Below are 72,089 nucleotides of genomic sequence, written 5' to 3'. Positions count from 1 at the left end.
AGGTCAACATTATTGAAACTTTCTCTTAGGTTAATTGTTTTATATTTCCTTGGGCAGGCTATTTGTTTGATATATAGTCAAATATGCTTCTTTGATTGTATAATTATGCTGTGTTGTATGAATTAGCATTCAGAAGCTGAGGATATTCATGCATACATATAAATTGATTTTACATATGTACTTTAGTCAGGAATATGTTTATCCATTTCCTATTCATTTAACTTGAACATAATTTTATGCCTTTTTGACTATTCTAGCCATAATTTACAGATTTTGAGTCTTGAAATTATAAAGGACATTATCTGTAGTTTTATTTTCTTTAGAAAGTTTGAGCTAAATCTCAATGTATTCTAGCATGGTAAACATGTTATAATTAGGTGATTAAAATAGAAATTTATCCACAAAACTAAAAGAGACATGGAAGAGAAAATTAAGATTACTGATTATCCATTGAGTACCAGACAAAGCGCCTGAAGAAATATGGACAGAGGTTCATGACATTGTACCGGAGGCAGTGATTAAGACTATTGCCAAGGAAAGGTTGTCTGAGGAGGCCTTACAAATAGCTGAGGAAAGAAGAGAAACTAAAGGCAAAGGAGAAAAGGAAAGATATACCCATCTTAATGCAGAGTTCCAAGAATAGCAAGGAGAGGTAAGAAAGCCTTCCTTAGTGATCAATGCAATGAAATAGAGGAAAACAATAGAATGGGAAACAGTAGAGATCTCTTCAAGAAGATTAGAGATATGAGGGGAACATTTCATGCGAAGATAGGCACAATAAAGGACAGAAATGGTATGTACCTAACGGAAGCAGAAAGTATGAAGAAAAGGTAGAAAGAATACGCAAAAGAACTATACAATAAAGATCTTCATGAACCAGAAAACCATGATGGTATGATCACTCACCTAGAACCAGACATCCTGAAGTCCGAAGTCAAGTGGGTCTTAGGCAGCATCACTATGAACAAAGCTAGTGGAGGTGATGGAATTCCAGCTGAGCTATTTCAAGTCCAGAAAGATGATGTTGTGGAAGTGCTACACTCAATATGCCAGCAAATGTGGAAAGCTCATCAGTGGCCACAGGACTTGAAAATATCAGTTTTCATTCCAATCCCAAAGAAAGGCAACGCCAAAGAATGCTCAAACTACTGCACAATTGCACTTATCTCACATGCTAGTAAAATAATGCTCAAAATTCTCCAAGCCAGGTTTCAACAGTATCTGAATTGAAAAGTTCCAGATGTTCAAGCTGGATTTAGAAAAGAGAGAGGAATCAGAGATCAAATTGTCAACATCCACTGGATCATTGAAAAATCAAGAGAGTTCCAGAAAAACATCTCAATTCAGTTCATTCGGTCCAGTTCAGTTCAGTTCAGTCACTCAGTCATGTCTGACTCATTGTGACCCCATGAATTACAGCACACTAGGCCTCCCTGTCCATCACAAACTCCAAGAGTTCACTCAAACTCACATCCACTGAGTTGGTGTTTCCATCCAGCCATCTCCTCTTCTGTCATCCCCTTCTCCTCCTGCCCCCAATCCCTCCCAGCATCAGAGTCTTTTCCAATGAGTCAACTCTTTGCATAAGGTGGCCAAAGTATTGGAGTTTCAGCTTTAGCATCAGTCCTTCCAATGAACACCCAGGAATGATTTCCTTTAGAATGGACTGGTTGGATCTCCTTGCAGTCCAAGGGACTCTCAAGAGTCTTCTCCAGCACCAGAGTTCAAAAGCATCAATTCTTCAGCGCTCAGCTTTCTTCACAGTCCAACTCTTACATCCATACATGACCACTGGAAAAACCATTGTTTCCAACTCTGCAACCCTATGAAATGCAGCACTCCAAGCTTCCTTGCCCATCACCAACTCCCAGAGTTTGCTCAAACTCATGTGCATCAAGTTGGTGATGCCATCCAATCATCTCATCCTCTGTCATCCCCTTCTCCTCCTGCCTTCAGTCTTTCTCAGCATCAGGGTCTTTTCCAAATAGTCAGTTCTTCACATCAGGTGGCCAAAATATGGGAGCTTCAGCTTTAGCATCAGTCCTTCCAATGAATATTCAGGACTGATTTCCTTTATGATTCATTGGTTTGACCTCTGTGTAGTCCAAGGGACTTTCAAGGGTCTTTTTTGACACCATAGTTCAACAACTACTGCTTTATTGAATACACCAAAGCCTTTGACTAAACCATGAACAATTCTTAAAGATATGAGAATACGAGACTAACTTGCCTGCCTCCTGAGAAATCTGTATGCAGCTCAAGAAGCAACAGTTAGAATTTAACATGGAGCAATGGACTAGATCCAAATTGGGAATGGATTATGTCAAGGCTGTATATTATCACCTTGCTTATTTAACATATATACAGAGTACATCATGAGAAATGCCGGGCTGGATGAAGCACAAGCTGGAAGCAAGATTGACAGGAGAAATATGAATAACCTCAGATATGCAGTTGACACCACGAGTATGGCAAAAAATGAAGAGGAACTAAAGAGCCTCTTGATGAGAGTGAAAGAGGAGAGTGAAAAAGCTGGCTTAAAGCTCAATATTCAAAAAACTAAGATCATGGCATCTGGTCCCATCACTTCAAGACAGATAGGGAAACGATGGACACAGTGACAAACTTTCTTTTCTTGGACTCCAAAATCACTGCAGATGGTGACTGCAGCCATGAAATTAAAAGACAGTTGCTCCTTGTAAGAAAAGCTATAACCAACTTATACAGCATATTAAAAAGATGAGACATTACTATGCCAACAATGGTCCATGTAGTCAAAGCTACAGTTTTTCCAGTAGTCATGCATGGATGTGAGAGTTGGACGATAAAGAAAGCTGAGTGCTGAAAAATTGATGCTTTTGAACTGTGGTGTTGAAGAAGACTCTTGAGAGTCTTGGACTGCAAGGAGATCCAACCAGTCCATCCTAAAGGAAATCGGTCCTGAATATTCATTGGAAGGACTGATGCTGAAGCTGAAGCTCCAATCCTTTGGCCACCTGATGAGAAGAACTGACTCGTTGGAAAAGACCCTGATGCTGGGGAAGATTGAAGTAGAGGGAGAAGGAAATGGCACAGGACATTATGATTGGATGGCATCACTGACTTGATGAATATGAGTTCGAGCAAGCTCTGGGAGTTGGTGATGGACAGGGCAGCCTGTTATGTTGCAGTCCATGGCGTTACAGAGTCGTACACGAATAAGTGACTGAACTACTAAGTAATTGAATTGAACTGAACTGAAGTGATACAGACAAAATAATCCTCACAGAATTCTGAGTTAGGCTTTGGTCAGTCTGTTTTCCTAGTATGGAAACAAAAATCTGACACATTTTCCAAAAGAAACTTCAAGCTGTATAGTCCCTAAAGATTGTGTTGCCCTGGTTAGGGGAAATTTGAAAAATAAATAAATAAATAAATAAATAAACAAACAAACTGAGAATTTTAATAGATTACAGTAAAGGAATTGGACATATGGCTACCCCTACCATGTATTTTACTTTCAATCTTGTGTTTCACAATGAACCCTTTATATCCTGAAGGATTTTATTTCTAGGTTAACATTAAACCCTTGATTCTTAATTTTTCTTTCTTTCTGCATATCTATATATATCAATCATAATTTTACATATTTTATTTTTATTTTAGTTAGAGGATAATTAGTTTACAATATTGTTATAGTTTTTTGTCATATATGAACGTGAATCAGCATTAGGTATACATGTATCCCTTCCCTCTTGAACACCCCTTTACACACTCCTTCCCTTCCCACCCCTCTAGGCTATAACAGGGCATTGGCTTTGGGTTCCCTGAATCATGTGTTGAACTCCCACTGGCTATCTGTTTTCCACATGGTAATGCCTATGATTTAATGCTAGTCTCTTATATCATCCCACCATCTCCTGTCCACACCATGCCCAAAATATCTGTGTCTCCTTTTCTGCCCTGCAAGTAGGAGTGTTGATACTGTCTTTCTAGATTCTGTGTATTTGTGTTAATATATGATATTTGTTTTTATCTTTTTGATGTACTTCACTCTGTATAATAATTTCTAGGTTCATCCACTTTATTAGAACTGACTCAAATATGTTCTTTTTTATAGGTGACTAATATTCCATTGTGTATATGTACCAGAGCTTCCTTATCCATTCATCTCTCTATGAACATTAAGTTGTTTCCATGTCTTAGCTATTGTAAATGGTGTTGCAATGAATACTGTGGTACAGAAGTGTTTTTCAATTCAAGCTTCCTCAGTGTATATGCCCAGTAGTGGGATTGATGGTTATAATAGCTTTATTCCTAGTTTTTTAAAAGAATCTCCATACTGTTCTCCATAGTGACTGTATCAATTTGCCTTCCCAGTAACACTGTAAGAGGCATCCTTTTCTCCACAACCTCTCCAGCATTTATTGTTTCTAGACTTTTTGATGATGGCAATTTTGACTGGTGTAAAATTATACCATATTGTAGTTTTGATTTTCATTTCTCTAATAATGAGTGATATTGAGCATCTTTTAATGTGTTGATTAACAATCTGTATGTCTTCTTGAAGAAATATCTGTTTAAGATTCCTGTCCATATTTTAATTTATTTATTTATTTTTTATTGAACTGAACAAGCTGCTTATATATTTTGGAGATTAATTATTTATCAGTTGTTTCATTTGTTATTAATTTATCCTATTCTGAGGTTAGTCTCTTCACCTTGCTTATAGTTTCCTTCATTGTACAAAGGCTTTTACATTTAATTAGGTCCTATTTGTTTATTTCTTTTTATATTCATTATTCTAGGAGGTGGGTTGTAGAGGATGTTGCTGTGGTTTATGTCACAGAGTGTTCTGCCTATGCTTTCTTCTAAGAGTTTTATAGTTTCTGGTCTTACATTTACATCTTTAATCCATTTTGAATTTATTTTTGTGTAGGTGTTAGGAAGTGTTCTAACGTCATTTCTTTACACATAGTTGAACTGTTTTCTCAGCATTACTTGTTGAAGATAATCTTTTCTCCATTGTATATTGTTTCCTCCTTTGTCAAAGATTAGGTACCCATAGGTGTGAGGATTTATTCCTGGGCTTTCTATCTTTTTCCACTGGTCTATATTTCTGTTTTTTGTGAAAGAACCATACTGTCTTGATGACTGTAGTTTCGTAGTATAGTTTGAAGTCAGGAATGTTGATTAGTTTTGATCAATCCTTCTATTTAAATACCCTTTAAACAGTCACTTAGGGCATCCCTCGTGGCTGGCAGTAAAGAATCTACCTGCAGTGCAGGATATGCATGCAGGAAGAGCAGGTTTGATTCCCTGGGATAGGGAAGATCCTCTGGAGAAGGAAATGACAACCCACACCACTATTCTAGCTTGGGAAACCTCATGGACAGAGGAACCTGGTGGGCTACAGTCCATGGGGTTACAGAGTTAGACGTGACTTAGTGACTGAAAAACAACTACAAAGCTTTCACTTTGCTCTGAATGCCAACTCACTTTAGCATTTTTTTTTTCCTTTTCAGTTGTGAATCTTCGTAGACCTTAAATATACTCCTGCCCATGAAAATCAAAGACACTGGACACTGTTATATTTCTCTGCTTTGCAATCCTGGGTCCCAGGAAATCCTCTTTCTGTCTGGAATGGAGGAGAGTAGGGAAGTATTACAGACACCAGAAAAACAATATGGCTAACAATTTGTTCTTTCTGGGTTATTCTACAGTTATGTCTTCTCATATTTGGAAACATATCTAGTACTTAGATTTCAGGTTGGAAATAGAAAACAAGAAGTTTACATGTAGAAAAAATAAATATAAGAAACCTAAAAATGCAGAAATCAGCTCCAAGACCTCAGCCTTATTGCCAGGGTTAATTCAATTCTATTTAATTCTCACTTTATCCCTGTTACTCTCTAATACAGTTTTTGTAACAATGAATAAAATTTCCTTATTTTATCTCATAAAGATAGAACATATTTACATTGACCTGCTGCTGATGAAAGCAGTTCATTTTCCTGAAAGCAATTGATAAATAAACTTCTGAGCACTGAATATGTGCCAAATCTTGTGTTAGGGCATTAGAAATAAAATACTAAACATTGCTAACATTTCAATGCCAGGATTAGTGTTGGATAATTGTCTTTAACTTTTCAAATCTATATTATTCTTTCTCTTTCTCTTTGAATTTCACCCTAAGTGCTCAAGTTATTTCCTTCTATTTCTTATCTTTTGTGGCATCTAATCATGAAAATATACTATAAGATGACATTAACTTTGCATGTTCTGAAAATACTTAGCACTTTTACAGTACTTTAGTAATATCTGTATACTCTTTTACGATATCACTGTTGATTGCACCTTCTTTGCTGATCCCATGAGCTAAGTTAGTCAGATTATGCTATTCCCATTTTATTATAAGGAAAATATCTTACTATGATTAAATGGCTTTCTAGTGCAGTAGATAATTTGAACAAAATAATCTTTATGTACTATTTGTTCTGACAAAACATTCCATGCCTTATTTTAGTGTTTTGTGTATTTCCTTTTGCAAGTTGAAATTCTAAAAAGGCCACCTAACTGAACTGCTTGTGCTGTGTTTAGTTGCTCAGTCAAGTCTTACTCTTTGCAACTCAATGGACTGTAGCCCACCAGGCTTCTCTGTTCATGGGGATTCTCCAGGTAAGAATACAGGAGTGGATTGTCATAACTTCCTCAACTAAACTACCTACATTTCTATAAACATATAGAATTTTAGTATATCTAATATGGTGCTATGATTGGGAAATAAACCAAACGATAAAGGAAGAGACAGCAAAATAATCTAAATGTGACTCCAGATAGAAGAACACACATATACATATGCATACATTTATAGTTACATAATAGGAATCAACATGTGAATGTTATAGTGAATAAGCCTATCCTGATAAATATGGAAGCTTAGAGAAAACTAATATATCCTTAAAAATAAACATAATGTAAAGACTGACTCAAGAAGAAATAGAGTACCTGAATGGTCTCAATATCACAGATGAAATCTAAATAGAAATTTAAAAAAGCTCTACACAAGTGATATGGTATAGAATGCATCATAGGAATATTCTACTATATATTAAATAACCAGAGTTCTAATAGTATAGAAATGATCTCAGTTAACAGAAAAACTGGATATTCATCTCATTTTATAAAGCATTCAGTTCAGTTCAGTTCAGTTCAGTCACTCAGTCATGTTTAACTCTTTGCGACCCAATGAATCGCAGCATGCCAGGCCTCCCTGTCCATCACCAACTCCCGAAGTTCATTCAAACTCTTGTCCATCTAGTCGGTGATGCCATCCAGCCATCTCATCCTGTAGTCCCCTTCTCAAACTTAATATTAAGCAATTTAAATAGATTGAAAAAATACACATTATTTTAGCAGTCATATCATGTTAATAACTGAACAATACATAAATATACTATTAATAATACATTATAAAAAGGCTTCATTTATCCCTTGAGTAAACTAAATGTCTAGCATTAGCAAAATGAACATGGAATTCTCACCTTGATGTATTAAAATTATTTCAATAAATCGAGAAAATATGTACATTTCAAAATTATTTTAATGCTTAAAACACCCTTCAAATTAAATGGTGGAGACATTTTTAATCTTAGTCAGTCAGTTAATCAGTTCAGTCACTCAGTCATGTCCAACTCTTTGCGACCCCATGAACCTCAGGATGCCAGGCCTCCCTGTCCATCACCAACTCCCAGAGTTCACCCAAACCGATGTCTATCGAGTTGGTGATGCCATCCAACCATCTCATCCTCTGTCGACCCTTTCTCCTCCTGCCCTCAATCTTTCCCAGCATCAGGGTCTTTTCAAATGAGTCAGCTCTTTGCATCAGGTGGCCAAAGTATTGGAGTTTCAGCTTCAACATCAGTCCTTCCAATGAACACCCAGGACTGATCTCCTTTAGGATGGACTGGCTAGATATCCTTACAGTTCAAGAGACTCTCAAGAGTCTTCTCCAACATCACAGTTCAAAAGCATCAATTCTTTGGTGCTCAGCTTTCTTTATAGTCCAACTCTCACATCCATACATGACTATTGGAAAGATCATAGCCTTGACCAAATGGACTTTTGTTGACAAAGTAATATCTCTGTTTTTTAATATGCAGATAAATTATTAGAATTTATAAAGTCATGTATAATGATTGATGTTTAAAAGTAAGTATAAACTTCAAGTGCATCCTCAAAAATTAATGTAGCTAATGTAATTTAGATGAATAACTTTTAGATTTTTTTTTAATATAATAGGCCATAGGAAGGATCTGATAAAAACTGTTTGGATAGTACTGATGAATAGTTAATGAAATGTTGAACACCAGTCTTAACATTTTAAGATCTAGAGTTATGTGCCTAAGGACCTTGACACTAGCTTAAAGATAGAAATATTTATCATCAAGGGTGAAAATATCTCCAAATTTTTTAGTAGCATTTTAAATAAAATTTCCAACTTGGTTATATCACCTGGCACACTGATTATAATATTCATTTAGAGCAGGGGGTCTCAACTTTGGTACTATTGACATTTGAAGCCAGTTTAGCCTTTATTGTGGGATGCCATTCTGTGCATTGTTAGATATTTAGCAGCATGTCTGGTATGCATCCTCAAGTTATCTTTCATGTCAATCAAAAATGTCTGGAGGCAACAACAAACATACCACTGTAAGCAAAATCACATTGACCTAGGGGGATGGAAATAGCCAAAATTGTTTTGGAAAAAAAAAAATAGAAAGCTTTCTTTACCAGATTTCAGATTATAATGTTAAACTTTAGAGGTTAATAATGTGTATTATATATCTGTGAGTCTATTTCTGTTCTGTTTATAAGTTCATTTGTATCATGCTTTTTATATGTACATATAAGTGATATCATATGATGCTTCCTTTCTCTGGCTTACTTCACTTCATATGATAATCTTTAGGTTGTTACCAAGGGGCAAAGGAGGAGGGAGGCATAAATTAGAAGTTTGAGTTTACTATATGTACATTACTATATGCAAAATAGACAACCAATAAGGACCTACTGTATAGCACAAGGAATTATACTCAGTATTTTGTAATAACCTATAAGGAAAAGAATCCAAAAAGATTACATCCTAAATATATAGGGGTATAACTGAATCACTTTGCTGTACACCTAAAACTAACACAACATTTTAATCAACTATTCTTTAGTTCTAAAAGATAAAATTACAAGTAAATGGAATAAAATATATTTTAAAAATTAAAAATGTATAGTATAGCTCTGCAGTAAGAAAATGATTATTCAGTAGTTACTTATGAAACAATTAGTTGTTCATATGGGGAAAAATAAAATTCCAACCTTCATTCATGACCTGAAAAAAAAATTGAATAGAGAAGTTGATGTAAAAGGCAAGCTATTAAACTTTAAAAAGCAAAATAAATGCATACTTTATACTCCACAGTATACATACTATACTTTGCCTAAAAAGTTATAAATGACAAATAATAATTTAAAAAAATGAAATAATTTATAGAAAGTCTCTTAGACATGTCCAACTCCTTGTGACCCCATGGGCTGTATCTCACCAGGCTCCTCTGTCTATGGGACTTTCCAGGCAAAAATACTGGAGTGGGTAGCCATTTCCAACTCCAGATCTTCCTGACCAACCAAAGGATGTAACCTGGGTCTCCTGCATTGCAGGCAAATTCTTTACCATCTGAGTCACCAAGAAAACCTAAATAATTTATAGGATTGACTTACCCAATATAAAATATTATGTATTTAAAAATTAGAGTGAAAATATGGGCCATCCTTTGCCAGAATAATATCCATAACCAACCAAGAAATTTTATCCCAAATATATAAGCAGTATTTATGAGTCAGTAAAAATGGTTATCAAACGGAAGTTGCTGAAAACATCAACCTATTTTTCACAGAAGAAAAAATACAAATAAACTAGCTGCTGCTGCTAAGTCACTTCAGTCATGTCCGACTCTGTGCGACCCCATAGACGGCAGCCCACCAGGCTCCCCCATCCCTGGGATTCTCCAGGCAAGCACACTGGAGTGGGTTGCCATTTCCTTCTCCAATGCATGAAAGTGAAAAGTGAAAGTGAAATCACTCCGCTCTTGGCGACCCCATGGACTGCAGCCTACCAGCCTCCTCCATCCATGGGATTTTCCAGGCAAGAATACTGGAGAGGGGTGCCATTGCCTTCTCCAAAAATAAACTAGAAACCTATGTAAAAAAGCTCATTTGCATGAATATTGGAGAGAACTTTAAATCCATAAAATACAATAGAGCATTTAACAACTTGATAATGATTATAATTGAATTGTGTTGTCATTGTTGAGTTCCTCAGTCACATCTGACTCTTTGTGACCCCATGGACTGCAGCATGCCAGGCTTCCCTGACCTCCACTCTCTCTTGGAGTCTGCCCATTTAAACTCATGTCCACTAAGTCAATGATGCCATCCAACCATCTCATCTTCTATCACCCTGTCCTCCTCCTGCCTTCAAACTTTCCCAGCATCAGGGTCTTTTCCAATGAGTTGAGTTTTTGATTCAGTTGGCCAAAGTATTGGAGCTTACTTACTAAGTGTGTAAGTGTGTGAGACATCAGAATTCTTCATCCTACCACTAGTGGGAGTGTAATTGATATATTCATTTAGTATTTATCTTTTTTATTTTCATTTCCAATAAAGATGAACATGCCCATTGGCGGATATTGTTTGTGATTGATTGTCATGAATACCCACTCTTTGAAATTCAAAGGAAATTTTTTCTTAATATTAGCAATCTATCTATCTATCTATCTATCTATCTATATCTATATATATATATAAATTTTATTATTTCTTAAACCAAAGAGTTTCATTTTATCCAATTTTAACTTTATTTTAAAATAAAAAATATTCAAATAATACTTGAAAAAATACTGCTAATGAAATTGCTATGGTATAGTTCTGCTATTAACATGCAGTATATTTAAAATTTTCCAAGTGTTTATTCCAGTAATTTTAACGTAGTGGTTTATAAGACATCCTATTTGAAAGAAATTACAAATTCAATTTAAATATCCCAACTAATATCAAGTTACACTGACAGTTCACTGAGTTTAATTCACTGTGTATTTATAGTCAGCTACTAGTCTGCTGTCACATTTTATATAGAGTTCTGACAAGGCCACACATCCATAGTAATTTAATATAGTGGTATGTAATGTAAACGAACTGGAAAATTATGCATTAGAAGCTACATAATATCTAAATTAGGATGGATATATTAATATTCTCACTTTTGGTAGCCACCAGCATTTTTGACTAGGTAATTACATATTTGATTATTTTTGTACATAAACTAGCATGATACCAAATTTAAAATAGGAAAAAAAGAATAAATATGTAGCAATACTGAGTAGAAATAAAAAGATATCCACCCTCCTTAGGGATATTTTCAGAGGATCATGATATTAAGCATATATTTCCCAGTGTGTTATGATTTAAACAGTTAATGAAAATACAATTTATGTTTTTTCTTCATAGTTTCTTGAATTGTTTTTAGTCTTAAAAATATCTAGCCTTAAAATGTTCTCAACATTCTACAGCATCAACATGTCTCCAGGACATGCTTTTTCACATAAATATCTATCTGTCTTTTGATACTGTTCATGGGATTCTCAAAGCAAGAATACTGGAATGGTTTGCCATTCCCTTCTCTATGAAGAAGGCTAATAGCCGAAGAATTGATGCTTTTGAACTGTGGTGCTAGAGAAGACTCTTGAGAGTCCCCTGGACAGCAAGGAGATCAAACCAGTCAACCCTAAAGGAAAACAACCCTGAATATTCATTGGAAGGACTGTTGCTGAAGCTGAAGCTCTAGTACTTTGGCCATCTGATGCGAAGAGCCAACTCTTTTGTAAAAACCCTATGAGAGGAAAGATTGAGGGCAGGAGAAGAAGAGGGCAACAGAGGATGAGATTGTTGCATGGCACCACTGAATAATGGACATGAACTTGAGCAAATTCAAAGAGATAGTAAAGGACAGGGAAACCTGGCATTCTGCCGTTCCTGGGATCATGAAGTCAGGCATGACTTAGTGACTGAACAACAACAATCTCTCTCTCTCTGTCTCTCTCTATGCATATATATTATTGTTTTGTTGCTAAGTCATGCCTGATTCTTTTGCAACTCTGTGTACTGTGGCCCACCAGGCTCCTCTGCCTATGGGATTTCCCAGGCAAGAATACTGGAGTGGGTTACCATTTTTTCCTCTGGCGATCTTCCCAACCCAGGGATTGAACATGAGTCTTCTGTTTGGAAGGTGGATTCTTTACCACTGAGCCACACAAGAAAAACAAAACAAAACATTATATATATATATATATATATATATATATATATATATATATATATATATATATATGGAATTCTTAACCAAGCTATCTACTTTTTTTCTATTTACATATCTTTAAATAATTTCAGTTAAGTATAGCATTTCAATTTTGTGACAATCTATATATTTTTAAATTAAATTTTTCCTAGGGCCATATTATTTTAATTGCTCCCTTAACTAAAAATATTTTAAAATATCATCTAAAAAACTGTTCTAGTTATTGAAGAAGCAATTTCTTGCCTCTATTAATCTCACATTCTATTGAAACGAGACAGAAATACAATTAATAAGCAATCAAATATCAGAATAAACAGGTGGATTAGATAGATTATATATTAAATGATTAGCTAGATTAGTAGTAAATGATGACCTTATTTAGGGGTCATGTAGATCTAATAGAGAAAGAGATGGCCATCCATTCCAGTATTCTTGGCTGGGGGAATCCCATGGGCAGAGGAGTCTGGCAGGTTACAGTCAATGTGGTTGCAAGAAAGTAGGACACAACTTATTAACCAAACAACAGCAATATTTATAACAACATTCCAGGGAAACTTTAGCCAATTATGAAATTGATTTAGTGAGTCTATGGCAAGGATTTTAAAATGAAAATATGATAGCTGATTGTGGCAAAAATAGCATAGTGCAGCATAACATTGCACAGCATACAATGAAAAATATCAGGTGCTCTACATATAGAGTAAGTGATCTGAGAGTTCATCTGTGTGTTACAGGTGTGTGAAACTGCATATATTTGTGTGTGTTTACATGTTTGTCTATTGGAAATATAATATAATATGTACTTCTTATCATTGGTACAAGTCAAAAACAGTTTCAAAAGCACTGATATATTGTAAACACACTTTCATAGAAATAGGCTTTGGATAATAAATTCACTAAGTGCTTCCTATTTAATCCTTGCGATAGTATTAGGTTGTATTAGTATTTATTCTCTTTTCCTAGAGAAGGAAACTGAGACACCAGACAGGTTAAATACTTTCCTAAGTGCAATTTCAAAGTAACATTAAATTTGAATACATGCTCATATCAAGCCTCCGAATTTAAAATCGGGTTTGTAGAGCTGATTTTCATGAGCTAAAGAGATAACAACCATCTTTATATTTTGGAAATGTTTCATTTCTTTATTTCTCAATTTTTTTATTCTCATAAGAATTGCTGCTGTATTTTGTCGATAAAATTGTGTACACATATCACTGTTTCCTTGGAAACATTTCTTGATTATATTTAAAGCCTCCAAAATATTTTGACAAAATGACATCTAGAAAGATCACTGAAGAACATGAGTGTCTTAAAGGTGGAGGATTTCCTGCTCAAGTACCATTTCTCTTACTAACCTAGAGACTTGTGCTTCCTTGTGCCATTGTTTTTTGTACAGCTCTTGACATGAACTTTGGCATTCTTCCCATCTTTGCTCGTATTCACAAACCTATTACTTAGATTTGTAAGTATGATCAGTGAGCTCTAGTGAATTCCTTTCTACTTCTTTTTGCTATACTGCCTACAGGAAGTCAGGAGTTTTTTGTCTTGTTTCCTTTTTAGTCTTGTTCAGTTGTTATTTTTCTTTGGCTTTTTCCTGATACAGAGAAAATGAAATAAATGGGTAGTGAGGCATGATATTGCCTTTGACTCATGGTTGACACACAGACAGGTCATGACCAGAGTGACCACTGGTTTATCTGGTAAAAAGAGACCCCATAAAACAGAGTTGAACAGGTAGAGTCCAGGTGATTAAAACTATTTCCTTATGTCTTTGGGGCCATCTGATCTTCCCAAGCTCAAAAAATAGATTGTCCTTTGTAGTTAATGTATTTCTCATGTCAGGCAATGTTCAAGCTGACACTTTTGTTTGGTTCAGCTACCAGCCTTAAAAATAGAGTGAACTGAGCTGTGATCTCCATTAACCCAAAGATATATGTCCTGTTAGAGAGTTTGTGCAGAAGAAATGACAGCAAGTCTACTGAATGAACAAGGGATTTTATTGAACGCAATATCTGGAATGGGGCCTGACCCTATTGTTATTGGATTGTAGAATATTTAGGATTTGGAGACATGACTGAAGTTTCTTTAACTTCATTTGAATAATACTTCTATAGTATGTTGTAATGTTATCAGATATGACCCATAGAAAGGAAAAGCTCAAGAACTCTTGATTAACCACTGTATATGCTTCGGCAGCTTTGGAGAAGTCAACTCATGAGATTGGGTATCCAGTGCTGAAATTCTAAGTTCTATAGCACTGAACTGCCTAGAAAAGTTAAGAAGCAGTATGAAGTAATTATTTAGAGTCAGAGCATAGAGTTGGGGTTATTTAAAATGTAGACAATGGCTCTGGAAGACTGCACAAAGGGTAGTGTTTTGAATGAGCTAAGATAGAGATTTCTGCAATACATATCAACTGTGGCTGCAGGTATGTTTACTAGTCTGGGCTTATGTGGCCAAAACAGATGGTTCACTTGGCTGGAAGTTGTGTCTCTTAGACTAGGAACTCATCTGAAGCAGTTTACTTGAGTGATGAACATGGCCTTTCCATAGAGCTTGGATTTCTCAGTGTATGGTGGCTGGGTTCCAAGAAAAACAAACAAACAAACAAACAGAGTAGAACATACTAGGTCTTTTAAATCTTGGCAAAGTCCCAGAACATTACATTTTCTGTCCTCTAAAAAATTAAATTCTTCAACCATGAATGGAAAGCACATATAAGGAAAGAAGAATTTGAATACAGTCATAGGTAGATCCTTCCTACCATAGAAACCCACTTTTACATTAACCACATAGCTGTCATGTCCAGAAGTCATCATTCTTTCAGTTAAATGCTCTATTGATGTTTCTTCAGATTCACTGATATTTTCTATGGCTGTATATTGATAAAGTCTTTTGCTAAGTCTAGTAAGTAAAATTTTCATTTCAGATACTGTCCTTTTCAATTCTAAGGTTTCCATTTGGCTCTCCTTTATCATTTCCATTATTTCACCAAGATCCTCATATTTTCTATTATTATGTCTGTTTTTCTCCTGTAAGTCCTTAAAATATTTGCTGTAATACTTGTGTTAAAATTTTCCTATTAATTTCAATTCTTGAAATTCCAGGATACATATTGCTTGATATTTCTGTTTTTACAAATTATCACAGGCTGGGTGACTTAAAACAACTTGAATTTGTTATCGTACAGACTTATGGATCAGGAATATGACACACATCTCAGTAGGCTGCAATCAAGGTGTCTATGGGGCTGCATTTATTTCCAGAGTTTCAAGGGAGAAATGGTTTCTGTGCATTTTTCTACCTTTCAGAGGTTATGCCATTTCTTGGCTTATGGTCCTCTTCCTCCAACTTCAAAGCCAGAAAAGGAAATTTGAGCCTTCATATTGGATCACCTAAGGCTTCTCTTCTGTCTCTTGGTTTCAAGGATCCTCATGATTACATTAGGCACCCTTGGATAACCCAGAACGATCTCTCTATTTAAAGGTCTTTCATTGAGAAATTAATTCTTTATCCAAAAACTCAATTCCCAATATCTGTGTAATTGAACATTCACAGATTCTGCAGATTAACATGTAGATATCTAATTTTTGTTTTTATTTTGGTGGGCCCATCATTATTGTACTTACCCCAAAACCCCTGTAAAATTGTCATTTCATATATTGTCATTTATGGTTAGAAGTCCCATCTTGTCCTTTTTATCTAGTTTTTATTTTTCTGCTGTTATTCCTACAATTTCTATTATGTCAGTCTTTATAATATTTAAAACATTTATATGAATTGTATTATTTCTCACTTGCTAATTTCAATTTTTAAAAATGTTTATATGACCCATGATATATTTAAATGACATCGTATTTTAATCAGGACTTCTATTTTTAGGGTGCCAGTAGGAGGTTTTGATTATCACCAACAAATACGCCTTAATATTTGCTTTGCTGTTGTTGTTGCTCAATCATTTAGTCATGTCGAATTATTTGAGACAACATGGACTGCAGCACGCCAGGTTTCCCTGTTCTTCAACATTTTCTGGAGCTTGCTCAAATTCATGTCCATTTAATCAGGGATGCCATACAACCATCTCATCTCCTCCTCTTCCTACCTTTAGTCTTTCCCAGCATCAGAGTCTTTCCTATAAGTCAGCTATTTGCATCAGGTGGCCAAAGTATTGGTGAGGCAGCTTCAGCATCAGTCCTTTCATTGAATACTCAGGACTGACTTCCTTTCAGATTGACTGGTTTGATCTCCTTTCAGTCCAAGAGACTCTCAAGAGTATTCTCCAACACCACAGTTCAAAAGCATCAATCCTTCAACACTCAGCCTTCTTTATGGTCCAACTCACATCCATGGACTTCCCTTGTGGCTCAGCTGGTAAAGAATCTGCCTATAATGTGGGAGACCTGGGTTCAATCCCTGGGTTGGGAAGATTCCATTGAGAAGGGAAAGGCTACCTACTTCAGTAATCTGGCCTGGAGAATGTCATGGACTTGTATAGTCCATGGGGTCACAAAGAGTCAGGCATGACTGAATTACTTTCACTTTCATTCTCACATCCATATATGACTAGTGGAAAAACCATGGCTTTGACTATACAGACCTTTGTCAGCAATGTAATGTCTCTGCTTTTTAATATGCTGTCTAGGTTTGTCATAGCTTTTCTTCCAAGGATCAAGTCTCTTTTAATTTCATGGCTGGAGTCATCATCAGAAGTGATTTTCAGTTCAGTTCTCAGTTCAGTCTCTCAGTCCTGTCCAACTCTTTGCCACCCCATGAATCGCAGCACGCCAGACCTCCCTGTCCATCACCAACTCCCAGAGTTCACTCAGACTCAAGTCCATCGAGTCTGTGATGCCATCCAGCCATCTCATCCTCTGTCGTCCCCTTCTCCTCCTGCCCTCAACCCCTTGATCATCAGAGTCTTTTCCAATGAGTCAACTCTTCTCATGAGGTGGCCAAAGTATTGGAATTTCAGCTTTAGCATCATTCCTTCAAAAGAAATCCCAGGGTGGATCCCCTTCAGAATGGATTGATTGGATCTCCTTGCAGTCCAAGGGACTCTCAAGAGTCTTCTCCAACACCACAGTTCAAAAGCATCAATTCTTCAGTGCTCAGCCTTCTTCAAAGTCCAACTCTCACATCCATACATGACTATTGGAAAAACCATAGCCTTGACTAGATGGAACTTAGTCTGCAAAGTAATGTCTCTGCTTTTGAATATGCTATCTAGGTTGGTCATAACTTTTCTTCCAAGGAGTAAGCGTCTTTTAATTTCATGGCTGCAGTCACCATCTGCAGTGATTTTGGAGCTCCAAAAAATAAAGTCTGACATTGTTTTCATTGTTTCTCCATCTGTTTGCCATGAAGTGATGGGACTGGATGCCATGATCTTAGTTTTTGAATGTTGAGTTTTAAGCCCAGTTTTTCACTCTCCTCTTTCACTTTCATCAAGAGGCTCTTTAGTTCCTTTACATTTTCTGTTATAAGGGTGGTGTCATCTGCATATCTGACGTTATTGATATTTCACCTGGCAATCTTGATTCCAGCTTGTGCTTCATCCAGCCAGTCATTTTTCATGATGTACTCTGCGTATAGGTTAAATAAGCAGGGTGACAATATACAGTTTTAATGTAATGTTTTCTCAGTTTGGAACCAGTCTGTTGTTCCATGCCCAGTTCTGACTGTTACTTCTTGACCTGCATACAGATTTCTCAGGAGACAGGTAAGGTGTTCTGGTATCCAGCTCTTTAAAATTTTTCCACAATTTGTTGTGATCCACACAGTCAAAGCCTTTAGTATCATCAATAAAGCAGAAGTAGATGTTTTTCTGGAATTCTCTGATTTCCCTATTGTCCAACGGATGTTGGCAATTTGATCTCAGGTTCCTGTGCTTTTTCTAAATCCAGTTTGAATAATTGGAATTTCTCAGTTCATATACTGTTGAAGCCTAGCTTGAAGAATTTTGAGCATTACTTTTCTAGCATGTGAAATAACTGCAAATGTGCAGCAATTTGAACATTCTTTGGCAGTGCCTTTCTTTGGAATTGGAATGAAAACTGACCTTTTTGAGTTCTGTGGCTACCGCTGAGGTTTCCAAATTTGCTGGCATATTGGATGCAGCACTTTGACAGAATCATTTTAGGATTTGAAATAGTTCAGCTGGAATTCCATCACCGCCACTAGCTTTGTTCACAGTGATGCTTCCTAAGACCCACTTGACTTCACATTTGATGATGTCTGCCTCCAGGTGTGTGATGACACATATCGTGGTTATCTGGGTCATGAAGATCTTTTTTGTATAGTTTTTCTGTGTATTCTTGCCACCTTTTCTTAATATTCTGCTTCTGTTAGGTCCATACTGTTTCTGTCCTTTATTGTGCCCCTCTTTGCATGAAATGTTCCCTTGGTATCTCTAATTTTCTTGAAGATATCTCTAGTCTTTCCCATTCTATTTTTTTCCCTCCATTTCTTTGCATTATTCACTTAGGAAGGCTTTCTTAGCTCTCCTTGCTATTCTTTGGAACACTGCATCAGATATATCTTTTTTTTTCCTCCTTTGCCTTTTACTTCTCTTCTTTTCTCAGCTGGTATTTATTTCTATTTATTTTTCCCATGATCCATTCAGGAAATTCATTCTGGAACATTTAAAACATGTTTTCAACTTTCTCTTATTATTGATGTTATCATCGGATATTTCCTAAAGTTTGTCCTTGCTCTGACATTTCCAAACCCCTCATATGTTTTCATCTATCTATAGCTGTTTCTATACATCTGGTCCACAGATTTTAATTTAGAACCTGTGTCTTTCCCACTTAACTTCTGACACTGGAATATCTGTTTTCTGGGCCAATTTTCAACCTCTGATTCATTAATTTAGATTGAGTGAGTCATTAATTTAGATTAAGGGAGGAAGTATCTTAAATTGAGATGACAGGGGGAATTAATATATTTGAGGCTCTGTCATTGTTTGTCACTTCTAGATGCTTCAAGATGGAAAATGAAGAGGTATGGAAAGGTTAAAAGTAGATGTGTTTGGATTGTGTGTATGTGTTTGTGTCTTTAAGTGCATTCCTTCTTTCCTTAGAGTCTGAAGAAATTTTATCTTTCTCCTGAAAAAAGAAAATTAGGGATCTAAAAGTCATTTCTGCCAAATATGTTTTATTTATATTATTTATCTATATCCTGCTAAAACAGTCAACCCTCAATATGGTTAGTTCTTTTTCTAATCCCCCAAATAGGATATTATTGGTATATGCTTTCTTAGTGTATAGATTTGAACTCTGTTTTTGACTTTTGTATGTATGAGCACATTTGTATTATGTGGGATGTGGATATGGATGTGGGTGAGTATATTTTAGAGGTTTATCAGGTAAAATCTTTGGGTTTATTCTAAAGGATAAAATGTGTGATTTACCCTTGAGGACTCAACTAGCTACCTTTGTATGTCCTTATATCACTTTATAAGCTCTCCTACCAAGATTTGAGTATCCTTGTAAAGTAGTGCTTATTTGTCTATAATATTTATTTTCATGGTTCATTCTTATTTCTGGAGCCTGACACAAATAGTATTTCCTGGGATAATGCTAATGATCATCTAAATATTTTTTCAGAAAGAAATTTGATTTATGAAGAAATATTTATAAATATAACCTGGGGTAACAAAATGATAAACTTTGAAGGAAATCAATGTGCTCTATATTTTTAATAGTTACCAAGGTTGTTAATGTTTAATTTTATTGCTTTTGTGACATTAAAGACTCATTTGTGAACATCAGTATGACATGCATCCTTTTGCATCTTGTCAAAGCTTATCATTACCCTTAATAAAATCACTCCTACTGACAATGTTGATATGAAGGATTTCTTTTGAAAAAAGGAATACTTTAAAATTTATCCTTGTAACTTATTTTGTTTGCCTACTTTTTCATCCTAAAGTTCATTTAAATTTAATTTAATGATTCATTTCTGTCAGCTCTTAAAATAGACATCTATGTAAGGTAACCACTGGTTATGGCTAAGGAGCTGATGTGTAAACAATTATAGCTTTAGCTCACGTGAAACATGAATATGAAAAGTCATACATACAAACCAAAATGACCTATATGGAGATTGAATTTGAGATTACTTTAGAAACTATATTAAGAAACTCTGTTACAGGAATAATATGTAGATATGGTAGAAAAAATTTAAAAACAGATTCTAGGACAACTTAGAGTGATCTATAATCAACCAATTCTTTCTTATTTCTGCACCTGAACTCACTTAAACAGATACTTTTATGAAAAATAACTAATTAGTTGCTAACCTACTGCCATCATGTTTATTTTTCCTCTTGTCATAGGGTGGATGTGCTTGTAAGTCAGCCAAAAACTCAGCAAAAAATGAGGTTTCAATTCAGGTGATTTTGTTAATGACTTTCCAGTTATTAGCAGTCATATGTTTTGGCAGTGCCCATTATTATGTGGCTCACAAACAAGCAGAAATAAAGCATGGCACTATGAGAAAGAATACAAGCATTAGGGACTTGGATGAATGAGAGGCACTGAATGCTGAAGCCAGTAGGAACTTAACCTTTGGGAGGAAGAAGCCTAGATGTAATCAAATGAAAGCCACCCACTAAATAGGACTTAGACATGGCAGATAGACAAAGTAACAAGTAATGGTGAGAAATAAATTTGCCCTGAGGTTATGGTAAAAAAATAAGTCAAGATTCTAATAAATAAGACCTCCAGTCTTAGGATGCACCATGATTATTGACCAATTATAATTTTTGTTCAGACACTGATAAATTTAATATTAAAAACATTTATTGAACTTAGTATATATTATGTACCAAAAACTTTACAAATGATTAACTTGATCTTTTGATATTATCAAAAGGTAACTAATATCAATATCATTTTAGTGTTGAGAATTTAGATTCAGCTTAAGACATTTGCACAATATCAGAGTAATTAACAAAAGAAAACAGAAAACAACTTCCCTGTAATGCCCCATGTAATCAGGGAAGTCTGGATAGCTGCATATTTCAGAATGGCAACCAGTGTCCCTTGCCTTTTTCTGCTTTTTGTCTTTATTCCTCTCCAAATGTCACATCCGTTTTCCTATTTCTACTGATTGTTTTTCTCTGTGGAGAGAAGCAAGGGCAACCAGCAGTTCCTAAACTCATGTTTTCCATCTGAGAGTAAAAACTGTTATCTGTGCATTCCAATTTAAATATCTCCATGAAAAGACTCTAACTGGCCTTTTATTTAGGCCATTCACCCAATCCCAAACACTGTGGTTAGGAAAGTGAAACTATATGGGTCCCAGCATGGGGCAGGTGCCAGTCCTTGTCCAGATACTTTCATCAAGAAAGCAGCATCATTTAGGAAGAGGTAGTATTAGTTTACAAAATCTGCCATAACAAATGACCACAAACCGGATGGCTTGAAAAACAGAAATATATTGTCTCTGACTTTTAGGGGCCATAATCTGAAATTAAGCGTTGATTCCTTTTGAGGACTGTGGGGGGATAGATCCATTCCAGGCTTCTCTCCTTTGCTTGTGCAAGGCCATTTTTCCCTGAGTCTCTTCACATGACATTATCCCCATATTCATGTCTCTAGCCAAAGTTCCCCTTTTTATAAGGACATCTCACTTGATAATGTTTATAAAGACACTATCTCCAAATAAGGTCACATTTTGATGTATTGGGCATTGGGAATTCAGTATATATTTTTTTTTCTTGTTCAGTCCCTAAGTCATGTCTGATCATTTGTGGCCCCATGGACTGCAGGCTTCTCTGTCCTCCACTATCTTCTGGAGTTCACTCCAATTCACGTACATTGAGTCAACCATGGCCTATCTAACCATCTCATCCTCTGCTGCCCTCTTCTCCTTCTGCCTTCAGTCTTTCCCCAGAATCAGTCCTCATTTGGACAGCATGGTTGAAGTTTCTATAAAGAACATCAGATGCACTTCTTGAATTACAGCCTTCATCATTTACTGTATGTTAATCATGGTGCAGAATCACACTCAGTAGCTTGACCCAGATGGTATATAACCAGGCAAGGTTGTACATCAGCGGCTCATGCAAGCTAAAGACCTGATAGTTTAGTGTCCCTTAATATTTTTTGCCTTGTTCAGTATTTTTGTTTGTGTTATTTAAAATGGCCCCTCCTTTCAAAAGCTTTAACATATATCACAATGTATTATAGTACTTCTGTTTTCCTAAATCTCAAATAATAGAGATAACTGTGCATATACCATTTTCACAGTTTATAGATTCATTTGAAAACAACTTTGTCCCATCTGTGTTCATGTCACAGTACAAATAAAGCACCTGCAGACAAGGTTGTTCATTAGTGTTTGATGTGCAGAATCAGTACAGAGTTTTGGATGGATGACCAAGTTAAGTGAGTCTGATATCATCAACCAGCCAGCATGACAGAAACAGATCATTAAGCCTTTAATTTTCACAGGTAATAAAGATCTGAAGATAATCACTGAATGCTTTTCCCCATACTATGATTATATATTTAAGTCCCAAAGAAGCAAACTACAGCTACAAAGCAATCAAATATTTTCAGAGATGAGTATATAGTATGCTTCAAATATGCAATCAACTTCAATTTATCAAGTGATTTAGTTCAGTACAGTTCAGTCGCTCAGTCGTGTCCGACTCTTAGCGACCCCATGAATCGTAGCATGCCAGGCCTCCCTGTCCATCACCAACTCCGGGAGTTCACTCAGATGCACGTCCATCGAGTCCGTGATGCCATCCAGCCATCTCATCCTCTGTCGTCCCCTTCTTCTCCTGCTCCCAATCCCTCCCAGTATCAGAGTCTTTTCCAATGAGTCAATGCTTCGCATGAGATGGCCAAAGTATTGGAGCTTCAGCTTTAGCATCATTCCTTCCAAAGAAATCCCAGGGCTGATCTCCTTCAGAATGGACTGGTTGGATCTCCTTGCAGTCCAAGGGACTCTCAAGAGTCTTCTCCAACACCACAATTCAAAAGCAATAATTCTTTGGCACTCAACATTCTTCACAGTCCAACTCTCACATCCATACATGACCACTGGAAAAACCATAGCCTTGACTAGATGGACCTTAGTCAGCAAAGTAATGTCTCTGCTTTTCAATATGCTATCTAGGTTGGTCATGACTTTTCTTCCAAGGAGTAAGCGTCTTTTAATTTCATGGCTGTAGTCACCATCTGCAGTGATTTTGGAGCCCCCCAAAATAAAGTCTGACACTATTTCTACTGTTTCCCCATCTATTTCCCATGAAGTGATGGGACCAGATGACATGATCTTCGTTTTCTGAATGTTGAGCTTTAAGCCACCTTTTTCTACTCTCCTCTTTCACTTTCATCAAGAGGCTTTTTAGTTCCTCATCACTTTCTGCCATAAGGGTGGTGTCATCTGTATATCTAAGGTTATTGATATTTCTCCCGACAATCTTGATTCCAGCTTGTTCTTCTTCCAGCCCAGTGTTTCTGATGATGTCCTCTGTATATAAGTTAAATAAGCAGGGTGACAATATACAGTCTTGACGTACTCGTTTTCTTGTCTCCTTTTTCTATTTTTCACTTAGAAATCTGTAAATGTTTCAACACAGTATTTTCAGAGTATTGCTTTTTTTTACCTTCCTTCAGGGTGCCTTTCTTCAGTCAGTCAGTTAGTTCAGTCGCTCAGTCATGTCCAATTCTTTGTGACCCCATGAATCACAGCATGCCAAGCCTCCCTGTCCATCATGAACACCCGGAGTTCACTCAGACTCACATCCGTCGAGTCAGTGATGCCATCCAGCCATCTCATCCTCCGTCGTCCCCTTTTCCTCCTGCCCCCAAACCCCCTCAGCATCAGAGTCTTTTCCAATGATTCAACTCTTCTCATGAGGTGGCCAAAGTATTGGAGTTTCAACTTCAGCATCATTTCCTCCAAAGAAATTCCAGGGCCGATCTCCTTCAGAATGCACTGGTTGGATCTCCTTGCAGTCTAAGGGACTCTCAAGAGTTTTCTCCAACACCACAGTTCAAAAACGTCAGTTCTTTGTCACTCAGCTTTCTTCACAGTCCCACTCTCACATCCATACATGACCACTGGAAAAACCATAGATTTGACTAGACAGACCTTTGTTGGCAAAGTAATGTCTCTGCTTTTCAATATGCTATCTAGGCTGGTCATAACTTTTCTTCCAAGGAGTAGGATTACATTAATGAATAGCCAATTTTATTTTAATGGTTATAATACTGGACTTTCTTGGTGTGATTTCATCATGAACACAGTATGTGTGGTTAAATGATAAGACAAATTTGGCAATATATGTTAAAATGGAGCCAGTCTGCTAATACTAAATATCACTAGCTAATGCATAATTGATAATGTTACAGAAAGCAGGTTAAGAGAGTCAAGTGGAAAGCTTGATGATAGATACCTGTTGTATAGACATGTTTTAATCCTGTCCTTAAAATACAAGAAAAACAACAAAGGAACAGGTATAAGCCTGCTTGGAAATAGAGGCAGATAGAATGCCTCTGTTTGTTTTTCAGCCTTATCAAACTGACTCTTTGAATAAAGGCAGTAATATTTGGCCTTGTGAATACCAGCCACAGACCTAAACTAAGAAACCGAGAACATTAGAGAAGTATCAGCCCTTCTGGCTACATACACAGCACAGGATCACTAGCAATAGATGGTGGCTATGTCATTCTCACCAGTGGCATTGGAGAAAAGAAAGAATCAACAGAGGAAATTTAGAAGTATGAAATATTTAAGGAAAGAAATGTGAAGAGCATTAATCTGAGTACTTGATGGTTCTGTGTATTCATCATAATCACCTGGTGGATCTTTGACATATTTTAATTCATGCCACCCTGTGTCCCTAATTCTGATTTGATAAGTCTAAATTAGGACCCAGGAATGTTGAGCTTTTTAAATCCTCTAAGGTGATCAGTCTTTTCTTCTTTCAGCTTGCCCCCTTGTTGTTCATTCACTCAGTCCAACTCTTTGCAATCCCTTGGACTGCAGCACACCAGGCTTCCGTGTCCTTCACCATCTCCTGGATCCTGCTCAAACTCATGCCTGTTAAGTCAGTGATGCCATCCAACCTCTCATCCTCTGTAATACCCTTCTCCTCCTGCCTTCAATCTTTCCCAGCATCAGGGTTTTCCCAATGGGTCAGTTCTTTGCATCAGATGGTCAAAGTATTAGAGCTTCAGCTTCAGCCTCAGTCTTTTCAATCAATATTCTGGATGGATTTCCTTTAGGACTGACTGTTTTGATCTCCTCCAACACCGCAGTTCAAAAGCATCAATCCTTTGGTGCTCAACATTCTTTATGTTCCACTCTGACATCCATACATAACTACTCAAAAAAACATAGCTTTGACTATACAGACCTTTGCTGGCAACATAATGTCTCTACTTTTTAATATGCTGTGGTTTGTCATAGATTTTCTTCTAGGGAGCAAGTATCTTTTAATTTCATGGCTACAGTCACCATCTGCAGTGATTTTGGAGCCCAAGAAAATAAAGTCTGTTTTATTTTGTTTCCAACTTGCCTCCTTTTCTATGTAGTATTTGCATATCCAGATGACTGATGGCCAGTTTCTGCTCTCAGATGTCTTTGAATAGGGAAAATTAGTTGGGGATATCATCATATATTCTCTAACAAAGCTCTGATAATCACCGTCACATATTTTTTTTTGTAATTCACATATAAAAAAGTCTCATTATTTGAGGTAACTCTTCACCATCATTTCATATAAAGTGCTTATATTAAGATAAATACTCTTTATGGTAAATTGTATATGGTCAACTAGTTATCATAGAATATTTGATTTTTGCTATAGCTGACCTATGCTTACAATTCTGCTATGAATTAACAAATGCAGCTGCATTTGTTATAGGGATAATCTAACTTTATCCCTATAAACGCATCACCATTGAATCTTACCTATGATCTATTGGTTAACTATTTCTAACACTCATACAAGTTGTATTCACTAGGCTAAAACTTCTTTAAGCATCAGCATTAAATAAATCTCTTATCTGTAATACTGCTTGATTCCCCTGTTGTCAATATTCTCACCATGGCCAGTTTCAGGCTACAAATGGAATCTTGGTGGATGAGGAATTGGAAAGTGCATTAATTTCCTAGGCCTGCTATAACAAAATATCCCAGAACAAATGACATTTATTCACTCATGGTTCTAGAAGATATAAATTTAAAATCAAGGTGTTAGCAGGGCCATGCTCTCTCTGATGTCTATAGGGGAGGGTCCTCTCTTCCTCTATGCAGCCTCTGGTACTTGATAGTCATCCGTAGCCTTCTCTGGCTTGTAGATGTATCACTCCAATCTCTACCTCCTTTTTCACATAGCATTTTTCCCTTCTGTGTTATTGTTTCCATATTTTTCTCTACAAATAAGACCACCAGGCATTAGGTTAGAGCTTATTGTAACCAGTTATGACCTCATCTTCAGCATTGTCCTTCCAATGAATAGTCAGGGTTGATTTTCTTGAGGATTGACTGGCTTGATCTCCTTGCAAATCTCCTTGGCCACTTGATTGGAAGAGTCTGCTCACTGGAAAACACCCTGATGTTAGGGAAGATTGAAGGCAAGAAGAGAAGGGGACCACAGAAGTGAGACTCAATGTACATGAGTTTGAGCAACTCAGAGAGATGCTGAACTCCATGGGGGTCACAAAGAGTCAGACATGACTTAGCAATTGAGCAACAACAAATAACAACAATGACCTCATCTTAACTTGATTACACTCGAAAAACACTTATTTCCAAATATGGTCACATTCACAGGTTTCTTGTGTTGGCATTTCAGTATATATTTTAGGGGGCATATTTCAACCCATAACAGGCAAGTACAGTAATGTGCCATTACATATGTCCATAGTATTTCCACCATGGAGATATTGTAGGTATATATACACCTACATGAAACCTGTGAATATATATATATATATATATATATATATATATATACTAAATGCATAATATTTATTGCCTTTAAATATAATAATCATTATGAATGTATATAATTTCATTTCTAGTCATGGCTATATTTAACATTGGTCCTCTGTAATCATTGAACTTTTAATAATTGGCTCTTATAATGTGGTATGAGTTGTAATACAGTACTAATTGGAAACATCATATAATCTTTACCTGAAAAATATGATATTAAAAGTGGAAGTGAATTATTTCTCCTTTCATTGCAGTGCTGAACAAAACTTAATGTCTTTTCCCCATTCTGCCAGCTATGATATAGACAGAATAATGAGGGAGATGATAGTCAAAACAAAGTATATAAGCAATTCAGGTACTTCTCTCTGTATTTGGTCCTCTATTGTATTTCTCACATGTCAGCAAATATTGGAAACAAGGCATTGACAGCTTTTTTTTTTTTTTTCCCTGAGCTATTTTGCAGGAGTATTTATATAGCAAACCTTTTGAAATACAGAGATGGTGTCTCCCAAGTACTGGGTTTCCTTCTAGGCTTGGAAGATAGAGATAGTGTTGCTTCCCATGATCTGGTCTGCTTATGGTTCAGTATATTAAAAACACTTTCTCCCATGGGAGCAAAGTGCAGCCATGATCACAGCCGATTATAAAAGGTTCTGTTGCTCTAGCTCTGTGTTCTTCTCTGCCACAACACAGTAAATGTGCAAATGTTATCCAGCCCTTTTTGAGTCATGTGTGGAACACAAGGTTTCAGGGAATAAATGCAAAAAAAAATAATGACACACTGACTATTGACACTCTGTGAATTATCTGCTGTACTTGTTCTCTAAACCAAATTTATTTTCTTCTCTAAGCATCTGTGAAAACGAGGTCAGCCTCTTAATCAACATGGAAAGAAACATCTCAGACCCTCACAGCTCTTGCCTTCCCTTTTCCATTGAGCTTGTATTTCACATCTAAAGTATTTTATTAGTTACAGTAGTAGTAGTAGTGTAGTAGTGTAGTTGTGTCTGACTCTTTGTGACTCCATGGACCGTATCCTGCCAAGATCCTCTGTTGTTGGAATTTTCCAGAGAAGAATACTGGAGTGGATTGCCATTCCCTTCTCCAGGGGAGCTTCCTGACCTAGGGATTGAACTCAGGTCTCTTGCATTGCAGGCAGATTCTTTACCATCTGAGCTATCAGGAAATTAAATGATCCTAAATGTAAAGGCCCCTTTAACCTTTACAATTATAATGTAAATCAGTATCGATCTTTTGTTTACATTTTCAGATGATTGTAAACATAACACCAACAGAAATTCTGAGTCTTATTTATTTCTTCTGTATGACAATATCTGATAAACTTTCAGTTCAGTTCAGTTCAGTTGCTCAGTCATGCCCAATTCTTTGTGATCCCATGAATTGCAGCACTCCCTGTCCATCACCAACTTCCGGAGTTCACCCAAATTCATGTGCATCGAGTCGGTGATGTCATCCAGCCATCTCATCCTCTACCGTCCCGTTCTCCTTCTGCCCCCAATCCCTCCCAGCATCAGGGTCTTTTCCAATGAGTCAACTCTTTGCATGAGGTGTCCAAAGTATTGGAGTTTCAGCTTCAGCATCAGTCCTTCCAATGAACACCCAGAACTGATCTTCTTTAGGATGGACTGATTGGACCTCCTTGCAGTCCAAGGGACTCTCAAGAGTCTTCTCCAACACCACAGTTCAAAAGCATCAGTTCTTCGGCACTCAGCTTTCTTCACAGGCCAACTCTCACATCCATACATGACCACTGGAAAAATCATAGCCTTGACTAGAAGGACCTTTGTTGGCAAAATAATATCTCTGCTTTTCAATATGCTATTTAGGTGGTGATAACTTTCCTTCCAAGGAGTAAGTGTCTTTTAATTTCATGGATGCAATCACCATCTGCAGTGATTTTGGAGCCCACAAAAATAAATGCTGACACTGTTTCCACAGTTTCCCCATCAATTTCCCATGAAGTGATGGGACCAGATGCCATGATCTTCGTTTTCTGAATGTTGAATTTTAAGCCAACTTTTTCACTCTCCTCTTTCACTTTATCTTAATTAAAAATTATACTACTTGTCTTTTAACAAAATGTCTTTATATTTCTGTACTGATAGTGTATGCTTATATGGTCTATGTAAGTATGTATCTATTTATAATTTTTCTCTCTACCATCAATATCATCTATTTCTACCATATTTAACTTGATAATCCAGTAACTTTCTCAATTTGTGCCAGTGGCTATATCACTTTACCTCCCTTAACTTTAGTTCTCACATTTATAGACCACAGAGAGTAATACCATCTCCCTCTTATTGTTGTTGTAAAATTGAGGTAAGTGAATTTAAGACCACCTGATGCAAAGAGCTGACTCATTTGAAAAGACCCTAACCTAGATAGCATATTGAAAAGCAGAGACATTACTTTGCCAACAAAGGTCCATCTAGTCAAGACTATGGTTTTTCCAGTGGTCATGTATGGATGTGACAGTTGGACTGTGTAGAAAGCTGAGCGCCAAAGAATTGATGCTTTTGAACTGTGGTGTTGGAGAAGACTCTTGAGAGTCCTTGGACTGCAAGGAAATCCAACCAGTGAATTCTGAAGGAGATCCGCCTTAGGATTTCTTTGGAAGGAATGATGCTGAAGCTGAAACTCCAATACTTTGGACACCTCATGCAAAGAGTTGACTCATTGGAAAAGACTCTGATGCTAGGAGGGATTGGGGGCAGGAGGAGAAGGGGCCGACAGAGGATGAGATGGCTGGATGGCATCACTGATTCAATGGACATGAATTTGTGTAAACTCCGGGAGTTGGTGATAGACAGGGAGGCCTGATGTGCTGTAGTCCATGGGGTCACTGAGAGTTGGACATGACTGAGCAACTGAACTGAGCTGAATTTAAGTAAAACGACTAAAATGATTATTATTTTGGATGATCTTATGTTAGTAGATGTTATTTCAAATATGTGCTTTTTTTTTTTAATGCACACTTATCTTTATTTCCCACATACATTTTAACAATATACAGTTCACTTACAAAGGTTAGACATTAGGTTGGGATAGAAAAGGAACATGACACGATCGCTTACTTAAGATACTCATCGTTTAACTGGGAAAACAAGATATTATGTATGTAATCATAGAGAGGAAAAAATGTGCTACACTTCACAAAACTGATTACATTGACAATAGAATTTTATTTATTTTATTTTATTTTTTATTTTATTTTTTTTATTTTATTTTTTAAATTTTAAAATCTTTAATTCTTACATGTGTTCCCAAACATGAACCCCCCTCCCACCTCCCTCCCCATAACATCTCTGTGGGTCAAATATGTGCTTCTTTAAGACAAATTAACTTCATTAACTCACTGAATCAATAAATATAGAATGAATACTATATAGCAGGAACTTTTTAAGGAACTGAAGATATATATATATATGGATATATATATATGTCTTGAGTCCCCAGTATGTAATAGACTTTTTAATAACTAAAGTTATATCAGAATATATATTTTTTAAAAAATTCTTACACCCATGGAGTTGACATTCTATGGGAAGATAGAAAATGAAAGTTAAAAACCGTTTTTTTTTTTAATTGTTGTTATTTTTCAGTTGCTAAGTCATGCCCAATTCTTTGCAACTCTAGGAACTGCAGTGTATCCGGCTTCCCTGTCCTTCACTATCTCTTGGAGCTTGCTCAAACTCAGGCTCATTGAGTTGATGATGCCATCCAATCATCTCATCTTCTGCCTCCCCCTTCTCCTCTTGCTCTCAAAAACACCCAGCATCAGGGTCTTTTTCATTGAGTTGGCTCTTTGCCTCAGATGGCCAAAGTATTAAGTAGTGTTAAAGTGCTAACTGGAAATAGTACAATTTTAGTTAGAGAGAAATGTGAAACTCTATCACATCTTTGGTCCCAGAGTCATGGCTGATGAGTTGACTATAATGCAGAGTCCTTAATGGAATTAGAAAATGTGTGCATGTTTTGAGAAGGTGAGTTAAAGAAGTGGTGTTATTACACAACATGGACCTGAAACATGGAAATAGTTTGCATGTGACAGGAAGTTACTCAGGCTGACAAGGTTAAGGGCTGTTCACAACATGATGTTTGTGGTTGAAATATAGTGTCTGAGGCAGTGAGGATTCAGATCAAGGTAGATCCAGTTTAGAAGAGGGTAGGGACTTGGGAGCTGGGAACCTTGGAAATGAGAATTTTTCAGAATAAAGACAAATAAAACAGAGACTGTGTCTTTCTTTTTCAGCTTTTGAATCTGGAAGAACATGAAGTCTGATTGATGACTTCATAATATTCACTCAGAATATTAAGACAGAGAAATAGAAACTAAATACACTTGCTAACAAGCTATTTGTTTAGTATTGAGTGAACAAAATCTATGCTCATTTAAAACTTTATCATACAATTTTATCATTTTATTTTTAAATTGCAAGACATTAATCATTTATACAGTTGGATTTTTTATTATGATGTCACAATATACCAATGTTCTCCTTTTTCATGAATTGGCTTAAGCTTGTCTTTAACCATGTTTCCTTTGCTCATCTGAATGCACACAGAACAATATATACTTTGCTTGAAAATAACAGGTAACATCAGAGGCAAAGTGAAATGCTTCTTAGTTTGGAAGCAGTGTATATGAACCACTTTGATTTTGTGTAAAAAGATTGATTCCAAGTCAGAAAATTTGGTTCCACATTTTTAACTTCAGCTCCATGTATAATTTTCTTCACAAGATCATTGTAAGCTTTGGAATCTTTACTAATATGGGATCTTTGTGGCAATACCATATTAGTCTCTTGGTCTCACAAAAAAGGCAGTAATAGTGACTGGACTTCAAGATGGATTTTAATGGGGATTCAACTATATGTTATAAATGTGCTTTATGCAGAGGCTACCCTTAGTTTCAGAGGGTTTGTGTTTCAAAATGGAAACATATGTTTTGTTATTATTTGTGAAAGGCAGTGTGTGTCCATTAATATGAAATGTCCCTAACATTTCAAATTATAAGTTAATAGAAATAGGCTTACTGTTAGCAGAATGCCTTGTGTAACTTCAGGCATTCACATGTGAAATAGGGAAAGTCTTAATTTTATGATGAGAGCTATTGTTATGATGGTGAATACTGTTGTATTAAAGGTTCTTTTAACTGTTCATTGACTGGAATATGTTAAATTAGTAATTATATCACCATTATAGGTAGTACTAATGCAGTGGCTTGTGTTAGAAAATATTTTGTGGATGCTTCTATAGCTTCCGGGTTAAGTTGTTTTATTAGAATGGGGCCCATAGCTTGTATTTTATTTCAAATTTGATTCAGGTTAATAACCAGTATGGGCCTGTAGGTTTAATTGTTGTCCTGAGATAATAGTAGAATGATAGTAAAATCAATATAATTACTAGTATGGAAAAGATATAACTAATGTTTTTAGAGTATGAGCCTGATAACTTATTTAGTAACTGTGTTATAGAGTGTGATATAACATAATGACACGAAAGATTTTGAATTCACTATTCAGTTCCTATAAATTCGAAAAATAAGAGGGTATAAACTGCTATTACTTACCCTATCAAAGAAACTCTTTTGTCAAACATATTTCTTATGTGTGTGATGGGATGCCTGATATGATGAAGGGTGGTTAAACACGTCACATACATAAGGACAGTGTTAGTGGTAATTTTTTTTTTCATAAAAGATCTGTAACTTAATCATATCAAAATCATGGGTAGGGTTTTAGAATTCTTAGAAAAGAGATTATTAAAAGGAGTGTTTTAATCATGAGATTGTCTCTGTATACTTCATATATGTAAGGGTTATGAAATGCTCCTAAAAATAATAAAAGTTTCTTATGAAGATGTTGGCATTCTCTGCCAGGAACACCATGAATGAGTCTGCTATGTGTCCTGTGCATACATATTCCGATTCACTTTCTGTCAAATTAAATGATTTTTGTGAGAATAGAGATAACTCATATTACGGTTAGGAGTCATGAAGGGAAAGTTAATCATAGGTGTTCCTATGTAACAATTAGTACTGAAAGTGTAAATGATCCATTTATTTGTAGAATTGATAAGAGAATAACTGCTAATGTCATTTCATATGAGATTGTCTGGGCATAAGCCCATGGAACTCTACTAGTACATGTGTTAAATTTGAAGCTCATTCAGCTCAGAAGACGGAGTAAACAGCCAGGCTTGATATAGATAGTCTATATGTGCTAAGTCGCTTCAGTCGTGTTGGACTCTGTGACCCCATGGACTGTAGCCCACCAGACTCTTTTGTCCATAGGATTCACCAAGCAAGAATACTGGAGTGGGTTGCTGTGTCCTCCTCCAGGGGATCTTCCTGACCAAGGGATCGAACCCACATCTCTTATGTGTACTGCATTGGTGGGTGAATTCTTTACCATTAGCACCACCTGGGAAGCCCAGCTAGTATATATAGTATGTGTGTTAGGTCGCTTCAGTACTGTCTGACTCTTTGTGATCCTATGCCAGGCTCCTCTGTCCATGGGATTCTCCAGGCAAGAACACTGGAGTGGGTTGCCATTTCCTTCTCCAGGGTTTCTTCCCGACCCAGGGATTGAACCCATGTCTCCTACATCTCCTGCCTTGGCAGGCAGGTTCTTTACCACTAGAGCCACCTGGGAAGTGCTATATAGTATACCTAGGTTTATATTGATTAGTGTTTTAGAATATGGGAATAGGAATTCATATAGAGCAAAACAGGGTTAAGCTAGAATTGATACAATAACAAATATAGAAATTGATGGTATTGATGGTCATATGGTTATTTAATAAATAATTTGTTTGCATCAGCAATGGGCTACAGTAATCCACAGGGGGTTGGAGGTTTTTACTCCCTTTTACGAGTTGTATATATTCTGGGAATTTCCTTTCAGTTACTGTTAGGAATGCTACAAAGAGTAAAATTGGAATAACTAGTGAAAGAATGTTGATTACAAACATGTTGTTTGAAAGAGGAACTGAACTTCTTGGAATAAATGTTTAAGTCATACCACTCTAACAAAGCCTTTTCTTGGGCAGGGTATGCGTAAGTCAATTTAATTGGTATTGTATCATCAAGGAAAACTAAACGAATCTTAAATTAGTTTGAAGGTGCTTTTGTGACATAGATCTTATGTCTTTTGTCCTTTCTGCCACACAGCAGACAGTCATTAATAATTGCCCCAAATATTCATACTCAGCCATATTTCTAGTTCTTACTGTAGTTTGGTGGCATCATGTAACTGACCCTGACTGGTGTAGACTATGAATTGAGGTGATGTGTGTACGTTCCTGGATGAGGAGTCATTTCTCTAGAGGCACTTGAAGATGGAGCAGAGCCACTTGCCTTTAGAGAACTCTGAACAAGCACTAAAAGATTTAATTTTCTAATTCTTGTGTTAACTCTATAGTATGTCTAATGTTACGCTGACAGAAATAGAAACCAGACCTTTAATGAAATGCTGCCAAAAACTTAGCTGCTACTGCTAAGTCACTTCAGTCATGTCCGACGCTGTGAAACCCCATAGACGGCAGCCCACCAGGCTCCCCCATCCCTGGGATTCTCCAGGCAAGAATACTGGAGTGGATTGCCATTTCCTTCTCCAATGCATGAAAGTGAAAAGTGAAAGTTAAGTCGCTCAGTCGTGTCAGACTCTTAGCGACCCCAAGGACTGCAGCCAACCAGGCTCCTCTGTCCATGGGATTCTCCAGACAAGAGTACTGGAGTGGGGTGCCATTGCTTTCTCCACAAAAACTTAGCAAATAAGCACAAAAATAAGCTTAATTGTATGGTCCCGGCTTAGTGGTTGGGTTGGGAAAGTAAGGAAGTTTGGGTGTGTTAGTCGCTTAGTTGCGTCTGACTCTTTGCGACCCTATGGACTGTAGCCAGGCAGCCACCTCTGTCCATGAAATTCTCCAGGCAAGAATATTGGAGTGGGTAGCCATTCCCTTCTCCAGGGGATCTTCCTGACCCAGAGATCGAACCAGGGTTTTTTACCATCCAAGCCACTAGGGAAACTTACTGCTGCTACTGCTAAGTCGCTTCAGTCATGTCTGACTCTGTGCCATCCCATAGATGGCAGCCCACCAGGCTCTGCTGTCCCTGGGATTCTCCAGGCAAGAACACTGGAGTGGGTTGCCATTTCCTTCTCCAATGTGTTAAAGTGAAAAGTGAAAGAGAAGTTGCTCAGTCGTGTCAGACTCTTGGTGACCCCATGGACTGCAGCCTACCAGGCTCCTCCATCCATGCAGTTTTCCAGGCAAGAGTACAGGAGTGGGTTGCCATTGCCTTCTCCAAGGGAAACCTAAGGAAGCTGCTTATCTAAGCATAAAGAGGTGGAGGTTCATCTTAGAAGTACCAAAACATGTGGGAAACTATAGCCTGAAATCATCTGGAAGGGAAATTCTATGCCTACTGAACTTGTAGCTCTAGGGGAGGAAGTTGGAAACATGTTAATGGGGTGTAGGCATAGCTATGCCTTCCATTTATCAAGGTCTCAGAAGAAAGTAACAGTCTCTAAAAATGACTAGTCAATTTGTAAGTGTTCAAATGAAAAGAATTTCAGACTTTATTTGAAAACTTTATTGCAAGAGGCAGGAAAGGGACTACTGCAGTGGTTGGAAAGGTGATTCTTAGAACATTTCACCTAGGAGATCTGCAAACATCTCAAAAGTAGGACAAGCAGGGCTTTCCTTTTATCAGGAGGAGTAAACAAGGGTAAAAAGAACCAAGTGTAGGAGCAAAATAAATGAAGAAATGCTTTTCTTTGGGGTCAGTAGATTCTCAAATTTTTGAAAAAAATTCCTAAGGATAGGCTGTCTGCTCCCTCTGGCTAAGGGTGAGTCAATATTCAGGGTCCTATAAAGACAGAAACTTCACTGAAGTTTGGTTTAGTCCATTAACAAGCACTTTGTGTTGATTGACAAGTGATGACAAACAAGGTCCATTACCTATCTTTCATAAGGCAAAGAATGGGATTTGTAGATTCTAGCTGCCTTTTGCATGTGTGTATGTGGAAGGTATGTGTGTATGGTGGAAGTTACTGTTAAGTCTTAGCCTGAGTCATAAGGGGAAGGGTGTTCTTTGCAGCAAGGCTTTCTTTCCTATAACACAGAAAGGTAAGGGGAGTTCTTCAATGCAAACTCTTTTCTAGAAGCACAAGTATCATACAGTAAGCTAAAAACTGTTGCAAGCAAAATCTGTGAAATATTCAGCTACTGACAGAGTTGGAAAAGTCAATTGGTATATGGGCTTTGCTAGTGGCTCTGATAGTAAAGAATCTGCCTGCAATGCAGGAGATGTGAGATTGATCCCTGACCTGGGAAGATCCCCTGGAGAATGAAATGGCAACCCACTCCAGCTTTCTTGTCTGGAAAATCCCATGGACAGAGGAGGCTGACTGGCTGTAGCCCATGAGATCACAAAGAGTTGGACATGATGTAGTGACTAATAGACAACAACCACCAACAAAAGCAGTATTTAGAAATATGTCTTAAAAGAACTTTCAGTGTGGTAATTAGCATATGGAATATCCTGGAACCCCATAGATGAGAAGGAAACTAAAATTTTCACGAGATTTTGCTGGCAAAAATCCTAAGATATTGGACAAAAAACTTTAACTCTTTGAGATTTTAAGAAGAAAAACAATGAACAACAACAACAACAACAAAAACTTTGGTCCCTAAGCTTTTTCCTGTAGGAACTGAACTGAGAATTCTGGCAGACTACAGGAGGATACCTTTCTCATTATCCATCTGATATATAGATGAGAAATAGTGAGCTATAAATAATCCCAGAGCAGAACAACACAGAACCAGTAGAATAAGGATTTCTGAGAGAACGGTCAGATCTTGTCAGGAACCCCACCTCCAGTCCTACAAGTAGGCAACATTCAAAAACTATCTTCCCAGTGGCATTTGAGAATGGCTGCAGACAAGTCACTGACAAGAGAGGACTTTATTTCCTGTAAGGAGGGAATGTGTATGTTCTATGTGTGGGAAAAAGGAATCAGTGACATGCCCGGTGAATAAGAGAGATTCAATGCCTTTTCTCTGCATATAGAAGGTTTATGTTAGTGTGTACAGATCACTTAAGAGTGAGAAATAAACTATTCTTGAACTCAACTACTTAATATATATTTTTTTCTTTTTTCTAATTTCACTACTGCAACATTGCTGAGCATTTTACTACTTACTGTAAATTATAGTAAAGTGTTCTTTTTAAACCATATTTGTTATATTTGCATTACTTCCAATCCCAGCCCTACCATTTGTTTTTTGATTTTTGTTTTATAAACTTACATGTAACATCTATACACATTTCATATATGCATTATTTTTACCCTCAGTAACAAACGTTCCTCTTATTACCAAGTTGCCTATTTATAGTAATTGCACTGAAATAATAACTATTCACCTTTCTTTTCAAATACAAAAGAAATACTGATTATGTACTGTGTGATGGAAAGCATTCTTTTTAAAAAATCTCTTTAGAAAATTTATAATTTACTCAGATTTCTTGCAAAGATCTTAAGCCTATTAAATTCCAAATAATCAGGAATTTCTTCGAATGTAATATTGCTATGAAAAATAACTTAAATATATAGAGAAAGTAGTTTTTGTTCCTAAGATAAATATAATATTACTTGCTCAAATTTTGGTATAGAAAGAATGGTTATTTTATTCAAATAGAATATCTTCGATTGTGATTTGGTCATAACGTGGTATTTGTAACTTATACCAGTATCAGTTGTATAATAAATGAAATACCTAATATACCTGTATTAATCATATAACAAATGAAGTAACTGGCTATTAATATTTTATTTATTAAAACATTTGTGATGTAACTATATGTGTAGGAAGTATAAACTATTCAATTCAACAGACATTTACCAAATTCAGACTCAAATTGAAGAAAATAGGGAAAACCGCTAGACCATTCAGGTATGACCTAAATCAAATCCCTTATGATTATACAGTGGAAGTGAGAAATAGATTTAAGGGCTTAGATCTGATAGATAGAGTGCCTGATGAACTATGGAATGTGGTTAGTGACATTGTACAGGAGACAGGGATCAAGATCATCCCCATGGAAAAGAAATGCAAAACAGCAAAATGGCTGTCTGGGGAGGCCTTACAAATAGCTGTGAAGAGAAGAGAGGCGAAAAGCAAAGGAGAAAAGGAAAGATATAGGCATCTAAATGCAGAGTTCCAAGAATAGCAAGAAGAGATAAGAAAGTCTTCTTCAGCAATCAGTGCAAAGAAATAGAGGAAAACAACAGAATGGGAAAGAGATCTCTTCAAGAAAATTAGAGATACCAAGGGAACATTTCATGCAAAGATGGGTTCGATAAAGGACAGAAATGGTATGGACCTATTAAGAAGAGGTGGCAAGAATACACAGAAGAACTGTACAAAAAAGATCTTCATGACCCAGATAATCATGATGATGTGATCACTCATCTAGAGCCAGACATCTTGGAATGCAAAGTCAAGTGAGCCTTAGAAAGCGTCATTATGAACAAAGCTAGTGGAGGTGATGGAATTCCAATTCAGCTATTTCAAATCCTGAAAGATGATGCTGTGAAAGTGCTGCACTCAATATGCCAGCAAATTTGGAAAACTCAGCAGCGGCCACAAGACTGGAAAAGGTGTTTTCATTCCAATCCAAAAGAAAGGAAATGCCAAAGAATGCTCAAACTACTGCACAATTGCACTCATCTCACATGCTAGTAAAGTAATGCTCAAAATTCTCCAAGTCAGGCTTCAGCAATACGTGAACCGTGAACTCTTTGATGTTCAGCTGGTTTTAGAAAAGGCAGAGGAACCAGAGATCAAATTGCCAACATCTGCTAGATCATGGAAAAAGCAAAAGAGTTCCAGAAAAACATCTATTTCTGCTGTATTGACTATGCCAAAGCCTTTGATTGTGTGGATCACAATAAATTGTGGAAAATTTCTGAAAGAGGTGGGAATACCAAACCACCTAACCTGCCTCTTGAGAAACCTGTATTCAGGTGAGGAAGCAACAGTTAGAAGTGGACATGGAACAACAGACTGGTTACAAACAGGAAAAGGAGTACGTCAAGGCTGTATATTGTCACCATGCTTATTTAACTTATGTACAGAGTACATCATGAGAAACGCTGGACTGGAAGAAACACAAGCTGGGATCAAGATTGCTGGGAGGAATATCAGTAACTTCATATATGCAGATGACACCACCCTTATGGCAGAAAGTGAAGAGGAAATAAAAAGCCTCTTGATGAAAGTGAAAAAGGAGAGTGAAAAAGTTGGCTTAAAGCTCAACATTCAGAAAACAAAGATCATGGCATCTGGTCCTATCACTTCATGGGAAATAGATGGGGAAACAGTGGAAACAGTGTCAGACTTCATTTTTTTGGGCTCCAAAGTCACTGTAGATGGTGACTGCAGCCACGAAATTAAAAGACACTTACTCCTTGGAAGAAAAGTTACGACCAACCTAGATGGTATATTCAAAAACAGAGACATTACTTTGCTGACTAATGTCCATCTAGTCAAGGCTATAGTTTTTCCTGTGGTCATGTATGGATGCGAGAGTTTGACTGTGAAGAAGGCTAAGCACCGAAGAATTGATGGTTTTGAACTGTGGTGTTGGAGAAGACTCTTGAGAGTCCCTTGGATTGCAAGGAGATCCAACCAGTCCATTCTGAAGAAGATCAGCCCTGGGATTTCTTTGGAAGAAATGATGCTAAAGCTGAAGCTCCAGTACTTGGCCACCTCATGCGAATAGTTGACTCATTGGAAAAGACTCTGATGCTGGGAGGGATTGGGGGCAGGAGCAGAAGGGGATGACCGAGGATGAGATGGCTGGATGGCATCACGAACTCGATGGACGTGAGTCTGAGTGAGCTCCGGGAGATGGTGATGGACAGAGAGGCCTGGCATGCTGCGATTCATGGGGTCGCAAAGAGTAGGACATGACTGAGCGACTGAACTGAACTGAACTGAGCATTTCTTACGCATAGTTATGGTTATAGGGTCAAACCTATTAGATATGCAATGCAAATTATATATGGTTTCATATCATGTTAATAAATAAACTTTCCTACTTTTTGTGGGATTACATGAAAACAACAAACATCAAACCATTCATTTTTACATAGTAACAACTATCCCCTTTTCCTCAATAAATGTTCAGACAGTTGTAAACCTCTATATACATGCATTGTCTCCATACTCAAACTACTTTCTTCTCAAAATTTCTAGATTGTGTCTGATATATGCATTCTGGTAACGTATGTCATAAATCTAAAAATTCACAGAATAAAATGATAGCTATTATGGTATCAGAATTGTCATTCTATAATCCTTTCTCTGCACTAGGTTATTCTTTGGTTTTCAGTTAAACTAAAGAACTAACTGATACATAGGCATTAATCATGTAACTCCTCAGGCATCTCTGAAAATCTAACGATGTTAAAAAGGAGTACCTCTATTTTCTATTCTCTTGCTGCTCAAAATGTGGTCCATTTATCAGGCACAGTAGTATTCCCTAAGAGCTTCTTAGAAACACAAAATCTGAGGCCCTACTCAAAACATACCAAACTCAGAACCTACAGTTTGATAAGATGATCCATGTGATTTCTGTAGGTACATTAAAGTTGGGAATATACTACCTTATTCCCTGTAGTATAATTCATATTTTTCTTTTGATATAACTAAGATGAAAATAGGTCATAATGAATTTGATTCTGCAACCAAAATTTTCTACATAAATTTGTAAAAAGAAAAATGTTTATGGGACTTAAGTAAAAAGAGAAACTTCTGCCCACCACTCTCCCACTCGTTTTTCACAAAATCCAACACATTCCTGCTTCATCATTCATTAATACTCTTTGTGGAAATATCCCACATTTTAAGTTGAAATTCTCAACATAACAACTAACCTTCTATCTCTAAAGTAGTGGTTTCAGACATGATCATAATTATGAAAAAGGATTTCTGACCTCAGATTAAGAATGAGAAATAGAAATAAGTGATTTCCTCTCTTTTTTAAATTGTATACTCATATTTATGATGCACAAAGGAGAAGCAAAAATGATATGTCTGCAGTGTTATGGGAAAATATTGCAATAATATGATATTCATTCCATTACTCATTTTCCCTATCATTCAGAGAAATCTAAATTTTATTCTTTGTAGAGGCAGTGATTTGTATAAGAATATTTTTTATAGAAAAATTGAAGAAACTGTGTATGTAAGGCAATTAGGAACTTGCCTAGATACAAATTCATTGAGCTAAAAAAAATATGTTCCAATTGCCATTCAAGCTTGAAAAGAGCAAAACATCAGTTTGCAGAACCAGAAAAGGGCCTTAGAGAGCAATAGGAGAAGATGAAAATCATCATTCTGAGTGAGCTAAGGAAATTAGCCTGAGATAGCCCCTCCCTTCTGATACTCATTTACATCTTAAAAGGAGTCCTAAAATTGGCTTGTAGAAGAATTTTTTAAACAAAATTCAGTAAAAGAGAAAATATTGGATTATAATAATTGACTTTCTACATGTGACTTTCACTTTATTTTTAGAAACACTCATTTTGTTGTTACCTAGTTTAAGCATAAAAAATGTTGAAATTATTAAGTTCTTTGCCTATAATGTATGTTTGTGAGATAATGAACCATATTTTCCCACTGTGCAAACTGTACCATGGAGATTAAGAAGCACTTTTAGAAGTTGGGGGAAATCTTTTGGGTCACTGGGACACCACTTACGAAACTAGCACTCATTATACTAAATGACACCCCAGTGGCTTGGAAAGGTTAATAGAGCTTTCAAGAAATTATGACTCCTTGAGAACAAATTGTTCAACCATAATCATGTTATTTGCAGTGCATCTGGCTAGATGTTTGTAAATAAAGATCTTCTTGTGGTGTCATAAATTATAGAGTATTTTTGTGTATATGAGAATAAGCTAATTCAGTTTTAAAGATGACAATAACATTGCATGTTTATACAAATAAAGCAGATATAGTTTCTCTCCTTTCTTTCAAAGGTAAATATTTCAATATGTTCTACAAAGTATCACAACTATTAAGTCCATTGGATTCCAATTTTGCACCTCACTCATAGGCACAAATAATTATTGGTGATTTATACATACAGAATGACAGTATTTACTTGTGACTGCTATGTGAAGACATTAGGATGTGATTCATACACATTATTTCCATTGCTACAAAAATATTTAATGTATGTCAAATAGTATGTGTTATGGGATATAATATGCATAGCTTTTATTGTGATTTTACTATGTCCCAAGCACCTTATGTGACTTATCTTACTAGTGCCTCTTAATCGTTATAATAAATATGATAGATAATACATTATTATGCTGAAACATTTAAGAACATATTAAAGAGATAAAAAGAATAAATAAATAGAATAAAAAGATGGTCTTTAGAGAATAAGCAAGTCAAATGTGTAGGTCCATCTTAAAGTTTGTTTGGATTTTTCTGCACTGTACTACAGTAGGCTTCCCTATGGCTCAGATGGTAAAGAAAAGTGAAGTGGTGTCATGTCCAACTCCTCTTTGTGATCCCATGGACAGTAGCCTACCAGGCTCCTCCGTCCATGGGATTTTCTGGGCAAGAGTACTGGAATGGGTTGCCATTTCCTTATGCAGGGGACCTTCCCGACCCATGTGTTAGACTAAGCGCTCAATGAATATTACTATTCTGACATCTGTCCAGGTGATGACATTCCTTTCTAAACCATAGGGCTAACTTGAGACTTTCTATGCAAGTTAAGGAAAAACACATAACTGATTATACAGTAAAGTGATGGCCAATTTTAACCTCTTTTACTCAGTGACATGATCATTATACTAAAAGTCCTTTTAATTTGCTTAATATTTTATTCCTAAATTTCTCTTTGAACTTCTCTTGGAAGAACCCTAACATCTTTATGTAAGAATAACAGACTCGAGCCACTTGAAACAAGAGTGGAGACTTCTTTAAAGGGGGTCTGTTTGTTCTGGAATACCATGAAAGAAGGCAGCTAATTTAGCAGATTACTAACTTTAAAGCAGTTCATTTTGACCATCTTGGAAGTCCAAACACTTCATGGTCAGCATACAAATGTGATTTAACGACTAGTTTGACAAGTACATTATAAAAGCTGTATGAAAGAGAAAAGAGTACAGTGAGCGGCTGGGGAATGAGTGAAAGCTTCATTTTGACATGAGTCTAGTTTAGGATTGCTAAACTGTTATTTCAACAGCCAGAGTTCATGCATTCTGCTGTCCAGTCTGAATTAAGCTGTTACTCCTGGCTGGATTCTTTTTTCCACTCCTGAATCATGACTTTGTCTTCCTTTTTCTTAAATGGCTAAAAGTATTTCAAATGACATTCAAAAACCCAGAGGACTTAACAGGGCATTCTTCAGAAATAGGCTTGTCAGAACTAAAACTTGGAAAAAACAAAAATGAAACTCCTATAAGAAATTAAGTATCAAATTTTTCATCAAAGAATTACTTATCATATATGGCATCATCAGCTCTTGATTATACATGTTAGTGGAGAGGACCAGTGACCCAGATAATCAAGAAATCATTTATTTGATTTTGGAACGTGTTTTTTCTTTTCACTTCTTTATTTTCTTTCTTTATTTTTTTGATCTTGGGTATATCTGGAGGTCTCAGGATTAGAAATGAAAGCAAATGAGGAAGTCACACTGTTTGACTCAAGGAACCAGGAAAAAACACTCAGATTCTCTACCTTAAACTTGTCTCCAGCTTTGCTTTTGATTCTACTGGAAGTTAAGACTTCTTTGCCAGACTACCAACTTTCCCCTTTCAGCCTGCAATGTTTGTGGCTTATAGCTTTCATTAAGTGAAGGAGGAAATACTGTTTGGGAGTGGAAAAACTTCCCTTTCTAATGCCAACAGGAAGACCATGAAATAAGGATGAAATAAGGAATGAAGTATGAAAAGGAAAAAAAAAAAAAAAGAAAGGTACGGAATCATCTTAAATGGCTTACTGAATTCTGTACCTTCACTTTTCTTCCTGCACAAGCTAATTCTAATGAAAGTGAAATACGATCCAGGGACAAAGCCCTTAGCCTAGTCTTTAGTACATATTTAGTTCTGTATAAACAACAGCTGCATTTTATTGGCTTGAGATTGAAGGAAGCTTTACTTTTGCCAAATCATATGGTGAATTATCAATCTATAAGAGAAGAATTATATAGAATATAATCCTACAGGAAAAATGCAAACATCGTTGCACAATAAATGAAAGGCATCATTGCTCCACTACCCAAGTGAAACATTTAAAAATGATGCATTTTAAAAGTGCAAGATGTCAAAAGGTCACGAGGGAGGAAAGCATTGTAATGCAGATGAAAAACACAACCAGAAATCTCCTGGTTTTTCAAACAAAAAGCCCTCTCAGCTCCTTGTAGTTATTTCCTTTTATTATCCTAAATGTAACAAACTTGTTTCATTTTAATTACCTGCTACAGCAGCAATGTACTGTGTCACTTTTGTTAGGTGATGGTTTCATTATACTGCTGGATTACTTATTAATGGTGTGTTTATTAACTCCCTGATAAAAACATCTGTATTATCTGAATGCAAGACCTCTCCTTAAGTCATGCAGAACTTGTTCACAATAACAATAAATGATGCAGAGTTTTTAAAATACGTGTAAACACTAAGGATAAATTGGAAGGTGTCATGCAATAATTCGTCAAATCCGTTTTCTGCTTTTGAAAGAGAAAGTAATGTTTCGTAATCTAATTACGTCCTGGCAGTAACTTGTGTTGATCATGAAAGTGAAAGTGAAGTCGTTCTGTAGTGTCTGATTTTTACGACCCCATGGACTGCAGCCCATCAGGCTCCTCTGTCCATGGGATTCTCCAGGCAAGAATACTGGAGTGAGTTGTTATTTCCTTCAGACAGTGGTATTTTTTTTGATGATTTTATTGTTTCACCTCAGTAATTCACAGGTTAGTCCAGATTTGTTATGCTTCTAGGATATTAATTCATACCATTAAAACTATACAACATCTGTAATATTTATTTGTAGATTCATGCTAAAAGGTTAGCCTCCCAAATATCAAATTGAAATGATCATTCATTAACAATGCAGTTTCATTGTGTATTATCCTTGTATCCAACTTCAAAATCAACCTGAATTATTCCAAATGAAGGTATTAGCTTCTTACCAAACATTCCCAGTGGTTCTCAAAATTTACAGTACATAACACTCCAGGAGAGGTTTTTTAAAATGCAGATTCCTGGGCTCAACCATCAGACTGTATTAGTATATACTTTCAGGGGTGGGGATTAAAAGTCTCTGCTTTTTAACCAACACCATAGGCAATTCTCATTAGGATGGTTTGCAACATATTTTTAGAATCACCAACTTACTGATACATCGATTACTTGTGAAAAGGAACTTAGTTGCCATCCTATAACACAAAACTGCCTTTCAACTTGCTGTTTATTAATCCTAAGGGTAAGTACTACACTGAAATGAATTTAGGCAACCTACTCCAGTATTCTTGCCTGGAGAATCCCATGGACAGAGGAGGCTGATGGGCTACAGTTCATGGAGTCACAAAGAGTTGGATGTGACTGAGCGACTGACACTTTCACATTGCTACAGTAAAAGGGTAATTCAATTTTGAGGAGAACTGGGTAGTCACAAGGAATTTTCTGACCCTTTGGAAATTCACAAAACCAAAGTCAGCTACAGTGTAAACCCACTCTAACTGCATTTGTTGGAATGAAGTTTTAAAAATTATCTTTACTCAAATGCAAAGATGCCCCACAAGGAGAGCATGCTCCAACCCTTTTTCACTGGTCAGTGATTGTTAAAGTAGTTCCTATACAGATAAAACATGTATTCCTCATTGCTTTACTTCAGCCAGTTTAAAACTGATGCCTAGATCTTCAACACTGTTCTTACCTTAGTCCAGGGATACTACCCTCTCTCACTTGGATTATAAAAACAACCTACTACCTGATTTCACTGACAAATCTCTTCATCTTGCATCATGTTCTATATTCCAGTCAAATAGGTCATTTAAGAAAGGAAAGTAAATATTTCATTACCTTTTAAGGCACTACTGGGTCAGTTTACAGTGTCCAAAGCAGGATCAAATTTTCAATTCCTTTGTTCTAAGATACTTCATTATTTTGAAACTATGATCTTCTGCCCAAACTACCAGTCAGCTGTGAAGGTAGAATAAAAACAACTTAAGACATACAGACTCTCACAAGAGTAACTTTGAGACAGTTCCTTTAGGAAATAATTGGATGATGTGTATGCCCAAAGTGATATATAGGTTAAATATTAAATAAAGCATGCATTTGGAAATGATTTTTAGAGGAAAATACATAACAGATTATTTTGTTGTGTATGTGTATTTAACAGAAATAATATAAACTATTAGTCTAATATAGAATGTGTTAGACACATAATAGATAAATCATATTAATACAACATAGGCTATTCTCTCTGTAATGTATATTAAATAGGCAATTTATATTGTGTATTGCTGATGTGCTGTTGTGTTAGTCACTCAGTTGGTCTGACTCTATGCGACCCCGTAGACTGAAGCCCACCAGGCTCCTCTGTCCATGAAATTCTCTAGGCAAGAATACTGGAGTGGGTTGCCATGCCCTTCTCTAGGGGATCTTCCTGACCCAGGGATAGAACACAGGTCTCCTGCATTGCAGGCAGATTCTTTACCATTTGAGCTACCCAGGACATCAAATGTATATTAAATAAATATTAAAATGCCACAACAAAAAAAGAAGTAAACAAAGAAAAAGAGATAAATTAAAATAAACAAAATGAAGAGATGAAGGGAGTTCCCAGGACAAGACAATTAAGATGACAACTGTATATAGGATTTATGAAATAATCCATTAAAATTGAAGCAGATTATATGACTTGGGAGATGTTTTATTGGGAAGATAAATTTTATACATTATCTTCAGATGGTGACTGTAGCCATGAAATTAAAAGACACTTGCTTCTTGGAAGAAAAACTATGGAAAACCTAGACAGAATATTAAAAAAAACAGATACATTACTTTGCTGACAAAGGTCCATCTAGTCAAGACTATGTTTTTTCCAGTAATCATGCATGGATGTGAGAGTTACACCATAAAGAAAGCTGAGCACTGAAGAATTGATACTTTGAACTGTGGTGTTGAAGACTCTTAAGAGCCCCTTGGACTACAAGGAGATCAAACCAATCAATCCTAAAGGAAATCAGTTCTGAATATAAATTGGAAGGACTGATGCTGAAGCTGAAGCTCCAATCCTTTGGCCACCTGATGTGAAGAACTGACTCTGGAAAACACTCTGATGTTAGGAAAGATTGAAGGCAGGGGGAGAATGGGACAACAGAGGATGAGATGTTTGGATGACATCACTGACTCAATGAATATGAGTTTGGGCAAGCTCTGGGAGTTGGTGATGGACAGGGAAGCTTGACCTTCTGCAGTCCACGGGGTCACAAAGAGTTGAATATGACTGAGCAACTGAACTGAACTGATGTATCTCAACACAGCAGAGGAGTGTGAGGTAGTCAGTGAGTAAGCAAATGAAGCAAGATAATTATTAGTACCAAGAAAATAAGCATTTTTCATGGAAATAAATAATCATATTTTGCTGTGTGGTTACATTTTTGAATAGCATTTACATACTCATAACATAAATCTTGAATATTTATCTAACCAACATTTTCATAAAATGTTCTTGAAAAGATGGACTGAGAAGAATGTGTTGTATCATAAATGAGAGATAAATCATCATGAACACCAGGAGGCAAAGTTTAGTTTTTCCATTCTGATGTCTCAATTTGGTATTTCAATCTGAGAAACAATGGTGAAATTACGTAAACATGGCAATATTCCTTACCTAATACTAATTTAGAGTAAAATGGGAAAAACATGAAATGCTGGTAACTAAAAAATACATCTCTCCTATAGTTTACACTTTCAAAACAAAGTAAATGCAGTTTTTGACCTCAGTTCTTTTCTTTATTTCAAGCCCTCCAGATTTTCTACCAATCTGATGATGGAGTTATCCAGACTAAATGTTTTCATCCAGCAATTACTTTATGATTATTTGCCTGGATACTTTCATTATAATTTTATTGGTAAGATGGTTAACTAGGAGTGTAGTAAATATAGGGCAGTTTTAATGTGGGCTTGGTCTTTGCTTGTTCTGAGTCCAATTGGTATCTTGGCTGTTGTCATACTGAAGTCAGAGCAATGTAAGCTATTCCAGTAGTTCGAAAAACAAAATAATGTAGACTACTCCAATGGTTTGAAATGTTGTTTGACAGAAAGAAAAACAAAAACAAAAACTATGTTTCTGATCTTTCTCACAAATCTTTGCTTTCTAATTGGAAATGAAATAGTGATGGTATTCACCTCACTGAAAGTCAGGCTTTAGCTCTAAGTTCATTTCTACATCATCTTCCAACTCTTGTACCCCTGTTCCTTCCACTAACAGAGATAAACACATTTACCTCAGAGCACTAAATTTTTCCATTTGCAAAATGAGGGGAATAGAAAAGTGAAAGTCACCCAGTTGTGTCTGACTCTTTGCAACCCCATGGACTATACAGTCCATGGAATTCTCCATGCCAGAATCCTGGAGAGTGTAGCTGTTCCCTTCTCCAGGGGATCTTCCCAATCCAGGGAACTGTTATATAATTTAGAATACTACTTTTAGCACCAACATATGCTATTCTAAAGTTAGTAATTAATAAGGTAGATCATACATCTGCTCTTTTATATATTAAAGAAAGTATATAATTTCAAAATATATTTGAAAAGTTGTATAAAATTGTGTATGTATGTGTGCTCAGTCATGTCTGACTGCGCCTTCCAGGCTCCGTTGTCCGTAGAATTTTCCAGCCAAGAAAACTCGGGTGGGTTGCCATTCCCTCCTCCAGGGGATCTTCCAGACCTAGGGATCAAACCAACATCTCCTGAGTCTCCTGCATTGGCAAGTAGATTCTTTGAATTTTACAAGCATACAGAGTTTTGTTAACTCCATCAACACAGAATATAGTAAATCATGTAGGTATAAATTCAAAAAGTTTAAAATGAAAAGACAAGTAGATAGCTTCTTGATTTCCTGGATGTTATTTTAACATTGTCATATGTGCAGCTATAACTAAAATAGCTTTACATCAAAGACATGATTTTTTATGAAAAGTTTAAAATTTATATAAAATATATTTACATTTTAATAAAATTCAAAAATGTTTTAAAAATTAATTTTAAAAAGTATACTCAATATGAAATTTTAGTTGGAAAAACAGATATCTCATTTAGAAAATGTATTTGAAGATATATGTTTGTTAAAATTTTATATCTCACATGTTGGATGATAAGCTTTTGAATATAAGACCACTTCATCAAACATTTTCTGATTGGATTTTTTCCTTTTTTTTTTTTTAGTCTTTTTTCCTTTTCTGGGAGATACTTTACAGATGTCACACATGTTTAAAAGTTACACCCTTAAATAATTACATTGCAGTCAGAACCAGCAAAAAGCTGGCAGGAAACATGGACAGATGTATCTGGAAGGACAGGAGATGGACAGGTACTGTCCAGCTGTAGATAAGATCAGAGTGTAGCTAAGGCTAATGTTGGCAGGGGAGGGACTGGGGAATAGTATTTCAGCAATGTGGGAGTACAACCCCAGGAACCTGGCCTAGGGGGCCAGCAAGGGCTCACATGTTGTGGGTCCTCCTTGTGAGTTGTGGCTCCTCACCCACCAGCTTGGACTTGAGGTTCTTCCTGTAGACCATGATGTCTCAAGGCCACCTGATGATTGTCTATTTCTCACAGAACTGTAAATCTTGTGCAACTTGCTGAAGAAGTTTGAAACCATGACTGATCAGCAACACACAACCCTCAAAATCACTGATGCCATCTTCTAGGGCATTGATGGTATCAATATCCAGGTTCATCCAAGAAGAGCATGTAGGGGTTCTGCCAGACCATACACCCTCAAGACTTCTGCCCATCAGATAGGTTCTGGACTGGGATGACCTGCTGTTTCCCAAGGAGACCAGTTGCACAATCATCTTCTTCATTTCTTCCTTCACCTTGCTCTCTGGATAGCATTCATCATGCACTCCAAAGGAAAAAGATCTAAGTCCGCTTGCTCTTGTAAATGCTGATGGTAATGTACTCTTTTGATGTTGAGAGTGTTTTCAGATCATTCTGTCTGCAATTAGTAGCTCTCCAGCGATCAGCTTCAGAAGAGCTGACGTCTCTGTTCCATTGGGCCCCACCAAAGTCATTCATGTGTCGTAACTGACACATAATTTTAGATTGTTGTAGATGCAAGTCCTGTCTTTTGTTTATTTGGAGTGACATTTTGCACAATGATAATAGGTGGAGGGATCATTCCACATGGTGAGAAGTAAAATGACAGTGTCTTGTCACTCACAGCTCTCTGTCAGTCCTGATGTCATCATTTTCTGTAGTGTCTTCTCCTTGGTGTGGGTCTGCTAAATCAGCTTGGCATTACCATGACTGAACCAAACAGTATAGTTCTTCATGTATGCAATTTGATCCTGCTCCCTGTGAAACCTCTTCATCTGATTCTCTTTCACCTCCGGTCATGTCCTCACATACTGACTACAATTACCCGATAAGAAACTTTAGTTTCTTATTTCAAGTGTTAATGTTGTTGATATAGACATCATTCAGAAAGTCCTGGGAATGGGAGATGAGGACCTAGATGTTCTTAAAAGCCTTTAGTTCTTAAACACACACAAGCATCAAGTTTCAGGTAGTTGTTGGGCTCATCCAGGAGCAGCATGAAGCACTGAATAATTAAGAAGGAATTTGACTACAAAGAGTTTTTTTGTTTTGTTTTGTTTTTCTTATGTGTTCATCGTTGCCAATTACCTGACCCAGTGTAGTTCAACACAATCAGAAGGAAACCTCCCAGTTACTGGCTCCTGAAAAAAGTGGAAACTTTATCTAATGTTTTGAATGTTTCTTGTGTCTGCACAAAGGACTGATTATTGTATGTATCACTTGAGTTGGACTGCTTGGGGAACTAGTGATTTAATTTGGATTAGACGTTGAAGACCAGTAACATGGGGCATTAGAGCAGCAGGGAGTATGAAGCTCTATAGGGAGGTGATGGAGGGAGCAAACAATGTTAGGTATAGTAACTCAATAGAAATGGAAGTCAAGTGCTACTGAGGGTGAGTATTTTGTTGTTCAGTGGCTAAGTCGTGATCAACTCTTTGCAACCCCATGGACTGCAGCATGCCAGGCTCCTCTATCCATCACTATCCCACTGAGTTTGCTCAAACTCATGTCCATTGAGTCGGTGTTGCCATCCAACCATCTAATCCTTTATTGCCCAGTTCTTCTCCATCCCTCAATCTTTAGAATCATGGTCTTTTCCATTATGTCAGCTCTTTGTATCAGGTGGCCAAAGCATTGGAGCTTCAGCTTCAGCATCAGTCTTCCAATGAATATTCAGGGATGATTTCCTTTAACATTGACACATTTGATCTCCTTGCTGTCCGATTGACTCTCAGGAGTATTGTCTAACACCACAGATCGAAAACATCAGTTCTTTGGTGCTCAACTTTGTGGCTCAACTCTCACACCCATATATGACTATTAGAAAAATCATACCTTTGACTATACAGAACTTTGTTGGCAAAGTGATGTCTCTGTTTTGAACATGCTGTCTGGGTTTGTCATGGCTTTTCTTGCAAGGAACAAGTATCTTTTAATATTGTGGCTACAGTCATGGTCACAGTGATTTTGAAACCCAAGAAAATAAAATCTGCCAACGCTTCCACTTCTTCCCCATCTATTTGCCATGAAATAATAGTCAAATTCAAGGGATTAGATCTGATAGACAGAATGCCTGAAGAACTATGGATGGAGGCTTGTGACATTGTACAAGAGAAATGGGTCAAGACCATTACCAAAAGAAGAAATGTAAAAAGTCAAAATGGTTATCTAAGGAGGCCTTGCAAATATCCATGAAAAGAATAAAAGTGAAAGGAGAAAAGGAAAAGGGAAGAAAAGGGAAAGGAGAAAGGGAAAGATATACCCATTTAAATGCAGAGTTCCAATGAATAGCAAGGAGAAATAAGGAAGCCTTCCTCAGTGATGAATGCAAAGAAATAGAGGAAAACAATAGAATGGGAAAGACTAGAGATCTCTTTAAGAAAATTAAAGATATCAAGGGAAATTTTCATGCAAAGATGAGCACAATAAGGGACAGAAATGGTATGGACCTAAGAGAAGCAGAAGACATTAAGAAGAGGTAGCAAGAATACACAAAGCACTATACAAAGACAATCTTCATGATTCAGATAATCATGATGGTGTGATCACTCACCTGGAGCCAGACATCCTGGAATACAAAGTCAAGTGGGCCTTAGGAAGCATCACTATGAGCAAAGCTAGTGGAGGTAATGGAATTCCAGTTGAGACATTTCAAATCCTAAGAGATAGTGCTGTGAAAGTGCCGCACTCAGTATGCCAGCAAAGTTGGAAAACTCAGCAGTGGCCACAGGACTGGAAAAGGTCAGTTTTCTTTTCAATCCCAAAGAAAGGAAATGCCAAAGAATACTCAAACTACTGCACAATTGCAGTCATCTCAAGCTAACAGATTAGTTCTCAAAATACTCCAAGATGTGCTTGAACAATATGTGAACTGTGAACTTCCAGATGTTCAAGATGAATTTAGGAAAGGCAGAAGAATAAGATATCGGATTACCAACATCTGTCAGGTCATCAAAAAAGCAAAAAAGTTCCGGAAAAACATCTACTTCTGCTTTATTGACTTTGCTAAAGCCTTTGACTGTGTGGATCACAACAAACTGTGGAAAATTCTGAAAGAGATGGGAATACCAGACCACCTGATCTGCCTCCTGAGAAAATCTGTATGCAGGTCAGGAAGCAACAGTTAGAAGTGGACATGGAACAACAGACTGGTTCCAGATTAGGAAAGGAGCATGTCAAGGCTGTATATTGTCACCTTGATTATTTAACTCATATGCAGAGTACAACATGAGAAATGCTGAACTGGATGAAACCAGCTGGAATCAAGATTGCTGGGAAAAATATCACTAACTTCAGATATGCAGACGACACCACCCTTATGGCAGAAAGTGAAAAAGAACTCCAAAATCACTGCAGGTGTTGGCTGCTCCATTAAATTAAAAGATGCTTGCTCCTTGAAAGAAAAGTTATGACCAAAGTAGACAGCATATTATAAAGCAGAGACATTACTTTGCCAAAAAATATTCGTCTAGTCAAAGTATGGTTTTTCCAATAGTCATATATTGATGTGAGAGTTGGATGATAAAGAAAGCTGAGCACCAAAGTATTGGTGCTTTTGAACTGTGGTGTTGGAGAAGACTCTTGAGAGTTCCCTGGACAGCAAGGAGATCCAACCAGTCCATCCTAAAGGAAATCAGTCCTGAATATTCATTGGAAGGACTGATGCTGAAGTTGGAACATTAAGGGAAGAACTTACTCATTTGAAAAGACCCTGATGATGGGAAAGACTGAAGGGAGGAGAAGAAAGGGATGACAGAGGATGAGATGGTTGGATGGACATGAGTTTGAGTAAGCTCTGGGAGTTGGTGATGGACAGGGAGGCCTGGCAGTGCTGCAGTCCATGGGGACACAAAGAGTTGGACACTACTGAGGGACTGAACTGAACGGAACTGAAATGAACAGGGAAATTAAGGTAGTTAAAAGTAGCTGTATATGCTAGAATAAAAAGAGATGTTCACACTCAGGGAAGACTCATGACTAGAAAAGTTTTGAGAAATAATTGAAACTCTAGCTGGGCTGATTGGTGAAGAGACTCACCCTGCAAAAAGATGGTTCCTAAAGACTAGGAGAAGAGCCTCTTTTTTATTATTATTAATATCATAAATCATATGTGTACAAACAGGGAAAAATGAAACAACTAAAAAAGCAAAGTAGATCTCCACAGACTGATCTACAGAACATGTATTTCTAAATTACCGAACAAAGAAACTAAAACTTCTGCCTAAATAATGTTCAGTGAGGGCACAGATTTATGTTTCTGGGCAACTAAACAAAATCAGGAAAATATTGCATAAACCAAATGATAATATCAATAAATTTAAATTATCAATATATAAAAAGAACCAAATAGAAATTTTGATGCTGAAAGATACAATAAGTGAGTTGAAAAAAAATCACTAATGTTGCTCAAAGATAGACTTGACTAGGCATGAATTATTAGCAAACTTCAAGACAAATTATTTGAAATTATCAACTCAGTTCAGTTCAGTTGCTCAGTAGTGTCTAACTCTTTGTGACCCCATGAACCGCAGCATGCCAGGCCTCCTTGTCCATCACCAACTGCTGGAGTCTACCCAAATCCATGTGCATTGAGTCGGTGATGCCATCCAACTATCTCATCCTCTGTCATCCCCTTCTCCTCCTGCCCTCAATCTTTCCCAGTATCAGGATCTTTTCAAATGAATCAGCTCTTCGCATCAGGTGGCCAAAGTATTGGAGTTTCAGCTTCAACATAAGTCCATGCATGACTACTGGAAAAACCATGGCCTTGACTAGACGGACCATTGTTGATGAAGTAATGTCTCTGCTTTTTAATATGCTGTCTAGGTTGGTCATAACTTTTCTTCCAAGGAGCAAGTGTCTTCTAATTTCATGGCTGCAATCACCATCTGCAGTGATTTTGGAGCCCTCCAAAATAAAGTCAGCCATTGTTCCGTTTCCCCATATATTTACCATGAAGTGATGGGACCAGATGCCATGATCTTAATTTTCTGAATGTTGAGGTTTAAGCCAACTTTTTCACTCTCCTCTTTCACTTTCATCAAGAGGCTCTTTAGTTCTTCTTCGTGTTTTACGATAAGGACGGTGTCATCTGTATATATAAGGTTATTGATATTTCTCCCGGCAATCTTGATTCCAGCTTGTGCTTCTTCCAGCCCAGCATTTCTCATGATGTACGCTGCAAATAAGTTAAATAAGCAGGGTGACAATATACAGCCTTGATGTACTCCTTTTCCTATTTGGAACCAGTCTGTTATTCCATGTCCAGTTCTAACTGTTGCTTCCTGACCTGCATATAGGTTTCTCAAGGGGCAGGTCAGGTGGTCTGGTATTCCCATCTCTTTCAGAATTTTCCACAGTTTATTGTGATCCACACAGTCAAAAGCTTTGGCATAGTCAAAAAGTAGATATAGATGTTTTTCTGGAACTATATTGCTTTTTCCATGATCCAGCAGATGTTGGCAATTTGATCTCTGGTTCCTCTGCTTTTGCTAAAACCAACTTGAACATCTGGAAGTTCATGGTTCATGTATTGCTGAAGCCTGGCTTGGGGAATTTTGAGCATTACTTTACTAGCGTGTGAGATGAGTGCATTTGCATGGTAGTTTGAACATTCTTTGGCATTTCCTTTCTTTTAGATTGGAATGAAAACTGACCTTTTCCAGTCCTGTGGCCACTGCTGAGTTTTCCAAATTTGCTGGCATATTGAGTGCAGCACTTTCACATTATCAACTCAAAGGAGAAAAAAAAAATTGGAGAAGGAATACTCGAATAACTAAAATCAGAAATTAAAGATGAGCAATTACAGCCAATGCCATAGCAATAAAAAGTTGTAGGACATGATACTGTGAACAACTGTGTGGCAACAAAGTAGAAAAACTAAATGGATGTATTTCTAAAAACACACAACCTACCAAGACTCAATTATGAAGAAATAGAATATCTGAGTAGACCTGTAACTTGTTAAAGATATTGAATCAGCAATCAAAAACCATCCAACAGAGAAAAGCACAGGACCAAATGCTTTATTGGTGAATTCTATCAATTAGAGAAATGTAACGATTCTTTTCAAACTCTTCAAAAAAGTTGAAGAGGAGTAAACATTTTCAGTCATATTCTGTAAAGCCAGCATTACCATCACACCAAAGCCAGACAAGGATATCATATAAAAATAAAACTACAAGTCAATATCCCTAATTAATATTAATATAAAACCTCAATAAAATATTGGCAGACTGAATTCAACAGAGCATTTAAAAGATTTTTTTTCCTAAAATGGAAGGAATTTTCAACATATGAAAATCCGTGAAAGCACTGTTCCATACTAATAGGATGAGGACAAAAATTATGTGGTCATCTTAATTGATACAGAAAAACAGAAAAAAAAATTTTGACAAAACTCCATGTCTTTTCATGATAAAAACACTTAACAGCCAAGCATATGATGAAATTTCCTCAACATAGTAAGCGCTGTATATGAAGAGACAACAACTAACATCATATTCAGTAGTTAAAAATGAAAACTTTGCTTCTCAGAAAAATTATTAGAAAACATCACCGACTCCACATGAATTTGAGCATTCTTGGGATGATGGAGGACAGAGGAGCCTGGCATGCTGCAGACCATGGAGTCACAAAGAGTCAGACATGACTTAGCAACTAAACAACAGCAGTGACACTTTAACTTGCCTTATTCCCAACTCTCTACCCAACCCTGCAGAAACTATAAAACTCAATAGTCCCACAACTGCAGTATAAAGCAACAGCCTAGCAGCCACTGAAAGGTACAAAACAACATTAGTATGCCTCTAAAGCAAAATTCTTAGAGAATTATAATTATTTGACATCTCTGACAATTCCCCCAGAAATCCTCATTGCAAGGCTTATATGTATATGTCTTGATACAGAACTTTCTCTGTGTGAGCAATCTTTTCCTGAGTACATTTGTTAAAAATAAACAGTGTAACTATTTTTTCCCTGAAAAAGGAAAGTATGAGAATAATGTTTCAATAATAAAGAGATGGGAATAAAGAGCTGGAAATTTTATTTAAACAAACAAAAAAGAGCCTCTGGACTTGGAAAATAAAACAAATGTAAAATTCATGAGAGCAGTTCAACAGGAAATTTCAGCTGGCAGAAAGAATTATTTGTGAACTTAAAGACGGGTCAGTTGATATTACAGTTTCCCAGGTGGTGCAGTGGTAAATAATCTGCCTGCCAATGCAGGAGACCCTATAAAGAACTCAAAACTCTATGATTAAAGGAGACTGATACAGTTTTAAAATTAGAAAATATTTGAGTCTTGCTTTTATCAAAAGAAAAATGATTGAGAACTTCAGAGACATCGCTATAGATTTCTCTCTGGCCCTTAAGTGTATGCCTCTAATCTCAGAGCCAGCAATCATGAATCAAATCATTCTCTCAACTGGAATAGATATGACGTTCCTAGCTATAGCATTTTTTCTTTCTCTTCTACTACATCTGATTCACCTTAGCCAGGAAAAATTCTCTATTTTTAAGGACTTACATGATCATACTGGACCCACCTGTCTAATCTAATCTCTCCATTGAAGGCCCATAATCTTAATTATATCTGAAAAATTCTGTTTTCCATATAACATATTTAAAGATTCTAGATATTAGGACATAGACATGTTTGGGAGGGCTAGTTTCTTACTAGCCCTCCCAAACTATATGTAACTGTTCATACTCCTTCATGCATCACCTGTAACCCCATACTGTGAGTTCCAAGTGATTAATCAGGGAGCTGGACCTCCACCCCATCCTTTGCATGCTCTGTAGAATCAGACAGCAGCACTCTGATTGCCCCACTTAGCAGTGTTTTTGGAGTCTTATCAGGGAGTTGACCTTGTTTTCTCTGTCCATGGAGATAGGGAGTGTTATAATTCTTCTACTGAGGTAGTGTTTATGTGAGAGAAAAGCTTATGTTCTGTCTTCAATCTTGAGGAAGTTGCTGGTACTCCAATTTCCCAACCAAGGTAGTCTCCATGAGGTCTGCTGCCAAGCTGTGCCTCAACTCCCACCCTGAAGCAAGGAAACTTAAGAAGGCAGTACTGAGATGAGCTAGTGACCATTCATAGTTACACCTCATCTACCATCATCACCTAGTGTCAAAGAGACCAGTCAAGGCAGTGAGAGTCCAAACTAATCAGAATTTCAATTTTCACACATACCTGGGGTCAGTGTGGCCCAGTAGAATAGATAAATCTCAACACCTATGAAGTAGCAATGATACTCAGTGAGGCATTGTGAGTTGGGACTCCTGGGCACTTCAGTGCCTTCCATGATAGAGTAGCAAAGCCCAGTGGCAAGCCCACCATCCACCTGCAATGAAGGAGACAGATTAAGGTGTTGCACAGTAGGACTTGTTTGCACTTGCTTCTCTGGCCCTCTATGTCAGCAGAAAACATGAGGTACTAAGCTCGAACTCTACCATGCACATTAAGGTAGTATCTGTCAATTATTCAATTCCACTTTCTCTTAACTCTGTGAGGCCAGTGGAGAGGTAATCACACTCTCCAAGTTGGAGAAAAGAAGATGGTGTGGGTCAGTGACCCACATTTTACAGGATGGTGTTGGTGGAGCCCAATAGGAAGTTAAACATAAACACCTAAGCAGCTACAGTGGTATGCCTCAACAGGTGTACAACCAGCTTTAAAATAAGATTCCACAATTTTTAAAATGTAATTTATATTTCTAGGATTCAAATAAAAAATTACTCTTCATACCAAGAATGAGTGAAAAAAATATCATAAACAGAAACCAACAGGGAGATGAATTTGATGTTGAAATTATTTATCAAATCTTTTAAAACAATCATTATAAAAAAAATTCCAACATGCAATGAAAAATTCTCTTCAAACAAATGAAGAAAAAAAAAAAAAAAACCTCAGCGGAGAAATATATGTCAAAAGTGCCAAATAGAAATTATAAAATTGAAGAGTGCAAGAAAAACAAAGTTGCTTGATCAAAGTTGCTTAATAGGAGGGTTGAGATGACAAAGGGTAGAAGTAAAAAATTTGAGGACAGTCCAGTAGAATTTACCTAATCTGAACAATCTCCATGAACAGAGGAGACTGGTGGGCTACAGTCCATGAGGTCACAAAGAGTTAGACATGACTGAGCAACTAAGCACAATCTGAAAAATAGAGAAAAAGCTGACTGACATAACAGTTTGAGGAAACAGTTGGACAAAAGTAGATAGCTCATTTTTTATATCATGGAAACTGAGAGGAAGAGGAGAAAGGAGAATTTAAAAAATATAAAAGACATAATGACAGAAAACTTTCCAAATTTGATGAAAGCTATAAAACTATAGGATCAAGATACTGAGCAAAATAGGAGACCTAAAGAAATCCACACCAAAATACATGATAATTAGAATTATGAAAATTAAGTAAAAAACTATGGAAAGAACCTAGTGTCGCATGACACATTACCTTAAAGGGAACAACCATATTGAATAGCAATGGATTTCTTATCTGAAAACATGCAAGTCTGAAGAAAATAACACAGCATTTTTCAAGTTTTAGAAGAAAAGAATTGCCAATTGCAAATTTTATATCTAGCTAAAATATCTTCAGGAATCAAAAGAATATAAAGACATTCTCAGACAAAGGAAAACCAAGAGAACATGCTGCTAGTAAACATAATCTTAAATAGTTACAGGAAGATCTCAAAATGATATATAGGAAAGGACTTGAAACTTCAGAAAGAATTAAAAGGGACTCTGGTCTGGACAATATGGTATAGGCCAGTTTCTTCTACTTCTCTCTCACTCTTTAAACTATATAATACTCTTAAATAATGTGGGAGACAACCAAAGAAGGATGCTGACAGGTGGTAAGAGGAAGGAAGACTGATGTGAGAATATACTACTGGAGGAGAATCAAAGTGGGAGGATATCTGAAGTTCCATATACCCTCAATTTCGGCATTCTTGTCTCAGATTAGCACCGGAAGACCCAGGTAGGTTTCAGGATTTTCTCTGCCGAGATTCAGCAAGCCTGGATTCACTGGTAAGGGCAGTCAATTACAAACTCTGATAACAAAAGCCAAGAGAGGAGCACTTTTTTTCTCTTTGGGGTCAGAACCCTCCATTTCTGTACTAAGATGCTGAAGTGACTGGAGAAGGAAACATGCAGTGGGGATCCTAATCTACTAATAATAAATGCTTACCCCAGGAAGTGCTCCCTCTCCACCTCAAATAGATGAATAAGCAACAACCAGGAAAACCTCTTCATCTCCAAATCTTGAGACTATAGAAATATATACATTAAACTATGTAAGAAATACCTAAAGTAGTGCCAAGAGGGAACTTAATAGCACTTAAAGACTTACATTAGAAAAGAAGGAGAAAGATCTCAGTGATAACCCAATTTTCTACCTCAAAAATCTAGAATAAGAAGAGCAGAAGAAACTGAAAGTAAGTTCAGATAAGTCATTAATACACATTGGAGCAGAAATCAATGAAACTGAAAATGGGAAAACAATAGAGAGATAAATTAACAGAAATGCAACAGAGAAATGCAGCAGAAGTATGTTTGGAATGGTTACCAACAGTATCTGCCCCATCATCGATAGCCTGTGATCCCATTACCACCAAAAATGATGCATTCTTTGTGACTGCAACTTGTTATGGTCAGATAAAACAGTGCTGTACACATTTCAGTGGAGGAATATGAGTAACTGAACTATAGTCCCCTGTAGGCAAAATAATGGAAATAGAAGAAAAGGAACTTATGGTGAATAAAGGTACAAAGTAGTGCTCCAAGAGTTTTTATTATCTACACTTACTAGAAGAATCAAATGAAGAACAACAGAAATTCTTAACACATTGATCTGTAGAGGCTTACTGTCTATACATTTAAGCTGTCATGAATATCCTTTTGTTTACACTGTAGTTTTATGGGATTATTGAAGGGTAAATATGATGACACTTTGGAAAAAAAGTAAACCAAGTCCACCATTTAACAACAGCATTTTGATATTTAGGATGAAGAATTACAATTAATGGCAAAACATTTAAATTCAATACTCTCTTCACCTGTTTTATTACCATATCTTTTTCAATGTTTTAGGGCATTTCTTGGTTTAGTACTGTAAATAAACATCTTGGTTCAACAGGGAGGAATTATTTATGACACTTGTTAGCAAAGTAGAGCGAATAAATTTTATGAGATGCATGTTGTTGGTTATTAAATAAAATAGAAAATGAAAGCTATATAATCTTATATGCCTAACACATTTTTTCCTCAATTTGTGCTTCATTTTCAAAATTATAGTGTAAAAAGAGAGTGAACATAATTAACCATACATAGAAAATTAATGCATGCTTGTAATAGGGATAACAGTTTTTATAGAGTTGGATGATTTCTTTTAAACCCAATTAAAATTTAAGAGTTGGTGTTCCTTCATTAGTTAGATTGGATTTTCTTTAGTCCAGAAATTATATTTTTTTCTTTGAAGTTATACGTATGAGGTGAATATTTGGAAACTGGAGGAATAATACTAGTGATTTTTTATTATTATTATTATTCAATCAATTGAAGCATGAGTTTGGGCAAGCTAGAGGAGTTGGTGATGGACAGGGAGGCCTGGCATTCTTCAGTCACAAAGAGTTGGACACAACTGAGTGATTGAACTGAAACGAAACTTTCATTTATTTTAATGAAAAAAAATGTAATTGTTTCCTGATCATTGTTTGCTTCTTAATAGAAAAGAGAAAAATAAATTTTCCATGATGAAGACCATATCTGAGTAAGAGTAGGTTCACTTGGCCAAACAGTGAGCTGAAACTCTCAGAACCAGTTTTATTTATTTAGCATAATTTTGCAACTAGGGAGGAAATTGAATAACTACCTTTTGTTATGTTATGGGTCTTGAATATCGAAGTAATTGAACATGTCTTACTGGATGTAGATTGACTTTTAACTATTAATCAGTCTCATTTATTTTAAAAATTTATTTCAGTGTTAATATCAAAAAGTGCTTTTTATTTTGACTATTTTTAGAAATAAAGTGAGTTGAACTCTGTTGTTTCATAAAAATTGATAAGGATTAATTACTTCAGCTAAATATGGCTGTAATGTTCACTACAAAACACAAACACTGACAGGTTTTTATGGAGAATGATAGGTTCCAGATTCTAAGAGATAAATAGTTGTACTTCTGTCTATTATCTCACTGAGAGTTATCATTATGAAGTTATGAATATGACCTGCTGAGTTCAGAAGAATTGGTCAGCTTGATTGCTGACTGGCAAAAGCATGAATTAAAAATATTATTTCTACTATAATCTATTAACTTTGAGGTGAACCACACAGCACTAAGTAGATGAAAAAGTTCTCAATAAGGCATTTTGAAAGCTTACATTTTAACAGATTACTTTAACTAGTAACCTGACAAAACGTGGTCCCCTGGAAAAGGAAATGACAAACCACTTCAGTATTTTTACTTTGAGAACCCCATGAACAGTATGAAAAGGCAAAAAGATAGGACACTGGAAGATGAACTCCCCAGGTTGGTAGATACCCAATAAGCTACTGGAGAAGGGTGGAGAAATAACTCCCGAAAGAATGAAGAGGCAGAGCCAAAGCAAAAACAACGTAGATTGTGGATGTGACTAGAGATGGAAGTTCAGTGCTGTAAAGAACAACATGCAATGGTAGGAATGGTAGGACTTACTGAGAATGGTAAGTCCAAGAATCAAGGTAAATTGAAAGTGGTCAAACAGAAGATGGTAAGAGAGAACACCAATATTTTAAGAATCAGTGAACAAAATGGACCAGAATGAGTGAACTTAATTCAGATGATCATTATATCTAACACCATGGGTGAGAATCTCTTAGAAGAAATGGAGTAGCCCTCCTAGACAACAGAAGAGTCTGAAATGCAACACTTGGGTGCAATCTCAAAAACAACAGAATGATCTCTGTTCATTTCCAAGGCAAACCATTCAATATCACAGTAATCCAAGTATAGGCCCCAACCACTAATGCCGAAGAAGCTGAAGTTGAATGGTTCTATGAAGACCTATAAGACCTTCTAGAACTAACACCCAAAAAAGATGTCTTTCTTTATCATAGGGAACTGGAATGCCAAAATAGGAAGTGAAGAGATACCTAAAATAACAGGCAAATTTAGCCTTGGAGTAGAAAATGTAGCAGGGCAAAGGCTAACTGAGATTTGCCAAAAGAACACACTGGTCAAAACAAACACTCTTTTCCAACAACATAATAGAAGACTCTATACATGAACATCATCAGATGGTCAATACTGAAATCAGATTAATTATATTATTTGCAGTCAAAGATGGAGAAGGTCTACACAGTCAGTGAAAAAAAAAAAAAGACCAGAACCTAACTGTGCCTCATATAATGAACTCCTCATTGACAAATTCAGACTTAAATTGAAGAAAGCAAGGGAAACAACTAGACAATTTAGGTATGACCAAAATCAAATCTCTTACAATTATATGCTGGAAATGACAAATAGATTCAAGGGATTAGATTTGATAAACAGAGTGCCTGAAGAACTGTGGACAAGAGATACATGACATTGTATAGGAGGCGATGATCAAGATCATTCCCAAGAAAAAGAAATGGAAAAAGGCAATATGGTTGTCTGTGGAGGCCTTTAAAATACCCGAGAAAAGAAGAGAAGGTAAAGGCAAAGGAGTAAAGGGAAGATATACCCATTTGAATGCAGAGTTCCAAAGAATAGCAAGCAGAGGTAAGAAAGCCTTTCTCAGTGATCTATGCAAAGAAATAAAGGAAAACAATAGAATGGGAAAGACTGAAGATCTCTTCAAGAAAATTAAAGATACCAAGGGAACATTTCATGCAAAGATGGGCACAATAAAGGACAGAAATGGTATAGACCTTACAGAAACAGAGGATATTAAGAAGAGGTGGCAAGAATACACAAAAGAACTATACAAAAAAAGATTTTCATTACTCAGATAACTAGGGGGGTATGATCACTCTCCTAGAGCCAGAAATCCTAGAGTGTGAAGTGAAGTGGGCCTTGGGAAGTATCACTACGAACAAAGCTAGTGGAAGTGATGGAATTCCAGTTCAGCCATTTCAAATCCTAAGAGATGATGCTGTGAAAGTGCTTCACTCAATATGCCAGCAAATTTGGAAAACTCAGGGCCACAGGACTGGAAAAGGTCAGTTTTCATTCCAATACCAAAGAAAGGCAATGCCAAAGAATGCTCAAACTATTGCACAGTTGCACTCATCTCATATGCTAGTAGAGTAACGCTCAAAATTCTCCAAACCAGGCTTCAGAAATACATGAACCGTGAACTTCCAGATGTTCAAGTTGAATTTAGACAAGGCAGAGGAGCCAGAGATCAAATTGCCGACATCCACTGGATCATTGAAAAAGCAAGAGAGTTCCAGAAAAACATCTATTTCTGCTTTATTGACTATGCCAAAGCCTTTGACTCTGTGAATCACAACAAAATGTGGAAAATTCTTCAAGTGATGTGAATACCAGACCACCTGACCTACCTCCTGAGAAATCTGTATGCAGGTCAAGAAGCAACAGTTAGATCTTGCCATAGACCAATGAACTGATTCCAAATAGTGAAAGGAGTACATCTCAGCTGTATTTTGTCACCCTTTTCATTTAAATTATATGCATAGTACATCATGTGAAATGCTGGGCTGGATGAAACACAAGATAGAATCAAGATCATGGGGAGAAATATCAATAACCTCAGATATGCAAAATGACACCACCTTTATGCCAGAAAATGAAGAAGAACTAAAGAGCCTCTTGATGAGAGTGAAAGAGGAGTGTGAAAAAGCTGGTTTAAAACTTAACATTCAGAAAACTATGATCATGGCATCCGGTCCTATCACTTTCTGGCAAGTAGATGGGGATACAATGGACACAGTGAGACTTTCTTTTTTGGGCTCCAAAATCACTGCAGATAATGACTGCAGCCATGAAATTAAAAGATGCTTGCTCCTTGGAAGAAAACCTATGATCAACCTAGACAGCATATTAAAAAGCAGAGACATGCCATCAGCAGATGAATGGATAAGAAAGCTGTGGTACATATACACAATGGAATATTACTCAGCCATTAAAAAGAATACATTTGAGTCAGTTCTGATGAGATGGATGAAACTGGAGCCAATTATACAGAGTGAAGTAAGCCAGAAAGAAAAACACCAATACAGTATACTAACATATATATATATGGAATTTAGAAAGATGGCAATGATGACCCTGTATGCAAGACAGCAAAAAAGACACAGATGTGTATAGCAGACTTTTGGACTCAGATGGAGAGGGAGAGGGTGGGATGATTTGGGAGAATGGCATTGAAACATGTATACTATCATGTAAGAATTGAATCGCCAGTCTATGTCCGATGCAGGATACAGCATGCTTGGGGCTGGTGCACGGGTATGACCCAGAGGGATGTTATGGGGAGGGAGGTGGGAGGGGGGTTCATGTTTGGGAATGCATGTACACCCATGGTGGATTCATGTCAATGTATGGCAAAACCAATACAGTATTGTAAAGTAAAATAAAGTAAAAATAAAAATTTAAAAAAAAAAAAAAAAGTAGAGACATGGCTTTGCCAAAGAGAGCTGTCTAGTCAAAGCTATGGCTTTTCCAATAGTCATGTATAGATGTGAGAGCTGGACTATAAAGAAAGCTGAGCACCAAAGAATTGATGATTTTGAACTGTGGTGTTGGAGAAGACTCTTGAGAGTCCCTTGGACTGCAAGGAAATCAAACCAGTCAATCCTAAATGAAATCAATCCTGAATATCCATTGGAAGGACTGATGCTAAAGCTCCAATACTTTGGCCACCTGGTGAGAAGAAATGACTCCTTGGAAAAGACCCTGATGCTGGAAAAGACTGCAGGCAGGAGAAGAGGGGGACGACAGATGATGAGATGGTTGGATGGTATCACCGACTCGACGGACATGATTTGGGCAAGCTCCAGCAGCTGGTGATGGACAGGAAAGCCTGTTGTGCTGCAGTCCAAGGGGTCGCAAAAAGTTGCACACGACTCAGTCACTGAACTGAACTGAACTGAACTTTAAATAGTACTTTGAAATCATATTTGCCTTCTGAAGTTTCACCTAAAATAATAAGAAGCTCTTAATAGTTTTTTTAAATGATAAAATTGTTGATAAAATATATCCAATTTTATTTTAGGAAATATGAACTTTTTTGACTGAAAGCATTCAAAATGTTTTTAATACCTCAGATGTGAAAGCCTTCTGGGTTAGCCCTCTTTATTTTATATCTCTGTTTTCTCTTTTCAAACAATTAATATTCTGTTTGATATTCTAAGGTATATACTTATTTGTGTCTGAAGGCCATATTTCAGTTATCAAGTATTGTTGTTTTTGCTGTGTTTTTTTTTTTTTCCTATTTTACATGTGAAAACTTCTTAACTCTTATGATTACTTTCTCTCTACTGGTTTGTGGTTTATCTAACCACAACTTAAAAAAAAATCTTAATCTACATTGTTGGATTTTTCTCATGACAATTTTCTGTTTAAAATTAATTACTGATAGGAAAATTCAAAATTATAAGAAATTAATTCATTATGCTGAGAGTGTTGTATGTAAGTTAAGTCTACATCATAGAGATAAAACATCAACACTGATAGGTCCTAATAAAAAATTCACACCTCTGTTTATTTATTAGCTGTAAAACTTTTGTCACTATAATTGAGAATTCACATTTTAGTGGTGACTATAAAATGATTAACATATCTCCATCTAAATCTTCACTGTAAGATATATTAATTAACATTTTAATAGTATAGATTTATTTTATTCTTGAAATATATATTAGGCTTTAATTCTCACATCAATTAACTGAGAGCTTTAAAAATTTTGGGCTTTCCAGGTAGCTCAGCTGGCAAAATATCCTCCTGAAATGCAGGAGTCCTGGATTCCATCCCTGGGTTGAGAAGATCCTCTGGAGAAGGGAACAGAAACCCACTCCAGTATTCTGCCCTGGAGAATTCCATGGACTGTATAGTCCATGGAGTAGCAGAGCTGGACAAAACTGAGTGAATTTCACTTCATTTTAAAAATTATTATTTTTAAAATTATTTGTTGCATTCACAGGACACTTTGCCTATGCACAGCTTTATCATACAGTCAAAAGTAAGAAGCTAAGAATGTACATTTTCATTTATCCAAGTCCTAGCTCTTAAAAATATTGCTCTAAATCACAGGTATATATATACTCTTCCGTGGTATACTAAGTTAGCCTCACAGAGAACCATTGGTGTTAGTAGATGAAATAATTCACTGAACAAGCCTTTTCTTTTTTTTTTAAATCACTTGAAATATTTACCTAGAGATCTATTATTACTTACTCTTAGACATTAGAATATTCAATACAAATTGTCTCCTCAGCATATATATTATTATACCCAAGATACTTGAAACATAAGCTTTTTATCATTGTGGTTGCTGTTTCCTGTTTTAGGTTGACTTTCTCTAGAGTGTATTGAAGAATGCACACATTTTTGCTGACATTTTATCAGAGCAATAAAATGAGATGTGGGTCTATACTCAAAAGGCCACTAAATTAAGTCAGTATGTTTACTGCAGAAAACAACAGTTTGCCCAACTCTCTGAAAAAAAAAAATTAGTAAAATATGACCCAGTTTATGTTAAGTGTATTGTTACACAAACCCCTCAATCTGTGAGTATTCTATACTCTAAATACATAACTGAGAATCTGCCCTAACATTTACAGGTAAAATGATTTTTACTAATGAAAAAGTAAGTTAGTGGATACAGGTGGAATATAATCAAGAAAATTGATTGATTGATATATGTGGATTTTGTGTGATATGATAAATAAAATATTTTAAAATAAATTCACTTTCTTCTGATTTTTCATTAGAAAATAGAATAATAATATGAAATTATTCTGTCTCATAGATTATATATTTATAATGTAAAATATGACTCATTTTAATATCTGAAAATGATTTTGATTTTTTGGATGGATACATTGCTATTGCTATTTACAATTTTATTTTGCCATTTCTAAATCTTACCACTTTCTGTTTTCTTATAACAGAAGTTGTCAAATAGAAGTAATATTTTACACCTAAGCTTGTTTTGCTTCTATCTTGAGATAAAATGTCATTTTTTAATATGTAGGAGGGATATACTTAATGTTTTATGTTGATTAAGAAAATTATTATTTATTCTAGTTGTTGAGAATATCACATTTGTCTTATTTTTTCCACTGATATAGAGCTATGCATTTATTGTTTCTGCATGCTTAATCATTCTTAAATTTCTTTTTTTTCTTTTTTCCTTTTAAAAATTATTATTATCATTATTTTTACTTTACAATATTGTATTGGTTTTGCCACACACCAACATGAGTCTGCCACGAGTGTACACATGTTCCCAATCCTGAACCCCCCTCCCACCTCGCCCCCCCCACCACCAACTTGTGATGTATTATGTGTTTGAAAATGAAAGTGTTAGTTGCGCCTTTGTGTCCAACTCTGGACTCCATGGATTGTATAGCCTGCCAGGCTTCTCTGTCCATGAAATTCTCCAGGCAAGAGTGCTGGAGTGAGTAGTCATTCCCTTCTCCAGAGGATCTTCTGAGATTAAATCCTTGTCTCTTGTATTGCAGGCAAATTTTTTACCATCTGAACCACCAGATGTTATTAAATTTGATTGACTTTTGTTTATAATATGTTTTTACTTATATTCTTGAGAGAAGTTAGCCTATACTATTCTTTTACTTAAAGCTCACATCAGAATTTTGTGTTAAGTTTATTCTGGGGTAGTGGAACAAGTTGGGAAGTGGTTTTATGTCAGATATTTCAGCAGTTAAGCCTTATAGTTTTGGAAGGGGAGATTATTTCAGAAAAAAAAATAGTCATAGTAAATAATTTAGGCAAAAATGTGACCTTAGTTGAGACTAACTTCCAACTGATATCACAAGGAAGCTGAGGAATACATACTTTACCATAGAAGAAAATATTCTAGGAATTATGAAGAGAGCTACAGACTTATTTATTCAACAGTGACTGAAATTAGAAAATGGCTATGTCAAATTGTAAAGGAAACTGGTGAATGCTTACATCCAACATAATCAACTCTCTTGATCACACAGATTCCATTGCTTCTCCTGTTTTTTTTTTTTTTTTAATTATAATTCCTGGAAAATTATCAAAGGAGATTTAATGTGACAAGTTCAGTTCCTGTTCCTGCAGTTTTTGCTGAGACCATAATAGATCATCAGGATCCCCATTATCTACTATCCACTGTAGTTATACCTTCCATTTAGTTAACATTTCTGCTGATCAAAATTGGCTTGTGATCTTGGTTGACACAGAACTTCATATCTGATACTCCTTCATATTTTCATTAGACTTTATTTGTGGTACTCACTCACTTAACTGATAATGCTTGTCATGGAAAACCACAAATCCTTTCACTGAGCATCAGTGTATTTCTCTCCACCCCCATTACATAAAAGTTGACCTTCCTACACATAGTGGTTAGGGCAGATTATCCCTGTCCATATGCTAATTTCTATTCTCTGCTGGTCTGGTAGCAGAACTCACCTAAAATGATCAGGTAGCTGATGTGGCTTTAAGTTTCTTTTGTGTAATTCCTAATCAGGCTATTGTTTGGAACATATTTAAATATTTTCAGTTCTATGCTATGTCTGCCTTAATTGTCTGTATATCTGCGGATCAATTTTATTTGTAAGTTTTCCCTTGGTTTTTAGTCTTCGAATTTTTGTCCCATGTTAATACTAGGGATATTTTAGTGCATGTTACACTCAACATGAAAAATTTAACCAGCTCTAAATAATTGTATTTTCCTTTAGGGAAGAATTAACTTGCTTCATGCCTGTAGTTAGAGTAAGGGCATATTACCATGTCTTGATAAACAACCTAGATTTTTTTGAGCTTGTGTTTTAAAGCTTATCTTTATCTGGTACACATTTTATTTTAGGACATAGCTATAGAAGTGGCAACTGAATGCATGTGGTGTTTATTGCTCTCTTCTCTCCTCTCCTATCCTGCAGTACAATTGTGTCTCCTCTGCAACATCAGACTATTGAAAGTTCCTAGGCTTTTTAAGTTACTTAGCAATTTCTTTCTGATTGATTTCTTGGCCTCTTCCTTCTGTGTTTTTTAGGATTTACTGGTAATCTACAGTACTAAAGCATTCAGAATTTTTGGATCACTTCTCTTTGTTATTTTTCTCCAAAATTTCTATTTCTCACGTACTGGATGCATTATTACTTCTGAAAACAAAATTTTGCCTCTCTCAAAACAATATCTCAAGCTGAGTTTATATAAGGGCTTAATGCCTTATCATGAGATTTAGGAGAAAAAAATCCCTGATATAAAAGTAGCATAGTCCACCAGCCCCAAGCATCCAGTATCTAAATTTATATTAAAAACAACAACAACAAAAAAAAAGTAGCATAGCTTTCCCCCCCTGCAATTTGTTCATTTTCTTTCCACAATGTTGTTGCTTCAAGTTTCAGTTACTTACGTTCTCTGATAGTGAGTACCAGATGTTTTTGACACTTCTTCAGTTTTATGGATGTGCTTTTCTGATTCAGGCTCCTCAGTGGTAACCAGTTGTAGAACACTATTTTATGTGATTTCATGGCAATGAAATATTTGGAGACTCTTCTTAATGGGCTAACATAGATATTTTTGTTTTTAAATTATAAGTTAAAAAAAAAAAAACAAAAACGACTGCATCCTATGATTATGCCATTCTAGTTTTAAAGCAATTAAATTCTAGATCCTAACCACATTTTAAACAAGTGAAATTAGACTTCCTTTCTTTAATTAGCGTTTTAGAACTGCCCATCAGTTTAGAGTGATGACAAATCTAGACAGTGTGTTGAAAAGCAGAGACATTATTCTGCCAACAAACGTCTGTATAGTCAAAATTATGGTTTTCTCAGTGGTCATGTATGGTTGTGAGAGCTGGACCATGAGGAAGGCACACAACCAAACAGTTGATTCCTTCAAACTGTGGTGCTGGAGAAGACTCATGAAAGTCCCTTGGGCAGCAAGGAGACCAAACCAGTCAATCTAAAGGGAGATCAACCTTGAATATTCACTGGAAGGACTGATGCTGAAGCTGAAGCTCCAGTATTTTGGTCATCTGATGCAAACAGATGATTCAAAGAAAAAGTTGCTGATGCTGGGAAAGACTGAGAGCAGAAGAAGGCATCAGAGGATGAGATGGCTGGATGGCATCACCAACGCAATGAACATGAACTTGAGCAAAGTCCAGGTGATGGTGAGGGACAGGAAGGACTGGTGTGCTGCAGTCCATGGGGTCACAAAGGGTCAGACATGACTGGGTGATTCAACAACAACAACATCACTTTACATATAACTATGTAATTGAAGTTTCCTTTAAATAGCATATCATGGAATAGTTCAGTTCAGTTCAGTTCAGTCGTTCAGTCATATCCAGCTCTTTGAGACCCCATGAATCACAGCACGCCAGACCTCCCTGTCCATCACCAGCTCCCGGAGTTCACTCAAACTCACGTCCATGGAGTCAGTGATGCCATCCAGCCATCTCATCCTCTGTGGTCCCCTTCTGTTCCTGCCCCCAAACCCTCCCAGCATCAGGGTCTTTTCCAATGAGTCAACTCTTCACATGAGGTGGCCAAAGTACTGGAGTTTCAGCTTTAGCATCATTCCTTCCAAAGAACACCCAGGACCATTCTTAAATTTTTGTTTCTTAGAAACGTGACATTATTATCAAAATCCTTCCAATGAATTAAAATTGTGTTCTACCAA

General features: G+C 36.5%; 1 pseudogene; it reads right to left on the bottom strand.

The window, feature by feature from the left end:
* Positions 1 to 50,144: 50,144 nt before the first annotated feature.
* LOC138439930 (ATP-binding cassette sub-family F member 2 pseudogene) lies at positions 50,145 to 59,723 on the bottom strand (annotated as a pseudogene).
* Between the last annotated feature and the right edge of the window lie 12,366 nt (positions 59,724 to 72,089).

The sequence above is a fragment of the Ovis canadensis genome, chromosome 1 (assembly GCF_042477335.2).
Source record: "Ovis canadensis isolate MfBH-ARS-UI-01 breed Bighorn chromosome 1, ARS-UI_OviCan_v2, whole genome shotgun sequence".
In the NCBI taxonomy this organism is placed as follows: Eukaryota; Metazoa; Chordata; class Mammalia; order Artiodactyla; family Bovidae; genus Ovis; species Ovis canadensis.
Note: the sequence above shows the minus strand (reverse complement) of the source record. Positions and strands in the feature narration are given on the sequence as shown.